Consider the following 71,919-nt stretch of genomic DNA (forward strand, 5'->3'; position numbering starts at 1 on the left):
AATCCCTGAAACACAAAGGAGACCATGCTGTGCTTGGGGTTTAAACCGAGCCCTCGGCACCCCCTGGCAGGGGAGCTCTGATTCGCATTCCGGGGCTGCCACAGGCGCAGCTCAGCCGATGGCTGCGGGTGGAACAGAGCGTCACAGAGTGTCAGCTGCAGCTGCCCAGGGCCAGCACGTACCCCCGTGTCGTCCCTTTCGCCTGTGCGGGCTCAGACAGGGTTTGGAGCCGCAGCATTCCCAGGGGAACGCGGGGAGCTCGCTGCTGCCGGCCGAGCCGCTCCCGGACGCGGCTCTCGCAAGGACATCGCTAGATGGCGAGAGAAGGTTTAAAACCGAGCCGGAGTCTCCTGAGGGCTTGTCCAAGGCTGAGGTTCAGGCTTTAGGCGAACCTAAAGGGGCAGGACCTGCAGCCTGGGCTGCCGAGGGGTCTCTGGCCATCAATCGGCCCTTCCCTTCCCAGGCAGCCCGTACTCCCCTTCTGCTGTACCTGTGCTCCAAGGCAAGGATCGAGCGCCTGGGCTGGACACAGGCAGCTCAGGGCCTCTGTGCAGCCAGGCAATGCAAGGTAACCACGTCCCAGCACAGCTGCTGCTGCTCCTCAACTTGGCTGAGTAACCCGAGTTTGGTCAGCGGGACAGGATGATAATGCTGAGGTGCCCAGAGTGGCGTTTGCCACATCTCTGGGGAATATCACTCGTGGGGCTCACTCCTAGGCTGCTGCCTTCTCACCAGGCAGCTGTCCTGCAGCTCTGGCCTGGGGCACCAACACTCTGCACTCAGGCTTAGGCTTAATTTAACTCCCTGCAAAAAGGGCAAGGAGGGAAAAAAAAAAAAAAAAAAAAAAAAAAAGGTCAAAAGTGGAGAAGATAAGAAAAATCCAATTTAACTGTATATAAAATAAAAGTCACATTCAGGGATGTCTCTTGCTATTCTGGGGGTGTTAAACTACTCTCTGAGGAAGCTGTGGGGAAGCATATCTTCTTATTATATGCAGTAAACATGATTAATTTGCTTTTCTGTATAAATGAACCCTGTGATTCATTGCTGTCAGACTACCTGCAGAGAGTTTCAGTTCCAACTGAATTTTAAAAAAAATGTGTGGAGCAAATTGTTGGTGTTTTCTGGCCCATGAGGTAAAACTGTAAAGTCACAAAAAGGTTAATTTTTGAAACAGCTTTGGAATATTACTGAAGTTGTTACATTACTGCTGTTAGCTTTGCTCTGGTGTGGGAGCAGAAGTGGCATCTGTAAGAGAGGACAGGTCACTGCCCCACAGCAGTGACAGCAGGACTTGCTGGGGCACTGGAACTTGAGCCCTGCTCCTCCAGTCTCCATAGCCCACCTTCAACATGACATTCACAGACCTGCAGGGACATATTTTGACAGCCTTTATATGTTCCCTTGCTCCAGATTTCCCTAGGAAACTCAGGAAACAACTGACCCCCTTAAGAGCAGATTGTGTCTTCCTGGGAGTCAAGGTGGAATGTAGGGACAGGCAGGGTCTGGGGGCCTCTGCAGAGTGGAAATGGGTTCTTTCAGTGCCAGGGTGAAATTTCCCAGGGGCTTAATATTCCTGTGCTACCTTCTAAGTGCCCTGTCTGTTTTATATACCCTGAATCCCCACATCACACAGGAGGGTCTGGATGAAATTAGGGTTCTAGAGTGAGTCAGTGAGCTAGATAGAAAGAAGAGACCATGGTCTAGATGACAGTCTTTTGGTTTCTAAATGCCAAGTCCCAGCCAGAGAGTGTATCTGCATAGACTTCCAACTTTTTATCTTCTCAATGGCTTTATGAGCATGACAGTGCAGATGGATACCAAAGTATTGGGAGCAGAAGTGGCTCACAGCATCCTGAGAGTCTGCTGCAGGGGAGGGAGTAGCACCAGCTGCTGAACCACCCTTTCAGCCATGGCTGGGTCATTTTCAGCAGAAAGAGTCTTTTGGTGGCACTGAGAACAAAGAAGGTAATTGCCCTTCAGAAGTGGCTCAACCACTGCAAGGCCCAGTAGGCAGGGCACTGCCCTGCAGGGCCCTGGGGAATGCATCAGGGAGCATCTGCTGTGCTGGGGCAGACAGCCTGGCATGTGCCCCTATTTGCAGGCTGGTATCAGCATGGTTTTATTTTATCAGGATGGTGCTCACAGGTGACAGCCCAAATAGTTGCTCTGTTTTTCCCCAGAAGTGGAAACCCAAACCACATACTTCACCACCCTTAGTCACTGCTCATAAGCCAGGTAGTTTTTTTAGAAAACATGTTGTTGGACTGTTTTAGAGAAATTTATGGGTTTTTCTGGTACTGTTTCTCACCTCTTGTGATAGTCCAGGTGTGTTAGTACTCCCACCAAGCATCAAACTGTGACATGGTCAAGTGTTGGAAATCCTGGAACATCAGAGAAGCCATTAAAAGCACATTTGTGTGTTTCTGGGGTGGTTTATGAAAAGAGAATGCAACAGGGTTGTGTCCTTCCTGACCTGCTCCTCAAAATGGTAATGGGAGCTGGAACACAGCTGAGAGGGGAGTGAGAAGAGGCACAGCCCAGTGGTGAGAGGGTAGAGCAGAGGGGCCTTGGTGGGGAGCACTGAGGAGACAGAGGGCAAAACCTTCAGGGCACATCTGGTGTGGGTGCAAGGGCAGAGTGTTACCTCAAAAGGCAGAGTCTGGTGCACCAAAAAACTCATCCACTGTCTGGGATGGGCTCCTGCCAGCACCAATGATGCTGCTAGATGCTACCTATGGTTGTGGAGCGTTGTCCAAGGGAAGGTTGGAATTGCATCACCTGCTTTTTGTACCAGTGGAAACTGCTCACAACCCCCAGGACTCAGGCTGACCTAGCAAACAGTGTTTTGCCAAAACCAGGGGCTTGGGATCAAATGCCCCCTGCCTGGTGCCAAGGCAAGATCCTGAGAATTCCTCCCTGAATGACATGTGTACCTGGGAAAAAGGGAAAAGGAAACTTCCTCAAGCTCCAAAGCTGTGTTTTTGCCATTCATAGTCAATGTCAGTCATTCAGGTAACCCCTGCATCTAGGTGGGCACTCCCCAGCCAGACTAGAGGCAAATAACCTGTCTCTCACCCCATACACTGGCAGAAATAACTGCAGTGACACCAGCCTCCTCCCTTCAGGTTCCACCGAAAGCTCAGAAAGTTTTAGGTTTGTTTTTTTTTTTCCCATTGGTAGTCCAAGGGAGTGAATGTAATTCTCTTTCTTCCGTCACTACCATTTTCGTATGTGCTGAAGCTTCTGGTTTCCAGTTGCCACTGAAAGCAGAAGTGAAAAACAGAAAGAAAAGCTTTTCTCAGGGTATTTGAGGTTCAAACAAAGTCAGGAGGTTTTAGAAACAAAATTAGGGGCACCATGAGATAATTTGGTTTGTGCTTAGTTGAAGGCAAATCAAACTTTGCTTATTCTGCGAACTAGACACTGATTCTCCTCCCTCTCAAATACCTGCTCTGTATCAGCATCCACAGCTCAGTCCCAGTTTTGCCTAGCAGAAGGTGTTTATGAATAATAATATTCTGCTCTTCAATCAGAATTTCTGTCTGAAGGTCTCAAAAGGACCGTAAAATTTAAATTTTGCCAAAGTAAGAGCTGAGTAACGAGTCACTCTTTTGTACAGATTTGTGATAGCCACCCAGAGATATGGTGACAGAGATGAAAACAATGCTGAAGTGCCTTATCTAGAGGCACAGCTGTGCCTCAGCAGTTCACCCAGCTGTTCTCCCAGCTGTTCTCCCAGCTGTCCTCCTACTATGGACCAAAGATGTATGGGGGGACCAAGTCCTGAGACAGCCTCTGGTAACTCCAGTCATTCAAATATTCTAAGAAATGTCAGAATAGATCCAACAGAAAGGCTCTGATTTTTGCTCTTGTTCTCAGTCAGCCCTGTGTACAATGCTGCCATGTAGTGAAGATGGCCTGGGCCCAAAAAGCAAAGATGAAAAAGAGGTTTCAGGGAAAAGAAATCCCAAAATAACAACTGGTCAGGATGGAGGCATGATACCCAGACCCATTTATCTGTCTGTACACTTCTTGTGAGGGAGGATGACAAGTTTCTGTGCAAACACATTTGGCAAGAGGAATGACACCAAGAGAAGATTGGAAAGTGCAAAGATCATCTGAGAGCAGTGAAAGCCTGCAGATTTTCTTTGTTAAAACAAATGACTCTTCCTGCTGGAGTAGGTCAGCACAACTACAGCAGACTCACAGCAAAGAAGTTTAGGTGATGTCCAGTGGAGTTTTCTGGCCACAGAAAGGAGAGTGAAGCCTGACTGCAAAGTGAAAACAAGGAGCTATTTCAATACGTCATGCTGTAATGACATTTCGGCAATGTGAGAACTTAAAAGACATTCACAACATGAAATCTGTGTAGCTGAAAGACTAAGCTTTAGGGGCTGGATCTGTCCTAGCTGATCCTAGTTGATATCTCAAGTTTAAAAAAAAAATAACCCACTTTGAAACTTAGATCTGGGCTAGGAATTACTCTTGCAGCCTCTGACGTATCAGAGGAACTTTCCATTCAGCTCCAAGTTTCAATTGCTGACAAACTTAATTTGCTATGCCTACTCTTATTAGACAGGAAGAAAATAGTAAGATAGAGGAATAGGATATACAAGTCTAGAGGGCAAGAGAATGTGTATGAAGGAAAAAGGAAGTAGTCATGCTGATAAGGACAGCTATTAGGGAAATGTTACAGTAAATGAGAGAATTGTGCCTGCTTCCATTAAGAAATATGGTGACAAAAGAAAGAAGGAAAGGAAGAAAGAGAGAGAAAGAGAGAAAAGAAGGGAAGGTGCGGGAAGGTGCGGGAAGAGAAGAGAAGAGAAGAGGAGAGGAGAGGAGAGGAGAGGAGAGGAGAGGAGAGGAGAGGAGAGGAGAGGAGAGGAGAGGAGAGGAGAGGAGAGAAGAGAAGAGAAGAGAAGAGAAGAGAAGAGAAGAGAGAGAGAGAGAAGAGAAGAGAAGAGAAAGAGAAGAGAAGAGAAGAGGAGAAGAAGAGAAGAGAAGAGAAGAGAAGAGAAGAGAAGAGAAGAGAAGAGAAGAGAAGAGAAGAGAAGAGAAGAGAAGAGAAGAGAAGAGAAGAGAAGAGAAGAGAAGAGAAGAGAAGAGAGAAAAGAAAAAAGAAAAGAAAAGAAAAAAGAAAAGAAAAGAAAAGAAAAGAAAAGAAAATCATGATTGCATAAATGCAGTCAGGTAATAAAACAGAGGAGTATATCAATCTTCCAGTGAAAGGCATGAAATCAGCTCGTACAGAGATAACAGCAGCAGAAATCTGACTTTGAAGTTGTAGGGTCAATATTGAGCAGGGAAGAGAATAGTACAGGGAAAGGGATGGAAAGATTTCCTCACTTTGGGAATTGGAAAGCAAGTTATTTTGGTGGGTATAAAAATCAATTTGTTTCACTGGTCATAAAAAAGTTCTAGCAGGGCAGTGTTAGGAATCTGTAATAAATTTCTTAAAGTTAAAATTTGCTTTGTGATGGTGCTCTCCCAAGAAGGGGCAATAATGACAATTTTGGAGACCGGCAGGTTTTTTTTCCCTTGTGTACTGGATGTGCCAAGGTGCAGGCCAGCGTGTGACATCCATCCCTGCTGTAGAAGCGGACATGTCCCACACATTTCACCCCTTCTTCTAGGGGGAAGCTGTTGTATGGCCAAGAGGTGTCTTTTTGGTTTCATGACAGATGCTCACAGATCATGGAGAGAAAAAACCACAGAGCCCTGGGTAGCCAGAGCAGCAGAAAAACAGCTGTGAGCTGTCAGGGCAATTCCCTTTCCAGGTGTAAGTGATGACAAGCTTACAGGCTATATGTAACATATATATATATATATATATATACTGTCCAACCTCCAGCAAGCAGAACGTGCAGACGCTGTTCAGAGAAGCACCTCTTGAGAGAAATAAGAAGGTGTGGAGAGATTCCAACCCTAATGGGATAAGTTGGTAGCTGAATGAGAGTTTCAGGTGTAAGGGGGAACATACAGGGGCAAGGAAAAGTCTCTGAGCAGATGAGTTCATGCCTTGGGCACCTCAAAGAGCAAAAGGAAAGTGAGAGTGGTCATGAGGCATGTAAGATCAAAGGATATTAAAACAAACACCAAAGTATGGGTTAAATGAAGTGAAGAAAGAGCCCCCGAGTAGGAACTCTTCCTCTTTTGTGCAAAGGCTGCTGTGTGATGCAGCAGTGCTGGGGGTGTTGCACAAAACCAGCACTACTGCAGAGACATTTTCCCTGACAGTATTTTTACTACATCCTCTTAGTTTCTCTGTAGTTCTAGATTTCCTCCAGTTTCTAGGGAAGTCTGGGCATAAAGAAAAAATAGACAGCCTTTAGACATGATCAAGGGCTGGCATCAGCTGGTCAGGTGCTGGACATCAGTTCCTATGTCCTTTTTAGGATCTGGCTGCCTTCCTCCTTTGAGCTCTCAGGAAATCCCCAGGCCATAAGGGTTGAAAATAATACTAGCCTAGATTTTCCAGAGTACAGAAAGACACTTGAAAATATAACAGGAAAAAAAAAACTTTTCTCTGCATTCAGCTAAGTCTGAAAGGTTTTTTTAAAGCAAACTTTCCTCACTGCCACCTCATTTCTGCATTCATTTCATGTGTAAGAAAACAACCTGAGAGTTTTCCAAGAAAATTGTCAAGAAGGCGCAAAATGTAAGCAGCCCCTTGCTGAGGAGTCACCTCCTTTCTTCCTTCATGTTGGCTCACATTGTCCAAGAGACATTGGTGGTCAGGGTGGGCAAGTCACAAGGAAGGTGGGCAGGGAGCACTAACATTTTGGAGACCATGTGTGCTCACTCCAGCTGCTGCAAGTTCACCAAAACCACTGGGACATCAAGCCTGGGAGAGAAGGGAAAGCCTGGGTGTCATTGCTCCTTACAGGAGAAGGATGAGAGCAGATGGGATCTGGGACTCCAAAAACCTGGATACATGAGACAGATGAAGCCACAGACAGGGATGTGGCTCCTAGAGTGGCCAGCACCATGCTGGGAGCATGGAGTGGACCTGGGACAGGCAACTCCTGAGTCCTTCCAGCACTCATCTGCCCATCAGCAGAGGCAGGAGAAGACCCTGTGCTGCTCCTGCCCCAGCCCAGGGGTGCTCACAGTGCCCACAGTGCCCAGCCCTGCTCAGTGCAGGTCCTCCTGCATTCCTGTGTCTCAGCAGAAATCCACATAACTCATGTCCATGAGGACAGCTTTTACAGCTGGAGTCCCTCAGCCATGGCATTTGGGTCTTCTTGTATTTCTGAAGTACTTCATCCACTGCTCTCCATCCCTCCTGCTCTGGGGGCAGGGCAGGGTAGATGAGCTGAAGGAGTTTCTGCGAGGAGTCCTTTAGCTTGTCTTATGCAACAGTTAGACAAAATTATAATTATTTCTTTCATCTTTTAGCGTTCTGAACTATTTCTTGTCTCTATCTCACACATGTACTCTGTTCATTTTGCCCCACATTAGACCTTTCTCTTTGTCCAAGCCGCAGCAAGGCCTGATCCCCAAGACATCTCCACCAACCCTCAGGGACTCCCCAAAACTTTGCTGAGAAAAGCACCTCAGAGGCCAGAGAACCACACTGGGGAGAGGCACAAGACAGGGAATTGCTGAAATACCCAGCCCAGACTGGAGTCCTGAGGGCCAGAACTTTCCTCTCAGTGAGGGATGCCTTTTCCCAAGCAGGACAAATGCAGAAAAATCTCCTGCTCCTGGCAGCAGGCCTGTGCAGTCAGCGGTGTGACACAGGGAGTCAGCGATGCACCAGGAGTGAACTCCTGGGAGCTGTGGAGCTTGTGAATAATCCTGCAGGCAGCAGCCGGGGATGGAAAGCTGTGTGAAGCTCATCACTAGCAGCAGCATACCTCCTTCAGTGCATGTGGCTGCCTGTTGACCCAGCAGACATGAAACAGGTGGGCTGTGTTGGGGTTTCTGAGCGCACGCCCAGCACTGTGCTGCTGGCCCCTGGGGAGGAGGTAATTGTAGGGATACTGCCACAAAGGAGTGACAGGACACAGCTCAGCTGCCATGGCTGGGCTGGGGCAGGAGCAGGCTCACTGAAAGCAGGCAGCTTGCCTGTTTTGCCACCTAGATAGCTCCATACAGACTGGTGGGATGTGGGCAGGTTCAAGGCAAGAACATGGAAGAGTCGCCCTAGCAAAGGTATGTGTGTTAGGGTATGGAGGGCAGGGTAGCACAAACTGCAGTGTTCCTCTTCTTAGAGAAGATGAGGAATTTAAAGTGAGGAAACACCAGCCTGCTCAGCATGGCACAGAGAGACACCTGCTAGCTAGTGTCCTGAAAAGTGGGAAGTGCTAATTAAAGGCCTGAAAAGGTCTTACTTCAAATAAAAAGAAATTTATGTGGATATTATGAATAAATGCACCAGGTAAATCGACAGACTACATCCTGTTTCTCTGGTCAGCTTCTTCACCCCCATTTCCTCTTGGTGCATGCATCATCCGATGGCTTTGACTCACATGTTGGCACTGGAACAGCTTTGGATGTACTGTCTCGTGTCCTGAGAGGAAATGAGGTGGAGACACTGACATTGCTTGGAAAGTGGAAATAATCTTTAGTCATTCGACTCTGCATTACAGCCATGTGCTGGTGCCCCTCCAGGAGACATGCTGGGAGCCACACTCAGCACCAGCTGGTGGGTAGCACAGGACCTGATCCTAAAACCATTGGCTTCCCAAGGTATCTGACATCCAGGCCAGCCCAGCACTGTCAGGGCAGCTGTCTTAGGGCACAGGCCACTTCTGCTCTTCAGAATATTTTGGTACACAGTGCATCTATGCCAAGTATTGTACCTCCACCAAAGGCATGTATCCTTCCAGGCTTTCTGCCTGCCTCCTCTCCCAGGAAAACCCTGCAGGGGCTGGCAGGAGAGAGGGGACTGGCCTTCATACCACAGAGCTATGATGTGGGCTTTACTACTCATAAAGGCACTGAGGTCCTGGCTGTCCCTCTCCCAGTGACTTTAGGGGAGAGGGGACAGAAGGTGACAGTCAAGCAGAGAAAAGCATGGGGGGACAACGCCCCACAGCATGTCAAAAGTTTCCTAAAAGGGGGAACAAGTCTCCTTCTGTAGCTCCATCCAGGCATAAGGAAAAACCTGGGAGAATTGCAGGGACAGAGAATAAAAAAACTAGAGAAGGTGAAATTTATAAAATCCATTCCTGAGATATTGCAAGATCGGATAGGAAGATGAGGAAATCAAGCATGGAAGAGTATGGATGCCAATGCTCTGGACATCAGACAGGGGCAAGGTTGCAGGAAAATACTGAAGGGAGACAAGGTTTGCCTTTTTTTGCCTGCTTTTTTTGTGTGTCAGCCTCTACCCTTGTCTCCAAAACATGGGTCAGTGGGTAACAGGGTGCGCAGTGGACCACCTTTTTTCTGCTTCCCTTCAGGGTTCAGGTCCACGTGGATCAGGAAGTATCTCCAGTCCATCTCTGCTCCACATGGGGAAGACTGCAAGGTCACCATGGGGAATAAAGCAGAGAGTACAATGGAACTGATCAAGGAGCGTGACATCTTAGGCCTGATGGAGCAGAAACCGTGTGAGAGACAGACACAGATAACTGCTCCCTGTGCAGTAAGTGTTCAGGAAACATGTTGTGAAACTTTGTGATAAGAAAATGCTCACTACCAGGTGAAGTGATGTCATGAAGGATGTGTAACCAATGGAAATTGTTACCAAAAATAGAACCCTATGTAAGTGCCAAATAAGTAAAACCCTAAATAAACACCTTGTATACTCAATAAAATTGGCTTCTGGCCTCAACTCAGATGTCCCCCTCTCTCAGTCGCTGATAGGTCACACTCAGTTATTTGGGCTATTCCCTTCAAGCTTTGAAAATATATCCCCACGCCTGTAAAAATAAAGATTTCCAAACTTGATGTGACCTTATAAATTAAGCTTGAATTTGTGTCTGCAATCTTATGCACCAAGTTGTTTGTATTTTCAAAACTCTGGTCTGAAACTGTTATGTCACTGTCAGTGAATGACTTCGGCTGAATAATCCCTCAAGGGACTTGGGAGAGGAGCACCGCCAGGGAATGTGCAAGAGATGAGTCATGCTCAGCAGGCCCACATTCAACAACTTGACATGTTTCCCTGGTGTCTAACCTCTGCCTCATTTCTCAATCTTTCGGGGGCAGAGGTGTTCCTGCTGGGACATTTACATGAGTATCATTTTAGAAAAGATGATCTGTCTTCATGGCTTCTGGTACTAATTACTCCTATGAGAAGCTTGTCTCTGACCTGATGACTTTTCTTATAGCAGCCCTATCCAGTTCAGAAGTAAAAACTTCTTGAATATGAATAAGAGCCTTTCTGATTAAAAAGGCACAATGAAGTTCTGTAACCAGTACTATTGCAAAAGCTAAAATAGTATCTACTGACCTGCAAAGGCTGGGCATGCAAAACATTAGAGTCTAAGGGAAGGCAAAATTCCAGCAAACAACAGCTGGAGTTAGCTGAAGTTTGCAAGGAGCTAAAGTTTGAAAGGAACATTGTATTTCCTTACATAAATAGAGATTTTTCCTCCTTTCCCCAGGCAGCTAAATGATGAAAGGTCTCTATTGCTGCCTATGCCCAGCAGCATTCCTAACATGATGGTCTGGTTCCCCTTGTGTCCTAACAAGAGGTCTGGAGGAAAAAACATAAAAGTGGCTCTTGCCACACCTGCCGATGGATGGTTTTGCTGGGTGGTCCCTCCTGTCCTCTGGTATGCCAGAACCAGGGGTGTGCAGGCACAGGCACGTGTACTAGTTCTGACTTCAGGGGTCTGAATGTGCAACACTGCCCCAGCAAACACCTGACAAATCAGCTTTGGAAATCATTCCCCCTTCACCACGGAAGAGGGAATGCTTTTAGCCCCATTTACAAGTTTCCTGGGTGCAGAAAGAAATACCACACCTCTTTTTGAGAGATGTGTGCTCAGAGACACACCTTTAGGCCTCCTCCTTCCAGGTAATTTCTGACTTTTTATCAAATCTGCACTTACCCACATGTAAGACAAGGCCAAGAAAAGATGCCACAGCTAATACTAAAGTCTTGCTGCAAGGCTGGAAAGTACAACCTAACTGGAGTACTGCTTGCATAGAAGTGTGCAGACAGATCTTCATGAATATTTTTGACGTTATTTGGCTTATTGCCCTTCCTGGAAATGTTGTTCTTTTGGCAAAATGAGTTGCTGATATGTTGTAGCCAAAGATGTTTTTATATTTCCAAGGAAGAACCAACTTAACCTCAAAGGATACTTATTGCTTGCTTTAAAATATCCATTCTTATGCAGACTATGGTCTGATTTTCCCTGAAGACAACCCAGTGCATGCTTGGAAATACCATGGTGTTTGGCCAGCTCTGCCTGAGATAGTGATATCTGGTCTTCTGTTCTTTCAAAACCACCTACACTCAAACCCACAAGGATGCAGCATATATGTCCCTCCTCAGAGGGTCTGCAGGGTGGGCAGGGAGCCAGTTAGACCAGTCATCCCACGGGGTCTTCAGACTACTTTTCAAACACATCCCCTGGTGCAAGCCTTTGCTGGCTTCCTGCCATCTCTGTATGCCAGCAAATACAGCCATGGTCCTCACAGTACCCGGCTCCAGTGTCCCAGTGCTCCCTGGGGTCCAGATTGTCCTTGGGCCACCAGCATCTAGGGGATGGCAGCACAGTGTCACTGGGGCCCTATCATCCTTGGGGCATGGCCCTGCTTCTGGCTCTGCTCAGGACAGCAGCTGGAACCTCCAGGCAGGAGCTCAGTGGGAGAAGGAGCCGGGGGTCCCTAAACACCTCCACCCGTGCCACTTCTGGCAGATGCCATCCCAGGGGCTGGTGACCCAGTGCAGATCCATGTGCCAGCCTCCCACATGTCCCTCTGCATCTGTGCCAGGCTGGCTGGCACTGCAGGATGTGCAGAGCAGACAGCAACTTGTGGGGACCAGAGAGAGCTGCAGAGGGACAGCAAGCACTGTGAGATGGGAGGGAAGCTGCATGGGTGATGGGAACACCAGGCCAGGCTTGGAAACTATCATTATGCACAAAACTAAGGAGAAACTGTTAATTTGTTGGAGGGGATCTTAGTCCCACTGGTGAATAAAGGCTCCTGAAGGAGCATCTGCAGGGTTGGTGGGATACAGACACAGGCTTAGCTCAGGGTCAGCACTGCCATGAGGTTACCTGCACCAGACCCACATGCAGCAGCTCCTGTTCACTTGCAATTTGAACAGGCAAGAGAGGAGTTGACAAAGGGAAAAAAAGACCTATGGAAAACTCAAACGTGTTTTGTAGACTTCCTCTTTGGACAAACTGTGTTTACTTTTCTCCTTTTTTTTTCTTTTTTTTTTCCTTTTTTTGTTTTTGAAGGGGGAAGGTATTCTTGTTTCAGCTGGAATAGAATTATTTTTCTTCTTAATAGCTGGTACTACTGAGTTCTTCTTAGTGCCACATTTTGGATTTAAAATGAAACTTGTGTTGATAAAACACTGATGTTTTGGTTGTTGCTAAGTAGTGCTTACACAAAGTCAAGGACTTTCCAGTGTCTCATGCTCTGCCAGTGAGGAGGAGCACAAAAAGCTGGGAGGGAGCACAGCCAGGAGAACTGACCCAAACCCCATCCAAATGGGATGTTCCACACCACAGAAAATCATGCTTAGTATATAAACAGGGCTGAGGTGGTCAGAAGTTGTCAATTGCTGCTCAGGGATGGGCTGGGCATTGGTCAGTGTGTAGTGAGCAATTGAATTGTGCATCATTCGTTTTTCTTCATTTTATAATTTCTTTTTTTAAAATTACAATTGTTGTTATTATCACACTTTACCTTGTTTCAATTATTAATCTGTTCTTGTCTCAACCCACAAGTTTTGTTTACTTTTCCTTTTTTTTTTTTTCTGAGTCCCTTGTGTTCTTTCTTTCTCTCCAGGGATGGGGAGGGGTTGAGCAAGCAGCTGCACAATACTTGGGTGCCAGTTATGGTTAAACACTTAGGCAAGGGGGAGAAAAGTTGACCTTGGCTTACTGTGAGAGAGAAGAAGGCAACCCTTTGCACTGCCAGCAGCCTTGATAATCCCCCGGGCTGAGCACTGACTGTGGCACTTCAGCCCTGGAGGTTTGATGGACACCTTCCTGTCGCCCTGTCCTCCTGGGCTGCACATACACCTCGTGGAGTCCCTCCCTGCCTTCTCTCATTTCCATCTCCCACTCTTCTTTGGATGCATGCCACATTAGCACGTGACTTGCTATGAGCACCAGGAAGGATTTAAACTTTCCAAACATCACTAATTATTGGCTTTTTCATATTGACAAAGCTATGCTTAATGCCACAGCCTGCAAGCGGGCATGGTCTCTGCATGGACAGCACGGTAGCATCCCTCCTCTGACAATGGCTCCTGCAGGAACAGGGTTCACACTCCAGATCAGATTTGTGGGTGAGTGTGAGGCTGCCATTGCAAGTAGCTTTGATGAGGATCAGATCTGTATCATTTTCTCTTGCACACCTCACTCTGGGAAGCATCCTCCCTCTCACAGCCTCTCTCTGGACCAGCCCACCTGCCCCTGGACATGCTCAGGCTGCCCCTGTGGCCATGCTAGCTCCCTGCTCAGGTGCCACGTGCTGCTGCCTTGCCAGGAGGTGTGGGTGCAGGTGAGCAAAGCTGTCACAGCAGCTCACCTCCTTCCTGGTGAGTCACCATGCCCCAGTATCTGTCAGTACGTCTGTGTCTGTGAGCAGCCTGAAGCAGCGCGTGTGCATCCATGGGACTGTAATGAGCCACTCCCAAAGTCTGGCTGGATGGGTTTTTTTGGGTGTTGCTGAGTTTGGTCGGCACACAATTTATAAAGACTTGCCCAAATTGTTAGCTTTAGATGGTAACAGTTTTGGAAATGGATCTTTCTGGCCCTTTCCTGTAAGAAAAGAAAAGGCTGCTTGGGCTCCAAACAGTGATTTGGTGCTTTTGTGTTGGGAATTTGTGAAGTCCCTGGCATGGGATGCAAAGCAAAGCATAGGAAGCAAAGAAAGCCTTCATGGTGTCTGAGCCTTGGAAGCAGCGAGCACAGCCCCAAGGGAAGCTGTTCCCAGCCATGCAAATGTTCCCAGATATGGCCATGCACAGCACGAGGCATCTCCCTACATCCCAGTCCTTCCCAGACAACCAACCTGGCCTTCCCAGTTGTGGCAGGGTCACACCTCCAGTGACTCTTCCCCAGCTGCTTCTTCTCTTCTGCCAATTAGCCAATGTTTTCCCCAAGGTCTCAACAAAGGGACTAATGCTTGGCCAGGGGCCTCCTCCCCCATTCCCATCAGCTCTGCACATAGGGAGAACTGGCAGACTGCTCTGTACTTCTACTGCAGCTCCTCTCAGACTTTCAAAGATCAGGAGGCCTTGCTGAGGAGCGTCATGGTGATCTCAGTCCCAGGGTCACAGGCTGAGATAAAAACATGCTAAGCCCAGGAGAATTCAAGGAACATTTGGCTCCCTAATTTCATCAGAGTTGTGATTTACCCTCAGCAGGTAACCAAACCCTGCACAGCCACTCGCTCACTCCCTTCTGGTGGGATGAGGGAGAGGACTGGAATGGTACAAGTGAGAAAACTCATGGATTGAGATAAACACAATCTAAGAGAAAAACAAATGCTATGCACACAAGCAAAGCAAAACAAGGAATTCATTTATCACTTTCCAAAGGTGTTCAGCTATCTCCAGGACAACAGAGGTCCATTATGTATGTAACAGTGACTTGGGAAGACAAACGCCATCACTCAGGTTCTTTCTCCTTCTTCCCCCAGCTTTATACATTGAGCTTGATATTGTATGGCCTGGAATATCCCTTGGGCCAGGAGGGGTCAGCTGTCCCAGCTCCTGGGGCACCCCCAGCCTGCTCCCCAGTGAGAGGCTGTGAGAAGCAGAAAAAGCCTTGACACTGCAAGCCCCACTCAGCAATAACAGAAACATTCCTTGTTATCAACGCTGTTCTCAGCACACAGCTGAAACACAGCCCTGGACTGGTTACTGTGAAAAAATTATCTCTACCCCAAAACCAGCCAAATCAGTTATTGTGAGCAGTGGGTTTCCCTGTGCACTTGTGTTTTCCTTTGCAGTTTAGCACGAGTCTCAGTATTCCCTCAAGAGAAAATGAAACTACACACCAGAAATCAACACAGAGGCAAACCATTTGCAAAATCCCATGGTTCAGCGCTGACCAGCCAAACCCTGGGGCTTGTGCTACTAGCACAGGGTTTTCCCACCATCCATTTTCATTCCCTCCCCCTCACCTCCAGCCTCATGTGCTCTGAGTACACAGCTGCTCAGGCAACCAGATTAGAGGAGTAGTCTTCCCCCTCCCAGGATATTTCTAACCCAGTTCATTTCCCTGACCTCATTCCACAGGTGCTGGTATAAACAAGTGAACCTACACCATACAGGGATCACTACTGTGGGATATGCTTGAGGGATGTGGGATGTTTGGGATGTGTTGTTCTAGAGAGAAATTCCTGCTATGCTGCAGCCTAAGGCTCATCTGAGTTCTCAGCTATTAGAAAGCTGACAGAGCTAGAAGCAATGCTTGGTGTTCAGCACACCTGAACAGCTGCTTGCTGATTGTGTACCAATCCTCTGAAGTGATATTTATCCTGAAGCACTCATACTGTTTAGACATGTGGATGTGTCTATGAAGAGCTATTGGTTCACTCAGCCAAACCTTTTTACCTATACATAGGCAATACATACACTGCAATTATTTTGGATAACCTGGTCACTTACTACTTTCCTAGTAAGAAGATATATAAAAGCCATAACTAAACCCAAATATGAAATAGTGAACCTATATTGAATAGTGTCTCCATATGCAGATTTCCATGCTAAAACATTTAACTGGGTGGGGGAAAGGAGAATGGCATTGCAGAGAAAAATAGAAGGAAAGTCAGTGTAACATTTTTAAAGCAAAGATAAAAGACCCCTAGCAGTCTGCAAGTTTGACATGGATCTCATTGTTGAAGTATACAGGCACTTGATAAGCATTCACATAACCTCTAGCCATTGTCTGGTGAGAATAAACACCTTAATTTTATAGAAGGGAAACCAGGTGAGAGATTATAAACCCACCTCCAGTTACCTGAAAAGTTGCTTCCTACCAATTCTATGAATCTCCTTAAAGATCAAAAGCTGTCAGCAAAAGATCATAAAATTGGACACAGGTCTCTGAAACCAAAGGTGACCATCCAGACCATTAGGTCATGTTTTCTTTAAGTCAGCCACACTGAAAATCTGATCCCTGAATATCCTGATCACTAAAGTCAGTATAAATACTAAGAGGGGTCCCTCACACAGCTCTCCTCCAAGTAACTAGTTACCTAGAGATTTTGCACAAAGCACTAGAGCAAGTGGGTTATTCCCAACAGCATTTTTTGCAGCAATTAACATCAGGACTGAAGTGTTCTGTGTTGTACACAACTGCTGTGCAACATCCAGGCAGTCCAAAAGGAATGTTGGGGTGTGAGGAGATTTTTCCAGAAATACTTAGCATCTAGTACCAGAGTCCAATCAACAATCACCTTCACCCTACTTCCCAATAAGCAGAATGATGCCTGTAGGGTACCTGGACCATGGTAGGGGGTGTTGGCCCAAATGCAGCTGCAGCCCCACGCTGTTTTTGAAGATGACGGAAGAATGACCACATCTCAAGGCACTGAGCTGGATTTATTCATTTGACCATATCAGTATCAAACTAGAAATCATCTGTTTAAGATCATGTGTTAGAGAGGAGCAGCATTAAATAACAGACATGAAAAAGAGACTGTGCTTTAGAAAAGATTCAGTGTACAACATACACAGTATGCCATTTAACACAAATGCTTATAAAGAGTCATCCTAAGCATCAGAAAGAGTTTTATAAAAGTTTACGTTCTCATCCTATGGGATGTACAGAACTATGCAGTTTACATAGTTTTACTATCATCCAAAACATCATGTTTCAAATGTATGAGGCACAGCAAGAACAATATAATTCCATTTCCATAGGAACATAAACACTGCTTGTCACTAATGACACGCTTTCCAAACCGTAGCACTCACAGCAATTATACATGTGTACAATTTTTAAGTATTAAAAAGCAAGAGTTTGGAGCCTGCCCACTATTACCAATAGGGAATAACATTTGATCTACACTTGAAAATGATCATAGATACCCTTGCAGTAGTTGTAACATAGGAAAGAATTGGAGTCACTGTCATACTTTGTCAGGGCCAACTTGCTGTGCAAATCCCAAAGCTAACTGATACTGCCGGAAAAAGAGTCCCTCAACCCACAGAGAAGGGGACAGCTTCCTGCTTAGCTCCCACTGCCCAGCGAAGATGCAAAGTGAAAACACATCTGTAAACAAGTGATAATCTTAAATCTGTAAAAAAAGTGGTAAGTCCACAGACAGCTGATAGAAATTAGGTCAGCTTATGGGGGCCCTGATTTTCATTAAGAATGACTAGAGACTGACCAAGTCTTAAAGAAAGAACAAGACTGAACCAGTCTTTGACTGTTTAAATAAAGGGTTTCTATTTTTTTTTTTTTTTTTGAGAGGGGTAGCAGGAAGGTTTTCTCTAAGGACAGCTCAGAGAGACTGAATCTTACAGCCCACATGCTCAGTTATATTTTTTCCTGACATTATGTGCAAGCATATATTATAAGTTTTACAAAAGTGCAAGGCCCAGCACAGGAAGATATCCTGGATTAAGACATTCCCAGCAGTGCTCCTTTTGCCATCTTCTTGTTGGTCAACCAGCAGACACACAAATATCACTGCTTGGGATCAGCTTATCAGAGCCCCTGAGGGTTTAGCTTAATCATCTGTGCAATTAAACACTATTCACATTTGACAGCCTATAATGGCAATAATTTTATGTACAAATTGGAAAATCAAGTCTTAAAATCAAGTTTTAAGAGGTAGAGGTCCATTTCTGACCCATCAACACAAAATGTTACTGAGTCACTCATATTCTAAGGCTGGTGGTCCCCTAACAATATTGAAGTAACCAGCTAGAGCTCCAAGGTCTATGTAGAGTGATCTTTGTCTCTTTAGCAGGTCTGACTCCTCCATGCTCCCGTTACACAATGAGGAATCTAAAAAGAAAACAGAGAAACCATGTCATTACTGCACAAATAGCTGTTTCAGTACATTTTCATGTTTGTAGGTATTACTGGAATATTTGGCCTATTTTTTAATCTTATTAATCTGTGGCTTAGAAAATTATAAAATACAAGATAAATCAAACCTCAAATAAAATCTAACAAACTAACCCACAACTCTAGGGCAAAGAAAGCAAAATACTTTGCAACTGAAAACAGCAAGTGTACTCAACTACTTTAAAAAAGTCTTCATCAGCAGGGGTAGCTAGGCAGAGCTTTCTCATCCTCTGAGCTATAGTGCTGGAGGAGAATTTGGTGCAAGAAAAAAATCTGCTAACTTTCTGCCATCTGAGAATTCTGCTTCCTCATAGGGAAATTTTCATCCAAACACGACATCATCTTTGTCTGGGTGTGACAATAGATAACAAAATCTATTTGACCATCAGTTTCAGATTTTTCATTCCTTTTAAATCAAGGTCTGAAAAGACAGATTGGGTTTGCAGTGGCAGAATTCCCCTGAATACTTCTATAATGGGTGCCTTGGAATCTCAACCACCTATAATAAAGTCCAAGTTTAATGTTGAAATATTCTTTTCATTTTCAAAAGAATTGATTCAGATGGTCTGAGCTGGTCAAAGGATTATGCACCCCCAAGGCAAAATCCAGAAGGTACAAGGCCATTCTAAATTTAAAAACTGTGACTGATATTATCAGTGAATTTGTTGCAACAGTTACGCGTTACAGCACCCAAAACTTTGCACAAATATATTTCGAAATATTTATCCCAATTAAATAAACCACTTGTCTGGGAAGAGTCTTTCAATGCCTTTTGTCAGAACCCTCCAAATGTATTTGGTAAGTAAAAGAAAACCATTTTGAAGCCTGTTGGCAGGTTGTTGGCACTAAATCTCACTTAGGCTTGAAAGGGCTGTTTCCTACCTAACTGGTGTATTATACTTCATTAAGCGCTTACTAATGCACAAGGGCAACAGCATTCTATCCCACAGTCATTCTTGGTTTTGAAACAAGGGGCTTGTACTGCTGACACTCAGCAAAGTTAGTTACATTTTTGTGTGTATTTTTCCTTAAAAAGGCAAAGAGTGTTTGATTTGCTGGTGGTTGTTGGACTTTGTCATTGTTTACAAATCAAGAGTGTCTATAAAACATCTCTAGTACAGTGGCAAATTGAGTCCATTTGGGAGAACAATCTATATTTCATGAAGTGCCCGCAATGATTGCCACGGCTTTTCCAAGAGCCAGACCTTCCAGAGCCCCGTAGAATTCAGGCTAAATTCCTCCCCATTGAAGTCAATGGGCGTTTAACAGATCACTTAATGACCTCGGGGTGTGATCTCATCTGACTGGGATTTTCACCGGTCACTTCTCAGATGTGTTTTGAGTTTCGTTGGCTCCTTACCACTCATTCAAATCAAGATTTGACACAAAGTAAAGCCTACAAAGCCACAAGGCAAGTGAGCCTGATCCCATTACCTGTAATATTTTCTGGCAGCTGCAGATCCTTCCTCGCGAGCAGTCTTTTCCTTTCAAACAACGCCGAGTCCAGGCTCTGGCACCGCGGCTGCTCTTCTGGGGGTGGGTGTAAGGCTTCGTGTTTCAGTAAGTCTGCTGCAGACAGCCTGTGATTAGGATTCCTGTCCAGAGCTGCTTCTAGCAATTCTCTCATGGAAGTGCTGCAGTCCTCAGCAATATCCTCTAAGGGGGGAGCTTGCTTGTGTATCTGTTGGAATGAAAAAGACCATGGAAACCGTTATTCCAAGAACAGTGGAAGAGGAAGTCATGGATAATCACATGAATTGTCTAGGAATTCCCCAATTAGGACTCATCACGTCCCTAAGTAGGGTGGATCAACTAGAACAGAACATGCAACTACACAAAATCCACTTTTTAAAATTCAGATTTTATAATAAATTTAAAAACTCAAAGAAACTTTGAGTAAGCCTAAAACCCAGTGCAATGCAAATTCACCAGATTTCTGTACCACACTGGATGAATCAGAGAATCATATCTGCCAAGGCTCCGGTTTTTATCTGCAACTTCTAAGGAAAAAAGACAAGTAGAAGACAGATTGTTTCAATCAAGTCTCACACTGATCTAACCCTGTCCTTCTAGTAAACCCAAGGCCTGTAAATTGAAACACAAATCACAGAGACAACTCCAGCTCAGTCTCTGTCTTCCCCTAAATGATCAAAACCCACTTCTTCCCTCCCTCCCTCCCCTGAAGCAAAAAGGATGATATCATCTCTCCGACAAATATTTTGATAGTTTTTGTATGACTGGAGATTTCCCAACAAGAGCACAGGAAACCCTTCAACTGATAGTGAGCTGGCTCTGCTAAAGACACTTACAATATAGAGGTAGGATGGATATGCAGAACGAGGGTATCTGTTCACCCAGGGTGGGATGCCGGTTTGCATATGAATTATAGTAGCTCCCATGCTGTAGATGTCTGCTTTTGTTGTGTGGCCTCTGCAAAGGATAACTTCAGGGCTCATGTAAATCTGTGAAAAATAGTTAAAAAAATAAAAAGATTACTCAACAGGGGAAAACAAACCAAAGACACATTTTGTGATCCTGGAAACAACCCCTCAGAAGGGATGCATCCCACTAGTACCTGCAAGCACCATTTGGGAAGTAAGATTGTTCTGTTCTGCATGAGTACAGCCAAAGAGACAGTACCTGGACAAACTCATATTCCAGGCTTGCCCTCCTCAGACAGGCCTCAGCTCAGTGGCTGTGGGCCTTAGCTGAGCTGTGAGAGGCTGAGGTTCAAGCCATGGCTCTGCCTTGTTCAGAGTAGCAGAAGCCCCATCCCTCCACAGCAAAAGCAGGTGCCTGAATTGCCAGTTTGTTTAGTGGGGCACTGCTGGGACTACTCCATTCTGCTTGAACAATGGCTGGGCATGAGCTAGAGAGGATGAACTGTACTGACAGCCACCCTGATGGGGGTAGCAGCCCACTCCTCAGACCCCTGTTACACAGAATATTACACAACCCTTCTGAGCAGAAATAACATATATATTCCTTCCTGTCTTCTTTACTCTTCTTGCCTCCTCCTTTTTATTCAGTAACCTACATGTTGGAGCATTATCCTGAGAAATGTGGTGATAAGGAATAAGCCAGGTCTAGGCAATGCATAAATTAAAAATTAGGTGCCCTTTCCACCAGATTATCCTCAGAGCAGCTATGAAGACAAGAAACCCTCTTCTAACCTTTTTCCAAACCAAAAATTCTGATCTTTCCTGATGGAAACCAAAATAGTTTCCTTCCAAACATTTCATTTGCCAAGAAACATTTGAATTTGCCAAGAGTCTGAAGAAGGATCTTGGAAGCTCCTGCCAGCAACAGACAGCTCGGAGTACAGCTGGAGGAGAGCCAGCCAGGCAGGATGCAGGAGGCACACCCTGCACAGCTCTGCCATCACCACTGGCCCTGGGAGCAGGTTTCAACACCACATGGGCACAGCCCAGAGCACAGCAGGCTAGCAAGCTACCATATTTGCTTCTGGTTTCTACTTTTCCCTCACCAATTTCCCTCTAAAGGATTTAAACAAACTTTAATTAGTTCAAGTCATCCTGACAAAAAGAATCACAATAAAAGCCATTAACTGACACAAGGGCAGGAAGTTAAGTCATCACCACATGGTTTGATTGCTAATTGCCACAGATTGAGAACGGCTGTAGGGCTCACGCAAATTCCAAGGAAGAGTTCCTAGTAAATTACATTCCATATCTGCAAATAGAACTTGTGAATGAAACTGTGTGCAAAGCCTCAGCAGGTGTCTGCAGCTGCTACTGACTTATCCATTGCTTTCCTCAGGGCTAAGAGAGAATCAGTGCATCTGCACCCTCTACCTTTAAGTCTCATAAGGAGAAAAGTTCTAATTTTGTAAAAAGAAGTGTTTGGCAAATAAAGTGCAAATTGAGTGAAACCTACATAAGCAAAAAGCAGCTGCTTCAAGAAAGAATGTTGGCACAAGCTCCTGTCTCCAGCTAAGGTGAGAAAATGGTTAAGATGCACCTTGACTGCACAGGGACAAAAATCAAAAATGAGCTCCGAAGCTCTGATTTCAGACTGTTGTCACCAAAGCAGGCAGCTCCAAGCTATGCATAACTTCCCATTCTTATTCCTTCTGACTTGTGGGCTGGCACTTGCCTGCCAGTCAGACCAGTGTCACAGCCCAGCTAAGAACTAGTCCCCTCTTCATGCTGCTCTAGTTTTAGTTTAGCATTCCTGAAAATGAATCATACCTTCCGCACTCAATAAACTTTTGCAGACAACTTTTTACCCTCAAATGGTTGTAACTGAAGCTTACATCGTTTACAAAGTGACAGAAGCATAGCAGAAAGAGTAGCAACTGCCTAGAAAAAGTATTTCCTGTAGAGCAGTTTCATAACAACCACAGTTTAATGTTCTGCATGACTTGTACACAAAAGAAGCAGCACCAGTTTTTTTCACACTACACCATCTAAACAAAATTTATCTTTCAATCCTGTTGCCCAGAATCATAACTATAAACACAAAGAAGATTCACTACATTCAGACTTTCTGTGCTAGAGAAGTGAATAAAAATCCTAACTCCCAGAAAACATACACAGGACAAAGGTTACTCCACCTGCTACTTCCCTCAAGGACACAAGTCCCTGCCAACACCAGATGTAAGAAAAACCAGGCAGTTCACAGGCACAATGCTGTCTGGCAGTGACAGAGCCCCAGCCAGGGGTTGCACAATTACATGCAGGAACAACATGACAGCTGCACCACTTCTTAAGGCTCCATAATTCAGGATGAAAAACTCAAAGGGACTTTGGAGAGCTAAGATCTTACTTTGAAAAAAAAAAAAAAATCAAGAAAGCCAGACTACAAAGGGCATTTGTGGGTGAAAATTAGGCACTGTGGGGAGGAAGAGGCCTAGAATGAAGACTATGAACTGAAAAACCTATAGGAAGCATCAGGAACATTAGCCTGCAAGTCTTTCACTGGTATCTGAAAATCTCCCTTCCCAGTGCTGTCTCTCCAACCTCACTTCTGGCTGTGATGCTGCGGCAGGATTGCTGCATCCCTGAGACAGCAAACACCAAACATGTCCATATTTCAGGGTTGGGGGGACTATTAGCTTCCTGAGGACAGGACTGCAGGTGTTAAAGTGTGTGGAAACATTTTCCTCCTATTAAATGAAGAACTAAGTGTTTTTCACTCAGCAAAGTGAAAATACTGAAGTGAAGTGTTTTCACTTTTCACTTGTTCTTACTAACACAACCTTGGCCTGTCCTCCAAGACCCAGAAGTGGATCCTCACCAGTCTGCTCCACAATTATGGAAATTTCCTGTTTACACACATCTCCATCATTGGGAAATACCCTACCAACTCATACCTACCACTGTTCTTATTCGCATTAACAGCATGCAAAACCCCCTTGAACAAACAAAAAACCCCAAACCAAAAACCCCACAAAGTTCACACATCAAGCATGGCAGAAAGCATGCTGCTTCCAGTTCAGCAAGAATTTTAAGCTTTTAACTCCCCTGACTAGAAAGACATTGAAAACAAATATTCAAGTGTTTTCTCAATTATCTTGAAAAAATAAACAAATGAACCTGACCTTCTGTAGAATCTTGGTTTATCCTACCCTTCTAAAAGTGAAATGTTTTTTGTCAGTTACACAAAGATCTCCTTTTTATACACGTGGAAGACTATTAAAAGGATAAGTGCCAACATTTCAGCTAAAGTATTTCCTGTAAACAATCTCCTCTAGACACAGGAAACACAAATACCACATCTGCAGCAGCTATCCAAGCTCATTGTTGCTGCTTGGTTGTTTGCTAAAACTCCAGCCCTGGAAACCCCTTGGCAGGAATGCAGCCCTAGTGGTGTGCAGAATCTCAAAGTTACTGAGAACATTTAAAATGACCCCACCTCTATCACTGTAATGTCTGAGCAATTTTACCAGATAACTGTGAACCGTGCCATGCACAACCTGTGAAGAACCAAAGGGTTACATGTAGATGGGGAGCGGAGCTTAGAAGGGTTAAGGGATGAAACCCAGACATCTGTAATTTCTGTGGTTTTGTAGGAGGCATCAAAGTACGGTGTTGAGCATACTATATACATACAGATAAATATATATACAGTCTATAGTGAGTATCTCAGAGTATCTTTGCTACAGCAAAGAACAAATTCCTGTTTGAAGTGCCTCTGACCAGCAGCTGAAACGCTGCAAACAACCCTCCTAAGAGTACTGTTTGACTTCATAATTGCTAACAAAAGGCACTGCAGAGAAAGTGACACAGCTTTCAAAGCATTCCATTCAGCAAGTTGAAAATAAAAACATAATTGAGACTCCATTAATGTTTGCAAATTTTTTATAGGTTTTATAGCAACTATTTTACCCATGCTTCTAAACCCTCAGCTTCAAATTTGAGCCTAAACACCACAGCCATAGGACTAATGCAATATAAAGCCTTTTGTCCCTTCAGCTCCTTACCTCTGTTCCTCTAAGGTCTTTGGGATAGTAAATGTCTTCAGTCATTTGAACACTTAGGCCAAAATCGACCAAAACAGCCTTAGTTGACATAAAGACAATGTTGCTTGCTAAAAGAAAAACGAAAATTACATCATTTAAGTGTCTGGCACGTTTGGTATTTATTTTACAACACTCCTGTTTCATTCAGATGCTAGCCTGCAAAGGGAGAGAGATTAGCACAACCACTCTCTACAGCCAATATCCTTCTAGACAAAATAGGTCTGGTAATGATTTGGTTCAATTTTAAATAATATATTAAAAATCAAACTGGACTGGTTTACGGAAAAGAATCAATGTTTGGTCATTTTTTTAGCTTAAAATGAAAAGAAAAGATGAGAGAGGAAAAGGCTAAGGGTAGAGGAGGTAGGTAGAAGACTGGTAGGCACCACAGCACAGTGCTCTGAAGATGTTTAATGGTCTCCAAGGTGGAGATCGTGCAGTGCAGCTCTGTCTATAAACAGCACAATTGCTTATAACACCAGTAAGTTTTTCTTTTAAGTGAAGACAGAAACAAAGGGTAACGAGGGTGCAGCCACACCAGTCACTTGCACCGGTCAGTGAGGGCAGCTCAGCAGGACAATACAGGACAGACAATAGCTGTAAAAGTAATAGAAGACTGAGCATTTCAAACTCCCTCTGAACTGCAGTAGCATCTAGGAGCTTAATTTACTTTCTTTCATAGAACTCTGCCTAAGGCACAACTTTGTACTCAGAGGCTTTGTTTGCAGCTGTATTTCTGATCAAATATTTAAGAATGTAGTGCCCAGTGCGAGCCTTGAGAAATAGTTTGCTGTTTCAGAAGATGTAGTAAAATGAAGTCTCCAAGATACACAACAGAAACACATTTATCTTACAGGAAACTGTGGGCCATTTTCCACCTTGACAATGCCTACCATGACCACCCAGTGGGAGGACTGACTTGATTTCAGCAGTTCTGATTCTTGCAGCAATGCTTCACACAGCTGCCTCCTTACCAACAATAAAGACTACATAAATCTGTAATTTTAGGGATAACTTTGAAGATATGGATTTTAAACACCCCATAACAGATGGTGCAAAGGACCACACTGCCACAGCGCAGCAGGATCTGCTGCCTGCCTGGGATCATACCAGTTCCAGCTGCAGCTGATTTTGGACTGAAGCTCCCCTCACCAAACAGCCTGATGATTTAACTGCTCTCCAACCAAGGGTTAAAATGAGTGGCAACACTGAACACCTCCCAAGAAGCAGAATGTCTTCCTCCTCATCTTTGTTAAGGGCATTTTTTCCCTCTCAATAAAATCCTCATCTTCTGTATCAACAGAACAGACTTAATTGCAGCTCAAAAGCAGCAGATAGAGTGAAGAAATAATCAGAGGTTTTGGGAAACATTCTTTTCTATTGATTCTACCTGGGAAGGGAAAACACACACTGCTCCCTGCCTGGAGGTTGCCTTGCCAGGCAGTGGGCAAGACTCCCCCTCAGGCCTGGAGTACTCAGCTCACCCCTGGCACCAAACAGGCAGGAGCGTGGTCAGGGCTCACTCCCTGCACCTCTGGACAACCACGTCTGCCCCAGGCAACCTCTGCCTCATCATCTGCCCTGCATCCACCAACACAGGAAAAGGCTGGGAAAAGCAGAACACACTCATATCCACCACAATCACAATGGGCTGGTTCTACTATTCACTACCTGGATGTAGTAGGCTTTGGGCTGGCTTGGTTTTTAGATAGTTTAAATAATGTCTTTGTTAGAGCCATTTAAAATAAACCCATAGGAAAGACTCTTACTACAAATAAGAAAGAAAAATTAAGGGAAAAAATAAGCATTTTTGTAGCTGTCAGAATCTCAAAGGCTTACATCTAAACTACTGACCCATACCAAATTAAAAAAAAAACCAAAAACTGAAAATGCAAGACTGAAATAAAAATTTAGTAATTTCTAATCATCATCTTCTGTGAACTATTGTAATGCTTCAGTCTGAATATTTCTACGTTCAACCCTCAAGTTTAGCTAAATAAACTCACAGAGATTATCTGTGGGCCAAGGTGGTACTGGGAGAAACAACATTTAATACTAATTTAAATGCAACACATGAAAATTGAATTTTAAAGCAATTTAATATTAGTATATTTAATTTAGATTTAACATCAATGTTTTATTATTTATACATGTAAATATCTAGTTTTTAAAAATTAAAAAATTTTAATTAAAATATATTTATCTTTTATAAATATTAAAATATATTAAATATACAAATATATTTATATTTTAAATATATATAATATATATAAAATATTTCATATATATATATATATATATAAATTTGCTGTACTTGTTGAAAGAAAAGAACAGCACAAATTATGTATTTACTTCCAAAGTGTCTCAAACTGAGGAACAGATGTGTAAAAATGTAAAACCTAAAAGAAGGTGTGAGTTGAAGGTGAGCATGGAAACATTCAGGATGAATTTATTTTGAAAGCAGGAAACTTTGGCTGAACACAGACTGATAAGTTCAGTCTTTAGCTTTTTATTTAAATTGAGTTGCTCATGAATGGCATAGGATCTACGACTTTCTAATTACCTTCTCTGCTGGAGTGAATTAATAAATAGTGTAAGTAGCTATTATCTCCAGAACCTGACCTTGCCATTTGTTAGGCATTATCCATCCCTCCCACTTAGAGATGTAAGGCTACATGCCCCAGCTCAGTCCCAGGGACTCCACCAGGGCCCAGCCCAGCCAGGACCAGAAAGCACCCCAAGGAATCACACAGACGTACGTTTGATATCATGGTGGATAATCCTCTTTGAGTGGAGAAAGTCAAGTCCTTTCAGAATATGCTTTGTCACCCAAATTATTTCAAACTCTCTCATAGGACCACAGCTCTCCAGCTTTTCCATGACAGATCCTCCCTCTCCAGCTTCCATGAAGAGATGGATCGTCTCATCCCACAAAATAGCGCCGTATAATTCAGCAATGTTTTCATGACGGAAACATGCCTGTATTTCAACATCTGATGGTTTGAACTGTTCCACTGGGACCTAGGACATTGAAACAAAGCCACAGTTATCCATAATAAAAACAAGTTATCCATGTTGACACTAATTATTCTATACATTAACAGAAAACAAGGAAGTATAGCACTTGTATCCACTTCTTAAAATAATGAGCTTTACTTTACTCCTGTGACTTGTCTTCCTTTGCAGCTGAGAGACATCCTGTTAAAAGTTGAGAGATATTTTGGAATTGTGCCCAAATAAAAAGTGCAATCTTCCAGAAAAAGCAATGTAGCAAGAGTTATTCCCGTCAAAATCCAGTGATTATGCAAAAGCTTTATGCAAACTTCCTGGTGAAGGAGATAAAATTCCCACTGCTTTTTCCATTAGCTTTGTGCACTCATCTGCACTACCAGAACTACACACCCACCTGACAGGTGGATCGGTGCTTGCAGTGCTCAGGCCCATTAATGACCTCAATTGAGTCCTTATCAGCACTGGTTTATGGCTTACAAGAAATGAAACCTGCTTTGAAAGGAGCACCAGCAGCACGATATTTCTTTTAAAAGTACTGATGGCAGATTGTTGAGACAATAAAAGCAGTCTGCTTACACAGAGAAAAGCTACTACTGCTCTGTTTAGTTTTCTTCCCTTGGACCCATGTCTGTGAACTAGAGAAGAGGCTCATTTATTTCAGTGAGAAATACTGTTTGCGTTTTCAGAAACATTAGTATACTTAATTCTGCAGTGGGTTATGCAGGAGCAGCTAACAATCTGTCCCCTTGTGGACACCCTGGCTGCAGGGGAAGGACATACAGCTGCCTGCCCAACTCTTTCACACACATAGTTAATACAGGTCCTTATTCATGAGCTGGGGGATATAGAGCAACCGTTGTCATCCCAACTGAGCTTTTACTGGCCCTGAATATTTACTGCTCAATTCAAAATAGTATGTTAAATGGAATAGCGGGAAGAAAATGCTGGCTTGCATAAAAGTAGGGCACTGCTCAGCAGTTCTTTTGAGGCATCTCACAACCTTAACTCCATCAGTGCATAAAACACAGTTAGAGTTGCACATACTGGATTCTCAGTTCTTAATATCACTGGAGTAAAGAAAACTGAAGTCTAAGCACCTCAGTTAAAGGACAAGAGCCTAAAACTTCTGCAGCAGCAGGGTTTTGCTCCACATTCAGCAAGAACAGGATCTCATACCAATATTTTACCATAGCAGGACAAGTAGAAAATCTACTCTGCACCACACCCCACATGCCAGTTACACACACTTCTAGGTACTTTCAAAATGATGAAACATTTGCAGCTTTAGAGCCAAAAAATTAAAACAAGCTAACAGTGGTGTGCATTTTCCCCACCTTGTTTAGGCCAGCAAAACCAAGATGATCATCAGCCAACAGTGGAATTTGATGCAGACATATTTGAAAATATACTGTATGTAGTATGTTATACAATATTTGCTCAGAGATAAAACCACTGAACTAACATACCAGTTTGCATGCCATTCGTTTCTTGGTTTCTCTGTCTTGGGCTAAGTACACTTTCCCAAAAGCTCCCCGAGGAATAAAATCAGAACCAATATTCCTGTAAGTCAACTTCCATGGAAACAGGAGAACATCTGAGTCAATTTGATAGCGCCCATTCTTGGGTGTGATCTGTAGAGTTAAATAAATAATAAAAAACCACAGTGAAGTTAAAACTACTTCAAATCTAATTAATTTTATACATATACTGGAAAAAAAAAAATCACTTATGTGTATGACGCACACGATCTGCTTAGCAGTCTTTATTTAGGAATGCCAAATGAGAACAGCATGTGAGGTGTGGCATTCATTCACAGCCCAGGCATCCACGCTTCTCTTCAGTGACTAACCTATGAAGTGTAAGTTGCAATTAATTGTTTTGAAACAACAACAGCAGCTGGGTTAATGAAATTACCTACCTCTTGTTATTAGATTTACCTGCACATGTTTGTCCTTCCTGTAATCTTGTTATGCCACATACCTGTTACTCACAGGTTATCTTATACAATGTGAGCAAGAGTTTCAGCATTTCCTAATATCACATGTACTGCTAGGAGTTTAATTTTCCATTGTGTATTGGAGTTTCTGCTGCTCAGTAGAAGGTCAAAGAAGCCTGCCTTGATTTTACCAGCTACTTTCCTCTAGTTTTATACCACAGTTTAAAAAGAAGAGTGGGAGTAACATTGCCTCTCTAGGTGGGTAATGTTGGGAGCTTTGGTTCTTCTCTATGACCAGCTAGGCAAGGAGGGAATTCAGGGCACCTAAGTCAGTATCTTGCTCTAAATCTTTCTCCCAAACAGCTCCCTCCCTCTGCGCTTGGCAGGGAGAAACCAAACGCCTAACAACAGTCATGTGAGTACTGCTTGATCTCTGATGTTGCTTCTTTAGTCTCTCAGCTACAAAATTAATAATATTTCCTATTAATATGCTTCTAATTATTTCAGCTAGTATCTGGAATATCATTAATCTCCTTACTGCTACTTTTTCAAGATTCTTGAAGAGATGTAAAATCACATCAAGGATATTTATCATTTCATACCTGTCACAGGGCCTCAAATACTCAGCTCTTCAGATACCCTTTCTAAGATAAAAGTGGACCAGGAAGATTATTTGGCTTACATTTCTATTTAAGATAAAACTATAATCTTTGATTCTCAATCTACCTTTATGCTTTTCAATTAGGAAAGTACCTTCTTGACTGCTAAAACTGTAATTTGTGATTTGTACCTAATGAAATAAATTAATTCTTCTAAGTTCCTAAATCTGAGGAGTATAAATTCTTAACCTTTGGCCAAGGGGATATGGGGGGCTGTCCTTTAATAAAAAGTATTCTGCTTAAGATAGAGAGAACAAGTCTTCCTTCTATTTATTGGAGTCAGAGTAAAGCAATCTGTACATATCTAACAATCTGAACATCTTGCTTGCCTACTTCTGCATTTCAAAGTGTTGAAACTAATCCATATGGGTTACACCTTATCCTGGAAAGGAAGAGATGCCGAGCAGAGCTGATTTACAGAGCAAGACAGCGACGACCACCACGCCATGTTTTCAGGAGGATTTTAGGACTAGCTCCTAGCCTGACCCTGTGAACATTTGTCTGTGGATGCCATGCATCTTTCAGTTCAGTTTTAACTAAAAGAAATCCAGCTTGTGCACTTCAAGACCCTTTGTGATGCAAGCCACAGTGCAGTTGGGGGAGTCACCAGGAAATCAGAAACACTCCTGACCCCAACCAAAATGCTGTAGATATTTACAGAGAAATATCTGTAATACCTACTGAAATGCATCCAAAAGTAATGCCCTGCCTCCAACCCTCAGTTGCATAATGGGATCACGTACACCTAATAGTACTTGGTTCATACCAGTTGTATGCATCTGTAGAACCAATATGCAAGCAAAACAACCATGAGCATGTAGAACAGTGTTAACCCTAAGTATAGAAATATTTAATATCACTAAGTGTCATTTCAATGTTACAGAGTTGGAAAGTGATTGTTTTGCGATACTGCAATGCTCCCTCCAAATCAGAATAAAGCAACACCCTGAGTAACAAGCAAGCCTCAAGCACTCAGTGTTCACATATAAAATACATTTCATATGAAATATATATCATATGCAAGATAGTCAAATATATATTGTATATATAATATATATAAAATATATTTCATATGCAAGATATTTAAGATTATAGATATTGAACATCTTAAAAAATACTGCAGCAATACCAACATACATAAACAGAATTCCATTGCAACATTCATTGTTCCCACAGCAAATGATCTTAAACAAAAGTTTAATGACACTAATATCCAGAGATGCTTGTAGAAAACTAACAATTTTAAGGAAAAAATTAACATCTCAAAACAACACATGTATATACTTGAATTCAGCAGTGTGAGATATTACATAATATTTTAACTCTTAAAATCACACTTGATAGTATGTGTTTTTTCTCCTTACATTACTACTGTTGACATTTTGTGCAGATAGAGCAAATTTAGGAACTATATCATTAGATCCTAGATATTTATTTTTGGAAGTTTGCATAATGAATGTTCATAATGAATGAATGTATGAACACAAGGTACTAGAATACTCTTTCTGTTTCCCAGACCTGTAAATCATCATAATTCACAGAATCATAGATAGGCTTTGGTTGGAAGGGACCTTAAAAGATCAGCTAGTTTCAATTCCCCTACTGTGGGAAGGGATGTCACCCCCTTGATCCCTGAGGTCAGGTTGCTCAGGGCCCCATCCAACCTGGCCTTGAACACTTCTAGCGATGGGGCATCCACAGTTTCTCTATACAGTCTGTTTCAGAGCCTTACCACCCTCAGAGTAAATAAATCTCTGCACTTTCAGTTTAAAATCATTCCTCCTTCCTATCACTACATGACCTTACAAAAAGTCATTCCCCCTCTTTTTTATACAAGTTGTGGATTTTATAAGCCCCTTTTCAGTACTGAAAGGACAAAATGAGTTGTAGATTTTACTTTTTGACTGCTTGTCTCAAGTTTGTATTCAATACTGGGAAATGTTTTCTAAGCTCCAGGGATACTAGGAGATAACAGAGTGGATTCTTCTGAACAACAGACCTTTCTCCATAGCTGCCTGAGACTGCAGGGGCTAGACTTGATAGGTTTAGAGACCCCTTCCAGTCTCAGGGTTGCACAGGAAACCACAGCCTGTTACTCCTGGAACCAATCTTTATTTAGAATCATTAAAAACTTCTCATTCCTAAGGTCTATGAAATGACATTCAGTATGAAATGACAAAGTAATTAAAAGTAAAACAGACATACCATATTCAAGAGGATTCCAGATTCCTGTTGTCTGCATCCTTTAAATTGTTTTGCAGTGTTAGACACCTGATTTGCAAAAGCAAGCAGGTCTTCCACAGTCCCGTATTTGACGGAGGACATCAAAGAGACCTCCCTTTCACAAAACAGTAATGATTCTGCACGTTCATCATTTTGATTTGCCTCTTCACACATTGTAATTAAGTTGTCTTCATAGACTGCAATGTCTTCACCTGGATAATGGTTTTCCATGATGGCTATCACCTCAGATATATTTAGATCAGCTAGCAACAAGTCAATCTCCTCTTTGCAATCACTACCTGTGCTCATATACTCCATTACTGTCCACTTTGCAAAATCACTTCTGGAAAAAAAAAAAGACACAAACTTGAAAACACTTTTCACTGAAATTTGTTTTAGCAAAGTAAGAATGAAAAGGAGTTATCAGAGTCATCAGCAGCCCACCATTATACAGTTAGATTTAAAATTAATAACTTGTATTATGAAGAAAATCAAAATTAGGATCCTGGGTGAAGACAAAATGGAGAAATACTTGCTAGTGAAATTTATTTAGAAGTTACTAGTTAACCTCTCCTGTCATTCACTCTTGGAATTTACTATGATAAAGCTTTCGCTATGAGGAACAGGTACAGTAAGAATACATCACTGTGATAGATATGCAAAAACGAAGGAGCACCCTCAATACAAACAAAGGAATTCATTGTTTGGAAAAGAACAACAAAGACAGATATGAACATTCTCAGTTTATGTCTAAGTTTGTATTGACAATTTATGTGATGTATTCAGAAAGAAGGAAAGACCCCAAGCAAGGTCATTCCACGAGTAATAGGCATCTGTTAATATCATTGTACACAGCACAACTGTTGCCACCTGAGATACAAAAGCCATATTTTTTTGCAAATAACTAGAACTTGACTAGAACTAGACTTGAACTGAAATTTTCACCCTGACTTTCAGAAGAAAGTTAGAAATTGAGCTATCATAAAAGCAATGAGCTTTTGAAGTGGTTTCCAGCAGTTTGTTCTGTTCCCACTAATCCTACCAGTAACTTTTAAGGTTACTATTGCAACAATTTTGCTGGAATGGATTTACACCAAGCTGGGTTCACCTTCCTAAAACGTCCCTTTCTATTCCAGAGAGTTACATATTCAAGTTAAAAACACATGCATGGCCAGTCATTAAAATACTGACACAAATAGCTTCCAACACATAAATGTCTAGAGCACTTACCTTGTATTTAACCTGATTACATCACTCAAGACCATTTAAAAACGTCTCAATAGAATCCCTGAAGTCATCATGTTTTTCTGAACCCGTATTTACCACTGATGATAATTTCACAGTGTTCTGTGGCAGTCTATTAAAAAAAGCAAAACAAATAAAGCCATTGCATACTAGCTCAAGCAGAAGGACAGGTTTGTACTCATATATATCATTTGCTTCATGGAAAGAAGAGCTAGTAATCATAAGGCTGAGATAACAGGGGATTTTTCTGCAGAAAGAGATGACAACTCAAGAAAGAATCAAACCACTGTATCATCCAGATTTCCAAGTAGTAATGAAAAATAGTTTTTCCATGGCTAGGTCCCGAGTTTTATTCTCTCTATCTCATGCTTGCTTAAGCAAAGAATAGGACCTCCATTTCCTTTAGCAGAACTGACTACTGCATGCCCTCTTTAGAGAGCTCTCATTTCCCATTTTTGTAACCCACTGCACCATCTATTTTTGGCAAAAGATAACAACTAGGCAAAAAGACACTTTAAAAAAAAAAGCAGCAAACAAAACCTTATCTCAAGGACAAGCAGCAGACTCGGTCCCCAGAGGCCATGGAGCAGGTACAGTTTCTGGTTATGATCACTATCTTTCTTACCCTCACCACAAGGACGTAAAAGCTTTGTGGCACATATTTCTCATGGGTTAGAGTATTTACGTCAGCTCTAATGTGAAGAAAACCAAGTAAAATGACGTGTCTGAGCTGGCAAAGTCAGACCACATGCTGAAAATTCAAAAGGCAGGACAGGACAGCAGATGCAGCATCAAAAAAGGCAGTGCCTGTTCCTTTTCAAATTCAGACCCAAACCCCGTGAGTGATGATGGCAGAGCAGTACTGTGCCCCCACTGTTCCCCGAAGACAGGCACAGCAACTTTCACCAGCACTCTACACCAGTTCATCCAGCCCTAATCAACCCACACCCCCAGCATTAGGGCAGCCAGGTTGGAAACTTTGTGGTCAATAGCACTACTTCACTGGGGAAAGATACTGTGGGTGTTTTCTAGCCCCTATCACCTCAGCTTGCTCCATGACCAAGCTATAGGCTGTTAACAAAGCCTAAACGTAGTTACTTTTTAACAGAAATGAGATTTCTGTCCTTCCCCAGAGCAGGACTTCTATTCATTGTTTGTTTGGTTTTTTTTTTTTTTTTGGGAGGGGGTGTTTTTTGGGTTTTTATTGTTTTGTTTTTTAGGGTTTTTTTTTGTTTGTTCGTTTGTTTTTGGGTTTTTTTGGTGCTGAATTAGTCAGGTTCAAAAGAAAAGAAACAGTGCTGTCATAAAAGGAACCAAGAGACCTCATGTGTAAAATCAGGTACAGTTACAAACTAGTCCTGAGGGACTTTCTGAAGAAAAACATGAGACTCTAGATGCTCTGGTCTTTTGTGGATAAAGACAAATACGTACCACAGTTAAACTAATTTACTCTCTGACAGCATTTTCACACACAAAGCATCTGTACAGATTAGACCAAATGTAGCTTTCTGGAAATGTCAGCTCTGCTCTGTTCCTCAAAATGTTCCCAGACTAGAACACAAAACTTACAATACTCTTGGCAGTTTCACTACTATCCAAAAAGCTCTGAATAACATGAAGAAGTGACTGTAACCTGCATATTCTCAGTTCTGTGCTTTTAGTGCCTGAGAAAAGCTACAAATCCTTCACCTTTACAACTACCTGAAAGGAAGAGGTAGTGAGGTGGGAGCTGGGCTCTTATCTCAAATAATAAGTGATGGGACAAAGGGAAATGGCCTCAAGTTATGCCAGGAGAGGTTGGATATAAGGGAAAAAATTCTTCTCTGAAAAACTTGTCAAATACAGGATGCCCAGGGAAGTGGTGGAATCACCTTCCCAGCTGGGATTTAAATACATGTAGATGTCACACTGTTTAGTGGTGGGCTTGATAGTGCTGGGTTGGACTTTATAATTTTACAGGTCTTTTCCAACCTAAATGATTTTCTTTTTCCCTACATCTAGCAAAGTCGAAGCACCAAATATTTACACAATAAAAGCAGTTCCTAGACTATAAAAGCTGATTTTTAAAATTATCAGCAACTTAGTATTATAATTTGCCCTACAGGCAAAAAAAAAAAAAAGGGCAATTTTCCAACAGAGAACTCACTCTTTCTATTTATCCCTGAAATTCTGTACTAGTATCTGTGGTGGGCACTCATGTAGTATTCTAAATCATCCTATATAATCTAGGTGCATGAAGAAATGACATCACTAATTACCCTTTAACTAGATTCTCAGCTAAAAAACTGGTTTCCCTGCAGTGGAAAAATAAAACTGCATGCAAGCACTTAAGTCAGTTGCTGAAGCACAAGACTCTTTCTCCAGTTTTGCCAATATTTCAACATCATCACATGAGTAATTTGTAAGCCAAAGGTTTATTTCTCTATTCTCTGAGCAACTTTTCAACCACTTTTGCCTAAGAAGTGTGCTGCCAGAGACCAACCTTATATCCATCATATTAAGTAAAAGTAACTGGATAACAGACTTCTGAGCCCCTGTGGGATTTTTTGTGTGTCAATGATCAACAGTGGAAAAAATTGAACAAAATATACAATAAAAATAAAATTTAAAAACCGAAACCACACTAACAAAAACCCTCAACACTCCTCCTTCCCAAAAGAAAGCTACCCACAAACTGCAGACTGGCTCAACACAATCATACGCCCATAATAAAGATCTTTTGTGCTGCTTTTATAGAATAATTTTCTGGTCTAGGTGACAAGTGACTTCACACTATAAATTTTAAAAAGTCCTTATTTACTTTTAAGAAAACTTATCGACAGGCCTTGAAAAACACAATCCCTCTGATAAAAAAACCTCTACTGTTAAGGAAGAAGTATCAACAATTTCAATTTCGACAACATTTCACATATTCACTTGGAATAAGAAACCCGTGAGCCCAGCCCCAGCCCCTTCCTGCCCTGCAGCCCCCGTGGACAGCGCAGATGCCGCAGCCCCGGCGGCTCTCCCGGCACACGACGCGGCTCGGGAGGCCGAGGGCAGCCGGGGACCTGCCCGCGACAGCGCTGCGGCCCCAGCCGGGGACCCGGGCCGCCTCCTGCCAGCAGCGCAGCCCCGTCCCGCCGCGCTCCATCCCGCCGGGGCTCTGCCGGCGCTCCCCCTGCCCTGCCGGCCCCGGCCCCGCTCACCCTCCGGGAGAGCCCGCGCCGCCCGTCCGCCCGCAGCCCGCGCCGCTCCGCCGGGTCCCGCGGGGAACTCCGGGGGCGGGGAAGGGCGCAGGTAGCACCGCCCGCCCCTGGCCGAGGGCGGGGGACCGGAGCCGCCCCGGTGCCGGTTTCTATTTCGGTTTCCCGGCAGCAGCAAGCGCCTCGCTGCCCTAACCCGGCCTCAAGCCCGGCCAGCGATCGCCTCCTGCATCAGCGGTGGCATCGCCCGGCGTCAATGGCTTGTCCCGGCTGTGGCACCGGTAAGCCCTTTTCCTACCACCTCACGTTTCCGTGCACACCTAGAGGGCGTCCACCAGAGTCCGAGTTTAAACATTATCTGAATCAAAGTTCAGCTGACACGAGGGTGGAATTTAGGACAACGATGTGAAGAATTTGTTGGCGACGGTAGAATTAGAATACTCCGGGACACAGTAGTGTGAGTTGGGTTATTGCTAAATTTGGGCACCACTACCTTTTATTTTTTTTCCATAAGGAAGTAATTCTTGCAAAACTGCCCAATAGCTCCTCTTCAGTCAGTTAGTTTGTAAGGAGGCAAGTAGTACATTTAAGAAAATCAGCTGCCAGAACACTAAGAGCTGAAAACTTTAATCTCTTTCAAGGTGTCAAGAAACACAAGACGGATTTTTTGGTTCATTATCTGCAGTGTAATGACTATTTGCTTACTGAAGTCAATGGCAAAACCATCATTATAAAGTTTCGAGACAAACATTCACCTTAGGCTTCACTGTTTATTAGTAGTTCATACAACTCCTTTTCTGTTTATATTCTCAAGATATCCTGACTCCCTTGTTTAAAAGCTTTATGTTTGCTGCCTCTCCTAGGGCATTCAAAATTATTCAAAGTATGTCACAAATGACATTCTGAAATGTGCAAGGGTTTAGACTCACTATAGCATTCTCATTTCCTTAGGATCGTAACTATGTATATGGAACTCTACTAGCAGGGTTAACCTTTATACACAGTTTCTTTTCCAAACTATACAGATGTTAAACACATTGGCAAACTTCTATAAGGATAAAGGTGTCTTTTTTGTTGAGTTTGACCTTGTTCAATTGCACCACCCAGTGCATTTGCTAAAAAAAAAAAACAAAAAACAAAAAACAAACCCGTGAAAAAAAGACAAGAAAGCTGAAGATGATTATAGAAAGAAAAAAAAAGAGGAAGGAGTGAAGAATAAATTAGGCTATAGGAGAGCCCAGACCAAGGAGAGGGCGGAACTGGCAGCACCTTGAAAGTGGGAGGTTAAGGAGGCTGAGTAACACATCCTTAACGTGCAGCAGCTCTCACGCTAGGATACTTTGGGTATCCTCTTTCAGGAACTTGCTTGTGCTATTAGTTTTTCCAAACCCACAATTAATTTTAATGAAACCCTTTTCTATTTTTAGACCAGCTTCAAAGAGGGAAAGAGGAGGAGTTCCTCTCTCCACATCAATGAATTTAGGCAGGATAAGTCTTAGGATTCCAGAGGAAACTCACCATGAAGAGCTGAAGGAAACACAAGTTTGTACTCCATGGCATGTATAAGTAGGATATAAATTGAAATGCTCTATTTTAAAAGCAGTCTAATTCTCTGTCTTAATGATCATCCTAGAATACAAAACCCAAATAATTAGGTCATAGCAATTACTAACAGACCCTGACTTACTGACAGGCTGACAAAAGTACATAAAGCACTGCACTGAAGACCTACTAACACACAAAGTGGCCTAACATACACTACAGATGTGCCCACAAGTTTTACATAAATGACTGTCTTTCAAAACCAAAGAAAATTACATTTTCTTCAGTACATGCCTAGGGAACCATGCTGCAGACCAATAACTGCTTGCTGGGTGCCCTGCAGCTCTCTGCCCCAACCATCTTATTTCTGATGCCACATGCTGTCTTCACTGCAGTAACTTTGCCCTCACAGCCCTGGCCCAGGATCAGACAAACAGAATCACAAAGAAATCAGTTAGGTTGGAAAAGACCTCTGAGATCATCTAGTCCAACCTATAACAAAACACTACCATGTCGACTAGACCATAGCACTGAGTGCCATGTCCAGTGTTTCATCAAGTACTATACCTCCAGAGACAGTGACTCAACCATCTCCCTGGGCAGCCCATTACAATGTCTAATCACCCCTTCTGTGAAGAAATTCTTCCTAATGTCCAATCTAAAACTACCCTGGCCCATCTTAAGACTATGTCCTCTTGTCCCATCACTGATAGCCTGAGAGAAGAGGCTGACCCCCACCTGGCTACAACCTCCTTTTCTTCAAGCTAAACAACCCCAGCTCCCTCACCTATTTCTCATATGGCTCATTCTCCAGACCCTTTCTCAGCTTTGTTGCCCTTCTCTGGACTCACTCCAAACACCTACCTGAATTGAGGGGCCCAGAACTGGACACCGCACTCAAGATGTGATTTCACCAGTGCCAGATACACTTCTCTAGTCCCACTGGACAACATCGCTGATACAGGCCAAAGATTTTACCTCCCTTTTTTAAGTGGTCAGTCTGCCTAAACATACATTAGACCCCCATCACCTTGGTGTTGAGGGTTGGGTGTCCTTCCTTTTGTTCCTTCTCAACTCTGGAATTTTTTGCCCATTAGTTGGGGGGGAAACCTGATGGCTGGTAATTGTTGGGTGCTTGAGAAACACAAAGCTTTTGGCTGGGCCCAGGGGGGAAGGGGGGCAGGGGAGGGCGGGGGCAGCTGGGGACTGGCTGGTTTCTTGGGCTGGAGACCGGGACACGCTCGCTCGGAGCTATTGCGGCTTGGAGAAGGGAATTCGACACCACCCAGACGGAGCTACTGCTGCTTCTTCTTCCCTCTTCGTTGGTGGGCCTCGCACCCCCTGTCCTGCCAGGACGTGTGGCAGTGCCAGCCGCCGCTGCGGAGCTGCTGATACACCTCAGCCACTGGCCAGGGATCCCTGCTCATCCCTGCTGTTCCAGCTAAGTGTTTCTCAGAGCCCTGCAGGAGCACCGGGACTGACTGCCCGAGGGGGTTTGTGAAGCAAAGCCTCTCCTCCATCCCTTCCCGTCTTGGCCGAGAAGGCTGTCACGGGGTCCCTGGTTCTGTTTTGCTGTTAATGCTGTAGTTGTTGTTGTTTGTGTGCCTTTTTATACATACTAGTAAATAACTGTTATTGCTATCCCCAGATCTCTGCCTGAGAGCCCCTTGATTTCAAAATTACAGTAATTCAGAGGGAAGGGGCCTCCTACCCTCTTTAGCAGACACCTGTCTTTCAAACCAAGACACTTGGGGCATCTGACCCTTTATGTTCACCCCCATGCCCACCCTCACCCTCCTGCCCTTGGCTGGCAGGGCCAGCCCTGCCCTGGGCTGCTGGGTGCGTCCTCGCACAGGGCAGCCAGCTGCTCACACCCACGCCTCAGGCCTCACCTGGAAGCTCACAGAATTACTGAATATGCTGAGTTGAAAGGGTGCCACAAGGATCACTGAAGTCTAACTCTTGGCCCTCTGCACAGGACAATGCCAAGAATCATACCATGAACCCGAGAGCACTGTCCAAAAGTTTTTTGAACTCTCAGGCTTCCTGCTGTGACCACTTCCCTGGGGGGTCTGTTCCAGTGCCCAGCCACCCTCTGGGTGAAGAATTTTTTCCTAATATTCAACCTAGACCTCCCCTGACACAACTTCAGGCCATTCCCTCGGGTTCTGTCACTGGTCACCACAGAGAAAAGCTCAGTGCGCGCCTCTCCTCACGGGGAAGCTGTTGACTTCTATGAGGTCTTCCTTCCATCTCCTCCAGGTTGAATAGTCCAAGTGACCTCAACTGCTCCTTTTAAGTCCCCTGAAGACACGTCATTATCTTCGTTGGCCCTCCTTTGGATGCTCACTAAAAGCTTTATATCCTTCTTACACTGTGGTGCCCAGAACTGCACACAGGCCTCAAGGTGAGGCCGCGCCAGTGCAGCGCAGAGCGGGACAATCCCCTCCCTTGCCCGGCAGGCGATGCTGTGCCTGATGCCCCCCAGGACACGGCCGGCCCTCCTGGCTGCCAGGTCAACCTGCTGGCACCTTTTTGTTCCGTGTGCCCGGAGGAGGCAGCTGCCCGCACCCTGGGCTGCCCGGTTAGGTTTGCTCCCTCCCACCAGAGCTCGCAAACGCCCCGGGCACCACCAGCCAGCCCTTCCTGGCGCCCGGGGCCGCTCCGAGCGCACGGAGCCGCTTGAGCCCCGCCGGCCACCGTGGAACGCGGCGCCTGCGCAGAAACGGCGCGGCCGTGCCGGCCATGGCGCTCCGCGCGGGAGGGCCGGCGCGGGAGCTGCGGCGGGGCCGCCTGCGCCTCCCCGGCCCCGGCGCCCGCGGGCACGCCCGGCTCGGCCGCCCCGGCGCCGCCGCGCAGCCGGCTGCCGAGGAGCCGGGGGAAGGTAGGGACGGGTCGCCGGGCCGTGCTGCATTCGCCGAGGACTTCGGTGCTGCACAGCCGACTCTGCCGGAGGGCGTGGGAAGGGGAGCGGCCGCCTGTCCCGCTCGGCCCCACCGGAGGCGCCGGGGCAGTGCCCGTGTCCTGGGCGTGAGTGAGGAGCCCCGCAGGGCCCGGGCAGCCCGGCCGCACGGTGAGGTCGGCCTGTGTCCTCTCGGGCTGCAGCCCAGGAGGCTAGAGTCCGCTGTCAGTGCCCGGGACTCGCTTTGTTAAACGTAGACACCAGCTAGAGGTGAATCTACTGACGGGGTTTATCCCGAGAAACCTCCTCAAAAAGGCATAGGAAACGTGTGACTGACGCCGTGTCTTTAGTACAAACCGAGAGCTAGCGAGGGGTGTCTTGCTGCTGTGCATCAGTGCCATGCTCAGACTGTGCCAAGGACAGCAGAGCCAGGAGTTATGAGATCACATAATCTCCGTAGTGGCTAAGCATGTACAGGTAGTAAATTAGGCAAAAATCACAGCCATTCTGGCCTAGTGCAGAGACCTCCTGGTCATGTCATCCATCCATAGGACTTGTCTTTTCTGCATCTTGGTCACTTCATCCTTCTCTGTTTCTGTGGAAACTGTGATATTTGTCATCTTCATGAAGTGCTTCCTTAGTTTCCTAATGAAAAATGCTGTATAAAACTAGGCTGTTGAAAGAGCTCCTGTGGTTATTATTTACAAGCCTCTGTGAGAGCTCAGTAAACTTATAAAATGAAAGACTTTTATAAAAGAAATACTATCAAGTAATACTAACAAATGCCATGTAATGACTCTTAAAAGTTTTCTGGAGGCCGCAATATTCCGTGGATTCTTTAAAACCAAAAACATGAAGTAAAGAGCTCTGTACTAAATATTCCTGTGGCAGATGGTAGCTGCTGGGAAATGCTCCCCAGCTTCCAAACCCAAATGACAAAAGGGAAGTATTAAGAGGCAAGAGCTTCACAGGCTCTGCTGATGTGATGTGGTCAGTGGATTAGTTTGAAAGCTATGCAGGGAAGTGATCATGATTTCAGATTTGGGAGATGGCCTCTTTGCCTGTATGCAAAGAGGAAAAAAGTTCCATGTTTCTGGATGTTCGGCACATCTCAATTCCATGTGAATTCTGGAAGCTGTGAGCAGCAGTACAGACTGCCAGTAGTGTGATGAGATATGACTGGACTGTGGGTTTATTGTACTGGAGTAGATGAAAGTGTATTATTAAGTGAAAGTTTAGAGTAGGAATGTACTGTAAAGGAAGGTGCTGAGTTGTAAAAACACCAAGTGTTGAATTGTTCCAAAGTACTGGTTTTGTGGTAGGGAAGAGAGATTATTTCAGTGAAGCTTGCCAGAGGTCTAGGCCTGCCTCACATCCTAGCTGGCATTTCCAGGCTCTTACTTGTGTGCTTTTTTGATGGTGAACAGCAAATTAAAGAACAAACATTCCTTGTAATATGAAGCTTTCTGTGCACTGAGGGAAGTCAGTATTGTTTTCTTCTTGCCTTTCTTACCCCTTGTTATTACAAATGTATGCATTTGTGAGGGAAATACACTTGTATTTCTTGCTTTCATTCATTCTTAATTGTCCTTCATTCATTCTTCATTCTTTTCAGTTTTGCTGTCATGTTCTTGGAGAGCCAGGACAAACCTTTGTTCAGTGGTTCAATCCAGAGGAAGAGATTAAGTGAACTAAAACCAGCCATACATCTTTCTGTTTATGTAGAAAAGCCTTGACGCTTGCTTATTTCTTCTCACAGATGCTGAAGTCAGTACCAGAAAGAAGACATTTGCTGAAGTCCAAACAGAACGATTGGATCAAGCCGAACGGACTGTTTTAATTAAGTGCCCATCAAAACTTAATGAAAAAAAATTATTGCAGTACTTATCCAGTCATGGGAATGTTAAGAGTCATTTCTTTTTTGAAAATCGTGTAAGTAGTAACTATTTGTCCTGGTTTAGGACAACAAAACAATGTAACTAAAATCTAGACTTAGATGAAAATAAATGCCAGGAAGAAAATTTGATTAAGGCTGCATACATAAATTAAGCAAATTATATATACTTAGTGCATTAAAACAGTTTTTATCTGAGCAGTTGATTTTTATTTGCAAGTCAGCTAAGCAAGACCTCTAAGGAATAGCCAGCAACCTGCTTTGCACTAAATCTTTGAAACTTTCACATAGCACCATTCATTGTTCTAACAACAGAGATACCTCTTTTTTTATGTGTTTCTTGAGTATTTCAGTTGTGAAGTTGAATGTAGTTCAGAACTTTTATGTTTAGTCCTTGCTGCCAAGAATAGCATGTCTTAAATACTTTTAACCTCTTATGAAAAAGCATCTGAAATGTTTGGAGGTATGGAACCTAGCATTTGGCTTCAGGGCTATCTTATTAATCTGTCTCAGAAGCCCCAGGAACATCTGAGTAATATCAGTACAATGAGTTCAAGCATTGTATGCATTTATCTCACCCTCTGTTTCCATTCTTAATGTTTTAGGGCATCAGTGCTTTAATAGAGTTTTCAGAAAAGAGCAGTATAGCCTCATTGCAGGATGCTGTTGGGATCCCAAGTGCTTCAGAGCATCATGTTGTCCCATTTAAATCAAGACTTTTTACTTTCACCCTGAAAAACCCAGTGAGTCAACACGTTGAAGAGACACCACTTCACCTCTCTCCTCAGTGTCACATTCCAGTGAAAGAACTTATTGAAAAGCTTTGTCTTGCAGACAGCGTAAGTAGAGGTTTCTAGATCTCTTTCTTAATTAAAAATGAGACATGTTTATTTCAGATTTGCAAGTGGTCACGTGAAACTTGTAAAGGTATTTATTTTTATTGAAAAAAGGTAACATATTAGCATTTCATGTGAATGGTTGTCCTACATTAAAATAAATAAATAAAATTATTCATTTTAATTATGAAAATAATTTGTGTGAAAGAAACCTTTTTGAAATTTTGAAAAATAATCTTCTAATTGCATTGATATTAAATAGATGAAAATATATATAGATAAAAGATGGTCATTGTATTTTTACAGTGTTTATTTTCTGAACTAGATAAGCAGTCAGATGTGCATTCTACTGAATGAGTATCAGCTTACAGAAGAAAACATCAAGCTGCGATTTCTGGCCTGTTCTTTGGTTCGGGATTTTGCACGTGCATATTTCCCAGACAGCACGGTAAAGCCGTTTGGCTCTTCAGTCAACACGTTTGGCAAATTGGGATCTGATGTGGACATGTTTTTGGACTTCGGTGATACAGGAAAGCATGCTACAAAAATGGTAAGGTTATGCTGTGCGTCTTCAGTTTGCTGGATTTCTTCAACAGAGCAGCTCATTTGATGTTTCACGCAGTGGAATCAATTTATTTTTATTTAGGTTTTAAATGGGTTCATATTATAGAGTGTGAACAAGTTTATATGAATGTTTGGATCTGAAGACTTTCAAAAACTGAATGTGACATGGACGAGATCTCCTTTGCAATAGGAAGAAAATGATTTGGTGTTTACATGAATTTTGTACTATTAGGGTGAATTTCACTATGAAGAACACTCCAAAATTGTTTCAGCAGACCTTCCCATTCTACTGTTGTGTTTTCTTCACTGTGGCTTCTGTGCTTCAGCCATGCTCTGTTAAAGCTTGGCTGTGATTTTTAGAGTCTTCCGTGTCGTAAAGCAAAGTAAGTTTGTGCATGTGTGCACATTTGTGTTTTGGCAGGATTGTCAGGTTATTTTCCTTACTTTAAGAGATGACTTCATGCTCCAGGAAAGGTACTGGATTAGGTACTGGGGTATATATATATGTATTTATAGGCACATATTTAGTGTGTGGAGGTGTAAAAGCTCGGGATGTGGGATAGTCATGGTGAATGCTTACAGGTCACAGATTATGAATGAATTATCAAGTAAGTGATTTTCATGTTGTGAAAACTTTTCATTTGTGTGGTGACAGATAGTTTGGGAAAAACTAGCTCTGTTTTCCTTAAAAGACAGTGGGCTTAAGCTTTTGAAGATTGAAAATTCTTTCAGCTTTTCTGTACAATTTGTATATTGCTGTGTAAGTAGCTTTCAAAGAAATAATCCCTTAAATGTGTATAGCTTTTAGTATTACTGCAGTGATAAATCACAATGAAAGCAAATGTGTCTGCTGAAGAGAAGGATCATCGTGTGTGTGAAGTCTTAAAATCTTTATGTTTAAACAGTGAAGTTGCCTCTTAAATTTCGAAGGAATAATTTTCAAAATTAAATGTTTATTTTCAAAGCGTGTTTGGTGACTAGCTGTTTTCTTTAATATGTATACTTTGTGAAGATAGCAGTTCTGTTGTGAAATGTAGAGTATTTGATGAGTGAGTTTACTAGCAGCTGTGATTACCTGTGAATGGCTGAGAGACTTACTACTCAGGGGAGACAAAGGGGAGGTAGCTTTAGTTACAAGGTGGTTTAGCAGCAGCGGAAATGGTATGTTCTGATTTCTTCATTTCTGTAGCCTTCCAGGAGGTGCCAGCAATGAGAAGGATCAGGCATTTCAGCACTATTTACCTGAAATACCTGTTTTTGAGCCTTATGACAAACTGATTACTAATTGCAGTTTAAGAAAAGGGGCCAAAGTGGGAACATTATTTACCAAGACCGAAGATAGGGCATTTTTAACCTTGGGACAGTTGGGAGATCAGTGAATGACTTAAAACAGGGCTCTGTGATGTTTCAGAGTAGCAGTTTTAGTTAAAACGGTTGTGGTCCTTGCTTAGGTTACTGTATCAGTTTACCCAAAGGTAATAGTTTACTTTTAATAACAGTAATAGTTTAGTATTTAGTATGACAAAATAAGGGAAGAACCATAGGGTTGGCACAAGTGTATCAGTACTTCATAACCCCTAGCCAGCATCAAAGCAATTGAAAGGTTCTTTTAATTGCTAAGAGTATCTATCATTATAAAACAGTCTTCATTCAGTTTTTGAGAGATAGGGAGGTGCTGTCTGGAAAGGCCCATTGTGGTTTTTGTTACAAATATAAATATCAACACCAGCCCACCTACAGGTCAGCTGAGTCCCCATCTTTATCTTTCCTGTTAACTGCCTCGATGTTGATAGTTACAGGCTCCTTTCACTTAGAGCCAGCCCTGCTCTAGTATGCAGCTACACAGCCAGATGGGATCAGGGACTGCTGTCCTGGCATATTCCACCACACCTTGGTGCTGACTGGAGGGGAGTGGGATCAGTCAGCTCGGTGATTGCCAGAGAGACTCAGAAATTCAGCCCCTGAAGTTACCTTATGGGAAAGGTTGCAAGGTCTGTAACTTCTGAATTGTTTCACCTGTCTGTGAGCTTACTAATTTGTGGACAAAAAAATGACGTGCTCTGTATCTCAGTTACTGTTGGATGACTGTGATTTTATTTGTATAGTATGCATTCACACATGACATGTTCCAAGGGGGAGGATAAATCAGTGTCAAGTATTGGATTAGCAATCAAAATTAGCTTATGTCTTAAAAACACAAGACTATAAAGAAAACAGAGATTTCATAAGTATTTTATTGAGGTAAAAACTACTAATATAGCAAAACAAAATATGAAGACCTACAGAGAAGTTAATTTCTGATATTAGAATATATCTTCACAATATTTTTGTCTTCCAGGGAAAGTACATATGACCTGAAGTGATTATTTTAAGTTTTACAGAATCATATCGTAATTTTGAAGGATTAAGTAATTTGCATGCTAATTTCTTTTACTTTTTTAAATGAAAAAGACTTTTTCCTTACACTGCTACTTGATTTACTAATAATGCATTGTTTTTTGAGGCTTTGACATGGAATTACCAATAGTTTGAAGTTCTTGGTAGTTCGGTTGTGTTGCCCCTCTGTAATTGTGTTGTCCTCTTTGCAGTCAGAGCATATATGCTCTATTGGTAATTCCAGAATTGCATTTTTTAGCCAGTAATAGGATGTAGTACTAATACTTCTGTTAGAACATTTAGCTTTATAATAAGTTCATCACTATTAGCCTAGAAAAACTGAATCACCAGATAAGAATGTAAAAGAGAGAGCAATATGTTTTTACCTATTTTAAATTCAGTGGACTGCTTTGAATAATTCTTGTCTTTCAGTTCTAGTTGTACAAACTCCTTTGCAGATTGTGGTGGTCTTTCAGAAGTATTTTTAAATGTCTTTTTTGTTTGAGAGCTAACAGCTTGCTTTTAAAATTCTGTGTTAGAAAAAAGGTCCCTTTGAAATGGAGTATCAGATGAAAAGATTACCATCAGAAAGATTAGCAACTCAGAGGATTCTTTCTGTGATTGGAGACTGCCTTGATAATTTTGGTCCTGGCTGTGCAAATGTACAGAAGATCCTCAATGCCCGCTGCCCTCTAGTGAAATTTTCCCATCAGCCGACAGGATTCCAGTGTGATCTGTCAGTGAGCAACAGGTGAGACCTGGTTTTAAAAAGTTTGCAGAGAATTCTTAAAGTGTGCTGAAAACCAGTAATATCAACTGTTTAGTTTTCTCTTTACTGTGTACTTAGCAAATGTGAATATTGGCTCTGAAAGTAAAAAGATATTTTTTGACTTCTAGAGGTTAGAGTTTGATATCCTTAAGTTGTCTTTCTCCAGCACAGGAAACACTTGCTAGCTGAAGCTGAAGACTGAACAACCAGTCTATGGAATAAGGTTGTCTTATAAAACTGGAAAGAAGGCAGTCAGTGTTTATTAGTCATTACTTTTCTTTGCCGTATATACAGCCTTTCTTGATTGCTTTTCAGATTAAGCAGCTCTAGGATGTTGATTTTTAGGCATTTGGCTTCTAGCTATCTTGGTGTCCTTTCCTTCTTGTTAAGGGCCTGCATACACCTGTTTGCTGGGAATTTCCCTTGGACGCCAGGTGAATTCCGGCCTCGGGACCCTGGCGGGGAGCGTGCGGTGTTCCCGCCGCGCGCGGCCGCTCGCAGCACTGCCCGCTAGGGGGCGCCGGCTGCCCAGGAGTGCCCTCAGGGCCCGCGGGGACCGCCCAGCGCAGACATGGCAGCGCCGTCCCTTTCGTGCTTGTGCTGTCCGTGTTTTAACCAGAAATAAACCCCTCTCTCCAGTAAACAGCGCTGGCATAAGTGTTCACATAACCAAAATGAGTTACTGACCCTTTTCATTGTTGCTGGGGAATATAAAAATATGAGTGATAATTCAGGATACCAGTGACAGGAGCCAAGGGAATGGCATGAAGTTGTGTCTGGGGAGATCTAGGTTGGATATCAGGAAAAGGTTTTTCAGAGGGTGGCTGAGCCCTGTAAGAGGCTCTCCAGGGAAGTGGTCACAGCACCAAACCTGACAGAGTTCAAGAAGCTTTTTGACAATGCTCTCACACAAGGTGTGACTCTTGGGACTGTCCTGTACAGGGCCAGGAGTTGGACTTTGATGATCCTTATGAGTCCCTTCCAACAATTTTGTGATTCTGTGATATGAATTTTAGTGCAGTTTTGTGATTTGTCTGCATCAGGTACAATCAGATCAGATACACTCAGTTTTCTGAGTCACCCAAAGATCTGTTTCAGAATATGCAGGAGTTAAGGCAATACTGAAAAAGTTTCTTACAATTAATTTACTTTGCTATATGCAGCCGCAGTGAAATTCAGCAGTTAGTTCTGTACAAGCTTCATTGTAACTCACTGCTGATAGTTTGGCTGGTTGGGACTGCATGTCTGGTCTTGTTATCATTTTTACTACCAAATCTCTCTGGACACATTAAGCACCTCACAGCTGAAATTTCAGGAGCCCAGGTGTTACAAAATCTTGACCTAGTGTCCACAAAAGGCTATGCTGAATTTTTAGAACACTTGAGGCTAAAACTGATCCAAAGCAAGTTTTGCTGTCATACTGTACTTCAATTTTTTTCAACGTTTTCTTGCCCTCACATTTGTACAATACATGAATGGTTGTATAACAGCGTGATGAAGGAGATCAAGAACTGATCCATATGAAAACCTTTATCCTTCCAAATTAGTTATTTTTTTCAGCTCATCTAAGCAGTAATCATTCAAAAATTACCAAACTGACTTGTTTTGTGGATTTCATTGTGTGTCTGCACTTAGATTATTTTTCAGTGCAGTGTTTTATTACTTTTTAAATAAAAGCAGTAAAAGAAGTTCTAGTTGTATTTTATTATATGTTAGGCTAGAGATATTATCTAATGTGCCTCAAAGGCAATTGTGGCTAAAATATGTTTTTTCATCTCAGTTCTGCATAGTTTGACTCCACAGTACTTGATGGTGTTTTTTTATTTGGGGTTTTTTTTCCTCCCACTGTGATGTGGAACAAAGAAACAGGAAACAGTGCAAATGCACATTATTTACCCAGAACCATGATGTATCATTCTTGCTATGGAAAACTACCAGATATTTAATCTTGGACAATTCCAGGCATACCAACCCAAAACATTCTACTATTCTATGATTCTCTTCTATTTTGCAAAATGTGTAAAAGTTATTTTTTTTTTTATTGAGGCCCCATTCTCTTATAATGAATAAAGAACACTGCATCTGATACTTCATAATTCCGTCATCATTTACATGTCTTCCCATTTCTTCTTCAGCATTGCAATAAGAAGTTCAGAACTCTTGTATATCTATGGCTGTCTTGATTCCCGTGTACGAGCATTAGTGTTCACTATACGATGTTGGGCTCGTGTCCATGGACTTACAAACAGTGCTCCTGGTACCTGGATCACAAACTTCTCTCTGACCATGATGGTCATGTTTTTTCTGCAGAGGAGATCGCCACCTATCATTCCAACACTAGACCAACTTAAAGCACTTGCAGGTAAGCACAGCAGTTTCTGTGTTTATTGCACATATGTTTTATCTAAAGTGATAAATAAATCCAAGCAATTTCTTTATGCTCTCAAGTACTAATGAATATTATGCGTGTTTTAAGTTTGAGGGAATACACAAGTTCTACATGTATTTTTTAGTGAAAATAATGCATCTTTAAAGGCAAAATAAATCCCTTTTCAGTACAATACTAATTCTATTTAGAGGGTTTAGACTTGTTCTGTCCCTTAGATAATTAAATGTAATTTACTTGTTCAGTGCTCCTATGTTGAATTTTTTTAAATTTTGTTTTTTAGAAGACTCCTAGGATCTTGAACATTTCTGGAATTAAGGATTTTGTGCAGACTGATATGATGTGTATTGTTTTATAGCTACCAAATTCTTAAAAAAAAGACTGTGTTTTCTTCTCCCAATTTGTAATATCCTTGATACCGTTCAGGCCTTTTGCAAATCGTTCTTGTATCTGCACAAAAAAAACTGTTCTGACGGTTTCTTACACGGCATTCAGGGTGTATTATCTCCAGTGAATTGTATGAAAGCATAGAGAATCACACCTCAGGTTCTTGATTCCTTACTTATGTCTTCTGCTTATTGATGTGATTCCTTGGAAGCTTTGAGTGCTTGGTACTGGAGAAAAAAAGTCTGTGTTAGTTGCTTTAAAATAATTTTAAACATTTCCATCAGAACTGGTTAGAAATGTTTATACATAAAACATGTGTTTTGATAGTTACAAGAGTGTTCTTAATTCTCTAAAATTTTTCAGGAAAAGACAGTGAACACTCTGGGTCTGACTTTTTTTAAACCCTCATGTAGGGAGTAACCTCAGAGGGTTGTGCTGTTAAGTGTGTAATACAGCCCTCTATGCAGAGATACCCTGTTTGATACGTATTAGAAATATTTTCAGAGATATGAAGATATCATTTATCTTAGTCCTTTAGGATTTTAAAAATGTGCCATTTGCTCATGATGCTTTTCCTTTGCCCATCTATAGACTTTTTCCTGTCAAATCTTTTACCACTTAAGTTGAATCTTAACCTGAAAGTTTACTTGTGAATTCCTAATTTGATTTGTGTAATATGGTAGCATTGATTTCAGTTTTTTATCTGAATTTTATTAAATACAATGGCGTTTTAATGTTTGTTACTTCAAAATATGCCCACAATTTTTCTTTCAGATGAAAAAGACAAGCATATAATTGGAAGATATGATTGCTCATTTGTTAGCGATTTAAGGAAGATTAAACCTACAAAAAATACAGAAACACTTGGTAGGTAGATCCTCATTTTTTTTTTTTTTTCAATAAGCTTATTGAAAACAAACCTTTCCTTAATCTTACTGATGGTTCTTGTTCTTCTTTCCCTTAGATGTATTGCTGGGCGAGTTTTTTGAATATTTTGGAAACTTTGATTTCAGAAAGAACGCCTTAAATCTTCGAAAGGTAAATGGATTTTAATTGCTCATCATTATCAATCAAATCTCTCTGTCTGCCATTTGACAAACTACATATGCTAAACAGCAATTTCTGTCATTTTAATTATATATAAAAAATATATTTGTAGGGAAGAAACTGAGTCCTTTCTGTGAAGGAGGAGTGTTTTCCTCTTGGAGCCCAGTAACTTACAGTACCATTGAGAACATTTACAGTGTCATTACTTGGATATGCTGGAAAGCAGAAACTGATGCAAAGCTAGTGTGATTTTACTGAAAAGACCTATAATAAAAGTGACAGTTTTAAAAAGTTGAAGCTATTTTGCTTCTGTGGGAGGAAAACTTTTAAAATGTCATGATGTCTGGCATAGCAAAAGTCTGTGACAAACCCTACGAGCTGACAGAATTTGCGTTTAAAGTTGGGAGTCCAGACCCAAGCAGAGCCTACATTAAAACTTACAGCTGAGTTCTGGGTGTGCTTTTGGCACTGCAGTTTTCTACTGGAGTTTTATCAGCCTACAGTAACTGTACTGCAACTCAGTAAGCAATGCCATAGCACGGTAATTCTGTGCTAGCACTTCGGTTTGCTTTGTATGCTTAAGGCATCCTATCAATCTGTGTGTGTATGCAGGTGTAATAGAAATACATGAAAACGTAACCTCCATAACTCACACCTGTTCCTGCTGGGCTGCTTCCAGAATGGGGTTTCAGTGCCACATTACTGTGTGGCCACTCATTTGTTCTGTTTCCTGTTTGGGCATTGTACATCACTGGCTGAAGAGCTCTCTTTCAGATTGATCCTAAAAACTGATTTATATAGGTGGAGAACTTCTGTTTGCTATTAAACCTGAATAAAGCAAACAAAAACACATTTGGAGCCTGAGCTAGTCAGGGGAGGGATCTGTGCTGCTGGTGTTTTTCTGACAGTGCTCTTGGCCCTGGGGCAAGAGTATGTAAGGTGTATATAGACACTTCCTGGACCAGCAGGAGCTGGTGGGTTCCTGCTAGAGCTTGCAGCGGAAAGGCTTGAAGAGGTGTTTTGCTATACAGAACCAGTCAGCTAAGCATAAGCATTGAGATGGAAGTGCATTTCAATAACAAATTACATAGCTGTCAGCTATTTGTGTGGTACTATACCAGGTGCCTAACAGTGGACCATGACCTGCATAGCTCTGTGCTTAAAAGACAGACCAAACTGGGAGGAATTTCAGCCAAGGAAGCAATCTTATTCACTTACACCTGCACTGTGAGCTCTCTGAACAGTGTGGGAGGAATGGTTTGAACAGTTTAAGTGCATGCAATATTTTATCAAACTGTGCTATGCAGGTTAATATGACACACTGATGCTGCCCATAGGCAAGTGAAGATTAGGAGTAGGAGGATGCAGTAGGTGAGTTCTGAGGTTTGGTGGACAGCAAATGGGAGATTGGCCAAAAAGATAGGTTAAGCTGTAGTTGTGTGTTCTTTACCTTAAAGGAATTCTAAGTTGAATGTTGCAAAGAAACCTGCCACTGAGGGTTCAGAGAGCAGGAATCATACAGTCAGGTTGACAGGAAAATTAACTTGATTAATGATGACTGGGTGTTCTGTAAAATGTTCTCTAATAGGTCAAAACACTTAATTCTAATGTAATACCTCAAATGACTTGTTATTTGCTCAGCCTATAATGTACATATGCAACTTTGGCTTTTTCTTTATGCTGTCTGCAGGGAAAGGAAGTAAATAAGCCTGAGTCGTCTCCTCTTTATATCTGGAATCCCTTTGAACAAGACCTTAATATCAGCAAGAATGTTAATCAGCCACAGCTGGAGAAATTTGTAGCTATGGCCAGAGAAAGTGCCTGGATTTTACAGAAGGAAGATAAAACTCAGAAAATGATCAATAAAGAACCTTGGGGACTGGCAGCTCTACTGATACCATTTGGAAAAAGTAATTCCAGCAAGATGAGGAATAGGATGAAAGGAATAGGAAGTGAAACAATCAGAAGCCTCTTGGACTCTTTAAAGTTAAATAATGCAAACAGTCAACAAAAAGCAGTGGGAAAATGACTTTAAGCACAGAAACATAGTAGCTGATATTCTGTTTAAGGAATTATATGTGACACACAGTCCAAAGAACATTACTTTTAATATTTCTATTATGGGGAATGGAGAATCAAGCAATCTCTGGTTTCCATCGTGATAATTTTTGTACAGGTTTGCTTTCTGTACATTTTTCTTCTCCTTACTCCTCAGTTTCCTTCTGTTTTATGAATGAAAAATGTTCAAATATAAGTTTTACAGATGCATTTTGGAAGTAGCCTCCAGTTGGGCACTCTACTGTAAAAAAGGCTGATGGGAGCAGTATGTGAAAAAGCCTTTGGGAATTCTCTTGGCTAGCATACAAATGATATGCTAATTAAAAGCTCAAGAAACAACCAGCTTTCCGTGAAACCACAGTCTGGAAGAAGATAAATGTTTTGGACCCATTGTTTCCAATCCAGTCGTGTTTTGGAAGCCAGTAAAACTGAAGTGTGTGTATCTATTTTTGCAATTGTTTTCCATTCATGTAGATAGTGCCAAGACAAAATAAAGAGGATGGAATTAGATAGTCGGGTTTGCAGTTTCGTAAAGCATTGCACCACCACAGCTCTCCAAGGATAGTGCCACTGTTTTGTGTTGGAAAAGTGGGTTTGCTCTTGTGTTTACCACCTGATTTCATGTGTCTTTAGTTAACTCTCCTTTGTTTTCTCTACCCAGGACTGGTCTCCACCCACACTTGTTTCTTATTTTGCCTTCAGCTTCACTTTAAACCTGTATTTCAGGTTCAGGCAGGGGTTCTCAAGCGCTCTTCTTGCTTCATCACTCTCCCCGAAGTTGCTGCCTACTAGGTGACATCAAAGCATTCCTGCGGAGGGATCTGTCCTGTGCAGAGATCCAGAGAATCATGTATTATGCTGGAGTCCTGTTCCCAGGTTCCAAAACCTTGCCTTGGTTTGCAGATATTCAGTAGAACAGTGACTGTCGCCATTTCCAGATCAGTTGGATCAGCAGAGTCAGTGCTTTTTGTTGACTTAAAACATTGGGTGCTCTTTGCATCTACCACAGAAAGAAGTCTTTTCACAAGAAGAGGGGTGGAGGAGAAGGAATAAAATGGGAAATGGAGAGCAGGCAAATATCAAACTTTAAAAGTACATTTGGGAGTATTTCACCTGTCCAGTTTGAGAGCCACTCATGCATTAGACTAAATGGTAACACTGTTAGCAATTCCACAGAATGTTTTCTTCATTCTTAACAGAAATTCTGTAAAGGAAATTACTGTATTCAGAGATAATAATATAGATGAAACATCAATTTTATGATAACTTTAATTTTCAGTATTTTTACATTATTTAATGTAGCACTGGTATATGACCTTGTGTAGACATTTTTCTAATGGTTTCATCTGAACAATTTTTAAGTGTGTTTTTTCTTTTCTCTGATATATTTATTATTTATTGGAAATACTGGGGGCAATAATGCATACCTCCTTGTATGCACTTGTAAAAACTGGGCAAGGAAAAGTATCTTCTAGCAGTTGGCAAACTAAAGGGTTAGACCTTCAGGTCAATTCCATAACAGTTTATTTGGAGTTTAAAATAATAATCTTTTCTGATTCATAAATGTTTTCTTAAACAATGACTCACATAGTCATTATCTTGGTTGCTGAAATTAATTCTTATATTAACTTCTTCAAGACTGAGCCTTGAATTTGAAACTTAATTTTCTACCTAAATCCTAGTATTAGAACTTCTTTTTGGAGGATGGTATGAAGTCTACTGCAACTTGCTATTGGTCCAAGCACAAGGCCTTTGATAGCAAATTTGACACAGATTCTGTAAGGAGCCTGCTGCTACCTTGATCTTTACAGATAGAGGTACATTGTCTACAGTTTAAACAGGAATATACTGTCTAGCTTTTTGAAGATTAGGGCAGTACTCTTTTGAATTTTCTTTATTTTAGATTAACCAAATGTGTAATAGTGTAGTAATAAGAATATGGGTTACCAGGGACAGAAGCATGCAGCAGAACTGTGGCAGTGTGTACTTAACTGCATTATATTCACAGCGATCCACTGACATAGGTAGGAAAGATTTTAGATTAATTTTGACACATAGATACAGGACAGTTGTAGACAAATAACAGTGAATTTTGTATTTTGTTATATGGTTGAGCCATGCTGAAGCCCAAGCTTCATTTATAAATGGTTATAGATGTTCAAGCTGCTTAATATCCCTTAAAAGGCAGGGCAGAACATGGTTACTGTACATGCAGCGCCTTTCAGCGTCACTTTTCTGTTTAGACTGCCTGTCCCTTTTGGGAATAGTTCTGAACTATTGTCATGACTGCAGGCCAATTTCTGAAAAGAGCAGAAAGAAGCCAAAAGCAGTGTTGTAGCAGTGGAATGCACAGGTTATTTTTTCAGATATCTACAAGTCAAGGGAGCTGGTGACCAGGCGCTGAAGCCTAAAGGCTGCAAGGATCAGCTCTCATTGGTGATGTAAATAAACTCAGCAGGCAGCTTCCCTAAAAGAGGCTGTAGCTGGAGGAGGTGGAGGGCTGACCATGAGCTTTGGGAAGAACTGAATGAAACTGAAGCCACCTGTGGGAAGAGAACCAAGACTTAAGGGGATTTATTTATGAAATCAAGAGATGATTATAATTTCCTGAGGGTAGCAGTCTTACATTGAAATTATTTAGAAACCATCAATATGGTTGTGTCACTGAAAACAAGAGCTGGATGTATGTCAGGAAAGGACTATGATTATGATCTAGATTTGAGAGCTCATTCATGTGCTCCAGAAACATGTAAACAATGTCTCTGCAAAAGCAAGGCAGTAACTTTCAGTTACTTCTCAAACTTGGTCATGATCTGCTGTATTGTATGGTGGGGTTGTTTGGGAGGTCAGATAAGGAACACCAGTGAGTTAAACACAGTTTTGCCCCTCTTCCCCTTTCCCTTGCTGGAAATACTTTTTAGTGCAAGTCTCATATTTCCCAGCTCTTAAATGGTTAGGGACACTGAAACATTCAGAAGTTCCTTGTCCTGAGAAAATACGCTTTGAGATATTAACTTCAAAGTTAATATTTGTTGCCAGGGATTTTTATTTTTATTTCCCTAGATGTTTGGTGCTCACAAGTGTTGCAGGAATAGGTTCTGCTGCAACTGCCACTGTTCCTCATTCCTCTAAAACTTCCTGGGAATCTGCAGCTTTGGCCTACAGTTAACTCCTGGGTGAGCATCCTAGTGCCATGCTTGTGAAGACACAGTCACAAAACAGACTTCTTGCTACAGAAGTAGCAATCCTGTCTTGGTTTCTGTTCTTGAGACTTGGAATCACAGCGTATTTCAGGTTGGGAGAGAACTCTGAACCTAGTCCAATTGAATTCTTAAGTGGTATCAGCTGTGAGATTAGACCAGGGCTTTTTATCTAGTCAGGCCTTGAAAATCTCCAAGGAGATTTGGAGACTGTGCAGCCTGTTCTAGTGCTTGACTGTCCCCATCACCATGGTCAGCTAAGCTGAAATGTGCTGCCCCATCATTGTCACTCTTAGTGGCTTTTTTTCTGATCCTGAAACATGCCCTCAATCAAAATGCTGTCTACAACAAGTGTTCAAGCTGCTCCTTCATACAAAAAGCCCCAAGTCTTCCCTTCTTTCCCTGTATTTCCAGAGGAACTCATATCCATCCATCACAATGCTCCCATCACATGCAAGCCCTCCTACCATAGCTATTATTCCCACAGTGTTGTAATAACAGCACAAGGAGCTCTAGCTCCTCCTGCTTGTTTCCCAGGCTACCCCACATTTGTATCTGTAGATTTTAGGTGGGTACCTGTTCATAAGGTTTTATTATTGAGGTCCCTTATTATTGTTCCTGTCACATTGTGTCCTTTTCTCTCAATCCATGTCCACAAGCTGCCTGGCATAACTGGGGGTTATGGTTGTCCTCTTCATTGTTCTAGCTTATTGCTTTGACATGGCCACTGTGCATATCCAGCTTACAAAGTCCTCATGACACTCAAATCCTGACTAAAAATTAAGTTCTAAAAGGTTCTGCAGGAAAATAAGAGGCCATGAGGAGCAGACTGGTGAATTGCACTGGCAGAAAAGCTCCAGAAAATACAGTGCCATACGGAGATAGCGATGCAGGTGCAGAATCACCTTAGGGCACAGTGCTGTGTCTCTGGGACAATTGCTGTTGCTTCCACAAGTGCAGTAGTGTGGTACAGGATGCTGCTGCCCAGCAGAGCTTGTCCCACTTGGATCTGACACATTTGTGGTGCTGTGTCACTTCTAGGTCTAGAGCAGTCAGGATCTCAGCCACAACCCTGCTGTGCTCCATGCTTGTGCTGGGTCTCTGGTAATTGAGGAATTGTGTTCTTAGAACAGCAAAACTTCCATCATAGAAACAAATTTGCAAGTTCTGGTTTTTTTTATGCTCTCCAGAGGTACAGGGTGTGTTTTTGCTTAACAAAATTTTGTACCTTTGGAAAAGAAAAAGGTAGACAAAGAACCTCTATTTAAATAATTTTGCAGACAAACTAGTTAAAGGTCCGTGCCATGTTCAGCTGAAGAAAATTTAATATTTCCAGCCTGGGCTGCTTTGGAGATGCAATAAATCAACAAGTAGGAGGTTTTTCAAAGTAAAGTCATGCTGTTCACTGGAAAGTTCTAAATGCTTTCTTTTGCTTATCACAAAATTACCACCAAGGTTCTCTTCTAGTACTGAATTCTTCTAAACATCATGGGTAACTTGGGGTCAGTTTGTTTAAAACAAGGGTTAGGATTTATTTGAGGCTAACCTGTGCCTGGAGATAAAATCTCCTCCATAAATCCTCTTAGTTGAAAGTCTTGATCCACTGCTTTTGCAGACCTGTTTCTCATACTTTCTTTAGCAGAGGATTGGTTTTGCTTTCTCTTGCAGGACCTCCCTGCTTCTTTTCACCCTTGCCATTGTATTTTCATTGTATCTGACCTGTAAAGAAATAGTATTTCACTTCCCCTAGTATTTTGTGAAACAATAGTGAATACAGCTGTATTCAAGAAACCGGTAGTTTTCAAAAGGTGCTTCTCACATTGCAATGTAATTTTTTTTTTTTACTACTTCATTTATTGTGTAGACTGAATCTCCATGCTGCGTTTCCCATGGCTCGTAGAGGGATCAATAAGCTGAATTTGATGGCTCTCACCTTTATTGAACATGTAGTTTTGGGAAGTCTCCTCAGTAAAGAGACTTGTTTAACACAGTCTGTTATATTAGGAAGAAGAAGTTCCCTGCAAATTTTTTGAGAGGCACTCTACCCTTCAGGATTCATTCTGTTTTCTCTTGTTGTTACGGGTAAAACCATGGTCAATTTGTTTCCCTGAAGGTCTCCAGAGATAGGTTTTTGTTCCCATGCTGAGCTTTCTTGTGGATACAGATTTGTAGTCAATGTAAACAGTGCAGCCCTGTACAGGAATTTTGCATGGAACAGCTCCCAGAATATGTCTTGTAGGTATTATGCTCACAGCCCAACAGGGGAGGTAGAAACCCCAGAAATCACTAAAGTATTGTCTCCATTTGTGTTGCTGACTCCTCGAGATGGAACAATTTCTGTAATTCTGTATTGCTTTTTCTCATGTTGGTCATTGGAAAGACATTGCTTTCCTGCAGAGAAAAGGTAAATGTGTTAGAAGTTGAATTGCTGGAGTAAAGAGCTGTAGTACTTACATTCTTTCTGAATATTTCTATCTGAAGTTTGGTTTTCTAAAGCCCTTCTCTAGGGATGATTTCTAGAGATTTTCAGGGTGAGATAAAGAACTGGGAAAATACATAGAGGCTTTGTAGTTCAGGCAATGAAATAAGTAGAACTTACTTTTAGATTAATTATCAAAAATAATTACATAGGGCAAGATAACACAATCCAGCAATATCAAGTATCACTGCCTTGTCTCTTTGAATCAGTTTTCCTGCCTTAATTTTCTGTAGTCCAGTGGTGCACTACTTTTATAGAGGAATGGGTTTTCAGAGAGCGTACTGAATGGAAGCTACAGCATCCAATATGTGGGAGGATGAGTACTTAGCCATTTCAGTAGATAAAAGGAGCATTGCCAATGAAATAAGATTCAGAGATATTTTTACACCAAAATTAAAATGTATAGAATTGTTCTGTGAATCTTTAGGTGATTCATATTTCTTCCTTTTGAAAATTATCTTTGGACACCAGTCAAAAGAATGTTTGATGTAATCGCTTGATGTCTGAGCTTGCAAAGTAAGGTCTCATTTGAAATGACCATGATCTGTTTTGTTGAGACATTAATGACCTTAGTGATTACAGTTCTGCTCTAAACTCCATGTTTAAGAGGGTTAATATTGCAGCTGGTTATGAATCTGGAATATTATAATTTTCAGTTATCCTAAGAATGCAAATACTTACAGTTAGCAACAGACTTTGACACTTTCTGCCACTTAGGCTATTACAATTTTAGTCTTCCTTTTTATTGTAGACAGTATTTTCAATCTTTGAACTGTGTTGCCACAATTAATTTTATATTTCTTCTATGAGATAAATAATAAAGTAAAACATGTCCTCTGTATTTGTTCAGTAAGTTACTCTTCCATTGTGCTGTTGAAGTCTTTGATAAGATAAAGAATAACATAGCTGGTGCTTTTCTTCCTCAGGTGCAGGCAGAGATTACTGAAATGAGGATGCATTTCAAAGAGCAATGGTTTTGAAGGGTTGGTCCCTAAATGCCCCAGTCTACAGAGCTCAGCAAAGAAGTAAGAAAACAAACCCCTGAAAAAGTCAATCTCATTGTCAGCCAGCTTCAACTCACCCAACAAACATTTCTAACTTTGGGGATTTTCCAAACAGAACAAAGGTCAAACCAAATGCTGTCAAGTCATGGTTGGAGATGGAGTGCTTCTTGCCTTCCAGAATCACATTATGATTAATAATTTGTTTAAGTGAATGGTGGTCTGTGAAGAGCATATCTCTGTAACTTACAAAACACAGCTTCTAATGAAGAGAGCAGAAATAACTCTTTGGATGTCTGACAAACTCTATAAGATATCTCTTAATGGGAAGAGAAGAATTTTTTTCTAGCTAGATATCTAAAGTTCCTGAACCCTGCCCTGGCAAAAAAACTTGCTTTTTATCCTTATAAATTATAAAGGGGGAATACAGGCATTTCTGTTTGTCTTGATTTAATTTTATCCCACATGTATAGGGTTACAAGTATGTGGCAGTTAGGCATAAATGATAGAATTTTATGCTCCAAATGCTGGTAAGAGAGAAGCTTCAGATCACATAGGTTAATGCAGGCTTGATTCAAAGACACCTAGTCCAAATCTCCTACACTTTTTCAGATCCTACTCACCATTGCAGCAGAAGACCATAAATATTAACAACTGCCAGCTGCTCGCTCCTGGTAAGGATGACTTCCCTTGGGATTAATCTTTCTAAGTCATAGCAACCATTAATTGCCAAGCTGACCTAGGGAGTTCTGAAGCCTGAGAATGCAAAGAATGGTTTGCCATCTTCATACCCCATTCGAGCAGGACTTTTTTCCTTCTGAGTCAAGTAACAGCAGGACATATCCCTAAATTTTTTCTCAGATGCAGAACTAGTGAACAATGATGCTACAGCATGGCCATTTCTATTCCTCAGATTTGTGCAATGTATGGGTTTGTGTGTGTGTACATTTTTATCTAGCATCTTTATTCTGTTTTTCAAAAAAGATTGATGCAAATTTTTTGGTTGTTTTCGTTGTCCTTAGAGTTTAATAAGCTAGAGCTTTCAGAGCTGTGCTTCACTTGTTCCCATGTTTTTCCTGGCAAAGAGTAAAATTCAAAGCTTAGCCTTTTTCTGCTGGATGTTTTTCTTTTCTGCGATAAACACAAAGTATGCAGTTGGTGTCATGAGAGCAGTAGGTGCAGGATTCGGCTGACACTTCCCAGCAGAAAAGTCTCCATCTTGCCAGGCCTTTGAGGAGACATGACAATGATTCATTTTGGTGATAACACAGTAGGAACACAAGTCCAATTGTTTGCTATGTAGGTCAGAATGGGATATGTTGGCATCTCTGTTCGCAGACTTTACAAAGATGTCTGGGAATGGGAAGCATGACAGCAAAAAACCTATTCTGATATAACTTAAATTGTTCTGATGATGGAAGTAGGCTATGAACAGTTTGCTGTCAAATACTTGCTGTCCAGCTGGCAGAGCTGGACATTGTCTATATATGAGGTTTAATTTTTCAGATTAAACAGCTCATTTACTCTTTACCCACGATCTGCAATTAAAGTCTGTCTCTGTGCCAAGGAGAAGGCCCTTAGAAATACTCAGTCTTGCTGTTCCAGTATGAGTTCCTCACAGTAGCTGTTGTACATGTACATGATGTACTTAAAAATCAGAGGAAATTGACAGTTAACTTGGTTAGCTCAGAACCTTCCTTGCAGCCTTGTACCTTTTAATGTCTGTGCTTCAGAAACTTGTTCAGCGGTCAGTTTGGGTTTTTCTTGTTCAGTCAAAACTGGCTTTGGGAGTGTAATCTTTTGTAACACATTAAAACATTTTGCTGCCCAGCCCATTGCACATCATTCCTGAAAACGACATGTCTTTTTTTGGGAGTCTACCAGCTTTCCCCTGATGTCTGTTCCTTCCAGGAAGACTCTTCTGGTTATTGAAAATAAAGAACAAAGCTTTTTCTCTCTTTCCCTATGTGAGTGCTCCAGTGGAAGGCCCTGGGACTGCTTTTGTTTGGTATGTTTGGATGGTGCATCTCCTTTAAATTAACTGTGAGCTTCTTCTCATACCAGTGGAGAATACCTTACAGCATTGCTCAAATACATGTTGTGACAAACATTACAGCCAAAATGATACTTTTTTTTTTAGGTTCCACACTACACACACTCAAGGAAAAATATTCTCTCTTTGTCACATGTCTTGAGAGCTAAATAGATTTTTGAAGCAGTTGAAGGCAGTGTTCCAAGATCAGAGATCAAGCCATGTAACTTTTTTTTTCTTCCTGAAAGAAGGAAATAAATCCTGTTGGCTGTACATAATGTTGTCTGTGATCATACTTTGTCTTGGCATGTTTATTAGCACAATGTGGACTTTTATGAAACTGTTCTCCTCCCTCTATCAGTCCTAAGCATTTATAAGAATTACTTTTCTCTGGGGTTCTGTTGGTTATCTTATGAAAATCTTTCTCATACGGGAAGGATACCCAGTCAGGTGATAATAAGTTTGAAATAACAATATGAGCAATGATTTGAGGTTACAACACAGTTCAGAATGGAAGTGGGTGGTAACTGATATTTTTATTTCAGTCTCATCATAAGAATTCAATTGAATCTATTTTTTTTATTGCTGGTGATGCTTATTTTAAAATAAAAAACAACCCCAAAAACAACCTAACAGGGAAGTTTTGCATACCTGCCCAAAGGTGAGATTTCTCTTTGAGGAGGGCTAAAGCCCTAGACAGTGTTTGTGGAAGTATCTGTAGCTTAACATCTTTCCGCAGCAGTCCCTAGCTGAGGATCTTGATTGTTTTGATTATCAAGAAAGACATAAGGAATAATTATGGGAGGGGATCTTGATTTCTGCTGCTGCAGTCTTATGTGAAATGCATGCCAACACAGAGCAGAGCACCACATTCTGATACAGAGAAGCATCTGTATGTAAATGAACTTGAGTTTTCAAAGGGCTCCAGTGTTGAGTCCCAAATCTTTTCAGCAACTTTGAAAATTCACTCAAAAAATCAATTGCAGACTAGTTTATGCTGGGAAGAGGAAACGGAGCATGTCCTCTGCTGAAGCATCACGCTGTGATGAATGGCCAGTAGGTCTGGTGAGCCAGTTGTCTGTTCCAGTTTGGTCTTTGTTCCTGTAAATGAGCCAGTGTATATCTGGAAGAACGGGAAGTTGTCTGGAAACTTGATCCAACTGATCCAACAAATAGCTCACTTGTTGCTGAGCTAAAAGCATAAGATGACTTTTTCAAATGTTTAAATAATGGTGATTTTTTAATTAAATAAGTTATTACAGCCTTCTTTAACATTGCCATTACTGTTTGTTGCTGAAGTAAGTAGAAAAAAAAGGAGTATAAATCATGTGCTACACACTAATCTTTCCATTTAAATAGCTCTAAAACCAGAATAAGTAGTATAATAGGATGAAAAAACAAACTTTGCTAAGTCTTTCTCACACACACTTTGCCTGCCGGGCGTAAAGATTGTATTTAGATTTGGATGGTGTAATAATTGCTGGTGTATTAGGCCATTCTTATATGCATTTATTTTATAATGCACGAATAATTTAACATAAATATTAATGTCAAATATTAAAATATTTAATATGTAATAATAAATGTAATCATTTAACAATGCACTAATCTAAATAAAGCTACTTTTAAGAGGTGCTAGGCTTGATCTGCTTCCTATAAAATTAAGACAAATTGAGTGCCTCTTGATTTTCTCCTTTGCCAGGAAAGGTGCTGCTGAGAAGATGCTCAAAATCCTGACATTGTTCAAAGCTGGATTTCTCAGTTGCTCATGAAAGTTTTCTTGTTCCTCTCTCACAGTTCTGAGGCATTTTATACACATCTACATTTTTTTTTTTTTTTTTTTGCATAGTTAATCAGTGGAGGTAGAGTAGGGGAATTTTCCCATAATCAGTACAAAACAAAAATATTAAATTCTGCTGTAGTCTAACACCATGAAATTCTAGCACTACCAGAGAGTGACAGTGGCTGTACTACTTCATCCTCGAGTGAAACCTGTCAACAGCAAAATTGCTTATGTTCTCTGGTGGCTCAGCACAGGCTAAGACAAAAAAAGACTAAGACAAGAGACTTTTCCCCACGTCTCTGCAGAGAAACTTGTGCTGCAGCTTCACTAGCGACTTCCCGAGCCGCTCCAAGGCCCAGCTCGGCGCGCCCCTTCAGCTGAGGATCGCGGCGCTCTAGCTGAGTTTCGCACGCCTTTTAGCTGAGCTTGGCACCCTTTCAGCCGCGGCTGCCGCCGAGGGAACTGCACTGCTGCTGTCCCCGCACTGTCCCCGCACTGCCGCTGTCCCCGCACTGCCGCTGTCCCCGCACTGTCCCCGCACTGTCCCCGCACTGTCCCCGCACTGTCCCCGCACTGCCGCTGTCCCCGCACTGCCCACCCGAGCGGGCTGACGCGCCCGCACTGCCGGGCAAAAGCGGCCCGGACACAGCCCACGTTCCCCGCTCCTCCGTCTCCGTCATGAACACAGGAAGCTACAAACTTGGTTTTCCCCTGCTTTTTCGGGCTCCTGCAGCCTGCCGGCAGTAAATATCAGGCCAGTTTCTAATAGCTCATGTTCTCTTTATGTTTAATCAGAAGAAGACTGACGTGGGCTTTATTCCTAAGGCAACCGCCCCCAGCACGGCTGTACCGTGCCTATGCCCACACATCCTCCCGTGACGCAGAGAGCTGCTCGCAGCCTTGGGCTCAGGAGCTGCAGCCCTTGGGAAACCCCCCTGTGTAAGAGAGTCCTTGTGCAATAGCATGGACCTTGCAGCTTTCACTTCTCGAGCTGTAGAAGAGGTAACATGAAAAGCTCTATCCTCATCCAACATGATTTTGGAGCTGGGAGTAATTATGCTTATGTGACTGAACAAGCTGCAGCTCTATTCAGGGAAGTTTTAGGGTACATGTGTGTCTCACAGAGACCTCAGCATCCTCCCCCACTGCCCCTCCTCGGGGATTCCCTGGGAAGATGCATTCCCCAGATCATCTGAAGTCCCTAGGGATGGGAGTGATGACTGCAATGCTTTCTGTTGGCAGAGAAAATCACCCTCAACCTTCCAAAAAGGCCGAGAGGAAACCCTGAATGCTGTGACACTCCTGGGTTTTGCTCCAATTCTGAAACCTTGGGCAAAGTGCTCTATTTCTTCCTGGAAATGGAAATTCCAGCTGAGGGAAGTTAATCTGTTAACACGGGAAGGGCCCAATTCCCTTCTTTGCCCATCTCATCTGCAAGGTCCATGGGAGTGTTTGTATGCTGCTCAGTCCTGTCAGAGATACAATGCACAGCATGTTTTCTCTTGTTATAACTGTGGAGAAAGAGACATTTTCTACACAGACAGCATGAAAACTGTGTTAATTCTGTTTTCTCCCTTTTAAGGCGTTTACAGAGCTTGAAGAAATTTCACTTGTATTTTACAACCAGAGAGCAAAGGCAGGCAGATGGCTGCTGTCAGCACTACTGGCTCTGTACTGCAGCAAGCCTGAGAGCAGGCACTGCTGATGGACTTTGGGTGAGAACCAGCTTGCTACGAGCACCTGGATTATAAAAGGGGTGCCAGTGAGTTAGCTTTCTTATCACCCACTTCAACTCAAAACAGGAAAACTTTTTCTGTCAGGAAAATGGTTGCTTCTTTAATGGGAAAGTTCACAAGAGAAACCTCCTCTACCTTTCAGAGAGATGCTTTTTGATATTTGATTTTTATTTGATTTTTCCACTTCTCTCCAAGGAAATCTCTTTTCCCAAACCGGTTGTGGGAAGAGGCCACTTGGATTTGCTTTTCTGGGGGTTCTTTCCCATTTGGAGGTTCTTTCCCATATTTACCCTAAACCAGGACAGTGATTCTTGGGACAGTTTGTTGGACTGTGGTGTGTAAATATGAAGTTTAATATTTGTAAGCAATTAGCTTCATGTTTGATAAATACAGGCCTTTTATCAATCACCCATCTGAAACACCAGTGTATTACAAGCTGGAGCCCCATTTTCCCCTGGGTGGAGATCTCTGGGATCCTCAGGGGTTTTCTCTCTCCCTGTGCTGTAGCTGCTCTGCCCCATGTGCATGTCCAGGTGCTGTGCCCTTGAAAGCAGCTGCTGCATCTGTACCCTGTGTGATGCGTGTCTGAGTGAGTGCCCATGCCAGCAAGTCAGCTGCCCCCATCACCCTTTGTCACCCAGCCTCAGCTGGCAGTGCCCTGCAAGCCCCCACCACCCCTGCATACTCTGCACTCATTTTCTGGGAGCCCAGCAGGGAGGTAGGCATACACCAAATGGTGAGGTGCATCCATGGCTTCCTCTGCATCTGGGGACAAAGCATCCCACTGTGAGCCCTCTGCAGTTTCCTTTGGAGCTCAGGAACCCAGCCATAGCTCAGGGCAGGTACTGCCCTGTGACCTCTTTTGCTCCTCTGCCTTTTGATTCATGCTTTTCATCATGTTAAAAATCACACAAGTCAGGGCCTGGCTCTAAACCACTACACCCGTGTGCCATCCCCTCTCCTCTGGCCTGCTCACACCTATCTCTGAAACTTACTTTCCTCTCTCCCTTGTGCTGGGAAAAGCCCTGGACAGGCTCTTTATTGAGATAAATAATTCCTGCTCACTGTATCCTTTCTCTCTCACCTGCCAGCTTAATTCAGTGCAGGAATTAGCACCATTTATACCTTTCTGGTATAAATGTTGTCTCCTGCACATTCAACAACTGGGAAAAGGGCAGATCCTGACAGTCAGAAGGCAGCAAAACACCCTCTCTTGTTTAGATTTTGAGTTTATCCCCAACATTAATAGAAAAAACTTTTATCTGTATGGAATTTAAACATAACCCGTCCTGGGTGATGGCACATGGTCTGTTGGAAAGCTCTCCATCCCACAGTGTGTAGGGACAACATGGACATGGCCTTGCAGTAGCCTGTAATGCACTGAGAGAGAGAGTTTGGGTGGTCTGCTCCCAGGAGTAGCAACTCAGTGGGTGGGGTGGTGCTGTAGATCATAATTTTGGATGACTTCAGTGCAGCGCAGAAGACGAAACTTCACACTGCTGTTCCTTGTCAGAAAACATTTACTGCTTAGCTGAGCCACAGCCGAGCTTCCTCGTTGCTGCTCTGTGGAGTTCCACGTGGCAGCACAGGGTGCAGGTTGTCCTGTTCTTGGGGTACATGGCCATGCACCAGCAGAGGTGCATGGGGCTGACGAAGCTGAGCACTTCTCCCTACCAGGCATGTGCTCCCAGCCACACGATGACTGTGCTGATGGGCTCCACTTGAGGGTGTTTAGAAATGTTCCACCACAAGTGCTTGGGAAACTATGAAAAGCAAAGAAGATCTCTAGCTCTGCCAGCAAAAACATCTCTTAAAAGGAGAAGATAAATTACTTTTTCTATGTGGTAGGCTTGCTTTCTAGAAAAACAAATGCCACCAATAGAGGTGGGAGGGATAAAGGAGGCAGCTTGTATAAGGAGGTGATTTCTTTCAGCATGAAATTATGCATCTGTTCTGCCTGCCACAGACCTTGCAGCATCAGCCCTCCCTCCCTTGGCTCAGCTTCTCTCCCTCAGCATGAGGCTGCAAGCTGCTGTGTTAAAAATACATATTTTTAGCATGAAATAGCTGCTTCTGCAGGAGCACACGTCAAAGACACAAAAGCACTCCTGCAAGTTCTGAACCAGCCTGCTTGGACTTCTCTCCTGATGATGGAGCATGAGGCCATTGATTAGAAAGGGTTTTGCTGACATCCCAGGAGAACTGGGAAATCTTTCCTATCCCTTCATTGATTCCTCTGTGTTCTAGGTTTGCCTTAATTGACTATTTTTGGTATGAAAACTGAATTTGTAAAAGACTCTTCCCAGAAGGTTTGTTCACAGTACTGTAAGCATGAACCAGAATAATGTTACCATTTGTTCTGTGACATTTTCCTACAAATTTCTCTTTATTCCTGGGTAATTCTTTCAAGACCTGTTGGGTACATGTAGTAGCTGCAGTGTTTAGTCCCTGTGAAGAGCTGTAGACTCTTCTGTTTGGGCTGAGAGCTGATGAAGTCTGGTATATCAGATGCTTCTTAATGACAAAATGAATGACAAAAACTGTCATTCACTAAAAAAGTCATTCTATCAATCATTGAATGAAGAGATAAAAATCATAACAAATTGAAGCCAGGTAACATTGGAATCACAGACTGATAAGGCTGGATAAGACCAGTGGGAGCCTCTTGTCCAACTCCTGCTCAAAGCAGGCCAGCTAGAACCAACTGCCCAGCTAGAACTATTGCTGTGTCCAGTTGATGTTGAATGTCTCTAAGGATGGAGGCAATTTTTTTCCATTTGCCTCACTGGACAGCCTGCTGCAGTGCTTGACCACCCTCACAGCAGAGCATGTATTTCTTATATTTACACAGAATTTCTTGCATTTCAGCTTCTGCTCATTGCCTCTTGTCCTGTCACTGAAAAGAACTTGACTCCATCTCCCGTAAACCCTTTCTTCAGGTACTTATACACAAGGATGAGATCCTCCCTGAGTCTTCTCTAGGCTGAACAGTCCCAGCTCTCTCAAATTCCCTTTCTATAAGAGATAGCTCCAGTCCTGTAATCAACTTCATGGTCCTTCATTGGACTCTCTCCAGTATGTCCATGTCCCTCTTGTATTGGTAACGCCCGAACTGGACACAGCACTCCAGGCATGAGAGGGGACCTGCTGGCAAAGCTGTCTCATGCAGCCCATGACACCATTGGTCTTCTTTGACAAAGTCTCCCAGATCTTATTATTGGCTCTCCTGAAAGAGGAGTATTTTCTTTCTTCTAGTCTTCAGGTGTCTCTCCTGACTGCCAGGGTTACAGAGTGACCTCACAATGACATTGGCTGGCCCCTCAGCACTCATAGGCATATCCTGTGAAGTCTCATGGGCTTGCATATGTCCAGTTTGTTTAAATGCTCCCTAACATGACCACTGAAAGTCTTTCTCGCTCTGTTCTCAGGGTAATTATAGCATCGTACAGTATGGATGCAATTTTCTCTTAATTCTCTGCAGTGCTCACAGCATATTGAGGTTTTCTTCCCCCCCTGTTCAGTTCTACAGTATTCCCCAGGAAAAAAATTACCTCAACAGCAGGTTTTCATGTAATTATAACCTCTATATCTACCTTCCTTCCCTCCCTTTCCCTCCCACTCACCTCCAGCATCTTATTTCTAAATCCTCCTTCTCCCTCAGTACCTGTGAGAGAACACGGGTAGTGTAGCATGTCCACGGACTCACACCGACTGCTCTGAGGGCCACAAGAGTTGCATGCTTAAACCCTTGTGGTGTATGCTTGAAAATTTTAGCTTCATTTTGCAGAGGAGGCAATCTCTGGTGAAGATTTTCCATTTACCTCATCCTATCCCCAGTGCTGACATCATCAAATCCCCAGCAAGCAGTACTGTTTGCTGCATCTTCACAGTGAAAAGGTGAAAAGACTCTGCTTTAACATACAAATTTAACTTGCTACCCAGGGTGTGCTTTAGGATACTGCAGAATTTTCCTGAAAGATTAATGATGTTAAAATGTGCTAATGGCAGGCGAGAGCAGCCCTGTATGTCCATCGGAGGTGGTGCAGGCTGTGGAGCTGCTCCCTGGGGACCCTCTCCCGGCTGCCCCGTGCATGGGATAGCACAGCACGGCATGACAGCCCACCTGCCCCACCACTGTGAGCCTGGCCTGAGCTGACTGTGCTCTTGACCAGCCTTGGACAAGCTTGGGGAAGAGCTCCTGGTGGTTGCTGTCAAGCATGCTGGTCCTCACGCTGCCAGAGAGCAGGCATACTCTGAAATGACAGGTTTTTTTCCAAAGTGCTTGTCTATCTTTTATGTTTGCCTCCTCAAGCAGAAGAACACTCTCTGCATTAATACACCACTGCAGCCTTTTCAGAAATATTGGCCTGGCCTTTGCCTGTCCATCTATGGTCTTGTGGAAAGGATGAGCCCCGCTCCATTTCTTTCTGTATGTGCCCATGTCACCCCAGCAACAGCCCCAGCCTGCTCCCAGTCTTCCTGTCTGGTCTGGATGCTGAAATCTGCCTCTTTGCCCCATGCTGACACTTTTTTCCTTCTTAGTTCTTTCAGTGAGACAGGATCCTCCTGCAGTTTCCGGTGTGACAGTTGGATTTTGGACACTGCTAGCTGAGAAGATTTTCTATCCAAGGAAACATTACCCATGCCACAGGACAGAAAAAAGGAGCGAAAATGTTGCAACTTATACTCCCAGCCTGGGAGACCTGTTTACAGTGAGTGTGGAGCACCAGGCTTCATCTCCAGCTTGTTCCTGCACACCCAGATCCTGTTTGCAAACCCAGAGCAGGTTGCATTTGGCATAAACCAGATGTCTAAAGCCAAGTACACGATGGGCACACTGAATTCCTAAACAGACAGCACTGGTGGTCTCTGACTTCAAGCCCATGCCCCTGCCAGTTTGGGATTCTGAAAAGATTTCATTTCCATTTTCTTGAGCATGAACTTGGAGGGAGGAAAATCCTACCCAAAGGCTTGGTTAGAAAATTAGATGCATCCCATAAAACACTTTCATTTTGTGCATGTAACAGAAAATTAATTACCTGGTCCTTCTCTATTAATCTGTATATGACCAGCAGTGATTTCTACAGAACCCAGTGGGATAATCCCATTGCCAAGGCGCACCCTGCAAAACACCTGTTAAATGAGTCACCAGAAACTGTTGTGGAGGACACTGATGGGGTAGAAAACAAATTAACTATTTAACTGCCTGCTGCTGGAGGAGCCTCACCATGCTGAGCCAGGCTGCTCTGTGGCACTGCTTCCAGAGGAACAGACTGGATGCACACAGCCTCTGTTTTGCCTCTGACGTGACAAAGGAGAAGCACTGCAGCAATCGCTTGTGCTTTGAGGTTGATCACATCTGACTTTCTGCAACCACACTCAATGGATAGAGAAGATTAGAGAAAATTCTGGTGCTCTTTGTGTCCAGTGTTGGCATGCTGATGAGCAGTGACAGTTGCACGACTGCTGTCCTTTTCCATGGTGGATGTTGGAGATGGAAGGGTAGAGACATGGTGGTATGTGCTGCTTCTTGAAATCCTATTCTGGCAGGCTTTTGCCCCTGAAAATCCTCACTGCCATACAGAAGGAATAAGAATTGCATTGGAAGATGCCTGGAATATTTATGTGGATCCATAGACATATGTATTAGTATATTTATCTGTATTTCTTCAAGTAGATGCGAAGATTGGTCATTTGCTTTGGGGAGGGGAGAGAAGGTTCAGAGTGGACACCTTATCTAACTGCACCAGGAGCCAGGTCATACTGTGCTTACTCCATGAAACAATCTCTCTTCAGATGTGCGTCACACTCTAAATTCTACCAGAGACAAACTGCCCAGTAACTCACATCACCCTGGTTCTGCCCTCCCTGATCTTCTCCCCAAGCAATCCCTTCACTTACCTAATGATACAGCACAAACCATAATCACACCCATAACCATACAATATTTTTCTGGAACTCAGTGGAAAATGATCACCATTCAGAAATGCAATAAAAACAC

The 71,919-nt window shown here is 42.6% G+C and overlaps 2 protein-coding genes across 3 annotated transcripts; one reads left to right on the forward strand and one right to left on the reverse strand.

Moving 5' to 3' along the window:
* Nucleotides 1-16,686: 16,686 nt before the first annotated feature.
* MAP3K8 (mitogen-activated protein kinase kinase kinase 8) lies at nt 16,687-40,445 on the reverse strand. 2 transcript variants are annotated; one of them, XM_088066402.1, is made up of 9 exons: nt 40,361-40,445; nt 33,727-33,853; nt 32,479-32,839; nt 29,145-29,309; nt 27,426-27,687; nt 24,628-24,734; nt 20,492-20,644; nt 19,617-19,863; nt 16,687-18,119 (listed from the first exon to the last, which is right to left on the reverse strand). In XM_088066402.1, exons 2-9 carry the CDS (start codon nt 33,759-33,761, stop codon nt 17,986-17,988), a joined length of 1,464 nt encoding a protein of 487 aa, XP_087922528.1. In that variant the 5' UTR covers nt 33,762-33,853; nt 40,361-40,445; the 3' UTR covers nt 16,687-17,985. The 2 variants fall into 2 exon arrangements, with proteins under 2 accessions (XP_087922528.1, XP_005518761.1); XM_005518704.3 differs by lacking the exon at nt 40,361-40,445 and adding an exon at nt 36,930-37,048.
* A 768-nt stretch (nt 40,446-41,213) lies between these two features.
* MTPAP (mitochondrial poly(A) polymerase) lies at nt 41,214-54,197 on the forward strand. Its single transcript, XM_014248410.2, is given in 10 exon segments — nt 41,214-41,352; nt 43,130-43,302; nt 43,870-44,103; nt 44,426-44,650; nt 47,580-47,791; nt 49,945-50,171; nt 51,357-51,449; nt 51,547-51,620; nt 53,320-53,632; nt 53,635-54,197. Coding segments are annotated over 10 exon segments (1,734 nt in total). The 3' UTR covers nt 53,679-54,197.
* The last annotated feature ends 17,722 nt before the right edge of the window (nt 54,198-71,919 follow it).

Source organism: Pseudopodoces humilis, chromosome 1 (genome assembly GCF_049639895.1).
Source record: "Pseudopodoces humilis isolate 2021_Gansu_Grassland_sample_001 chromosome 1, ASM4963989v1, whole genome shotgun sequence".
NCBI lineage: Eukaryota > Metazoa > Chordata > Aves > Passeriformes > Paridae > Pseudopodoces > Pseudopodoces humilis.

Coding starts and splice junctions, on each gene's coding strand:
- MAP3K8 (XM_088066402.1), bottom strand. CDS start 33,761: ATGGTCTTGAGTGATGTAATCAGGTTAAATACAAG. Junction 24,735..27,425: donor TATCCACCATGATATCAAAC/GTACGTCTGTGT, acceptor TTTTTCTTTTAG/CAAGCAACATTGTCTTTATG. Junction 20,645..24,627: donor AAGACCTTAGAGGAACAGAG/GTAAGGAGCTGA, acceptor TATTTTTCACAG/ATTTACATGAGCCCTGAAGT.